The sequence below is a fragment of the Solanum verrucosum genome, unplaced genomic scaffold, assembly GCF_900185275.1.
Source record: "Solanum verrucosum unplaced genomic scaffold, falcon-dt-bn FXZP01000072.1, whole genome shotgun sequence".
Lineage (NCBI taxonomy): Eukaryota > Viridiplantae > Streptophyta > Magnoliopsida > Solanales > Solanaceae > Solanum > Solanum verrucosum.
In genome coordinates, this window is record NW_026020208.1 from 1,344,259 (window position 1) to 1,415,426 (window position 71,168).

The 71,168-nt window shown below is 31.8% G+C and overlaps 9 protein-coding genes and 3 non-coding genes across 12 annotated transcripts; 8 read left to right on the top strand and 4 right to left on the bottom strand.

Annotated features, from left to right (window-relative positions):
• Positions 1–269: 269 nt before the first annotated feature.
• On the top strand, positions 270–1,913 carry LOC125830263 (protein ALTERED XYLOGLUCAN 9-like). The gene has a single exon (XM_049509477.1). It carries the CDS (start codon positions 567–569, stop codon positions 1,659–1,661), a length of 1,095 nt encoding a protein of 364 aa, XP_049365434.1. The 5' UTR covers positions 270–566; the 3' UTR covers positions 1,662–1,913.
• Positions 1,914–2,872: 959 nt separating this feature from the next.
• Positions 2,873–5,582, bottom strand: LOC125830269 (expansin-A13-like). Its single transcript, XM_049509484.1, has 2 exons — positions 5,046–5,582; positions 2,873–3,366 (listed from the first exon to the last, which is right to left on the bottom strand). The coding sequence occupies exons 1-2, from the start codon at positions 5,537–5,539 to the stop codon at positions 3,057–3,059; spliced, it is 804 nt and encodes a 267-aa protein (XP_049365441.1). The 5' UTR covers positions 5,540–5,582; the 3' UTR covers positions 2,873–3,056.
• An 887-nt stretch (positions 5,583–6,469) lies between these two features.
• On the top strand, positions 6,470–6,551 carry TRNAS-AGA (transfer RNA serine (anticodon AGA)). The gene has a single exon. It is a non-coding gene; the product is annotated as a tRNA-Ser (tRNA).
• Positions 6,552–7,561: 1,010 nt separating this feature from the next.
• On the bottom strand, positions 7,562–8,936 carry LOC125830270 (uncharacterized). The gene is made up of 2 exons (XM_049509485.1): positions 8,897–8,936; positions 7,562–8,351 (listed from the first exon to the last, which is right to left on the bottom strand). Exon 2 carries the CDS (start codon positions 8,319–8,321, stop codon positions 7,581–7,583), a length of 741 nt encoding a protein of 246 aa, XP_049365442.1. The 5' UTR covers positions 8,322–8,351; positions 8,897–8,936; the 3' UTR covers positions 7,562–7,580.
• A 2,992-nt stretch (positions 8,937–11,928) lies between these two features.
• Positions 11,929–12,000, bottom strand: TRNAE-UUC (transfer RNA glutamic acid (anticodon UUC)). The gene has a single exon. It is a non-coding gene; the product is annotated as a tRNA-Glu (tRNA).
• Positions 12,001–13,270: 1,270 nt separating this feature from the next.
• On the top strand, positions 13,271–23,464 carry LOC125830248 (tyrosyl-DNA phosphodiesterase 1). The gene is made up of 16 exons (XM_049509461.1): positions 13,271–13,324; positions 13,532–13,717; positions 14,255–14,521; positions 14,644–14,808; positions 15,833–15,893; positions 16,124–16,200; positions 16,288–16,545; positions 18,458–18,547; positions 19,178–19,312; positions 19,430–19,579; positions 19,883–19,986; positions 21,791–21,844; positions 21,951–22,041; positions 22,696–22,773; positions 22,866–23,004; positions 23,212–23,464. Exons 1-16 carry the CDS (start codon positions 13,286–13,288, stop codon positions 23,277–23,279), a joined length of 1,962 nt encoding a protein of 653 aa, XP_049365418.1. The 5' UTR covers positions 13,271–13,285; the 3' UTR covers positions 23,280–23,464.
• A 949-nt stretch (positions 23,465–24,413) lies between these two features.
• On the top strand, positions 24,414–26,929 carry LOC125830281 (protein translation factor SUI1 homolog 1). The gene is made up of 5 exons (XM_049509498.1): positions 24,414–24,514; positions 25,441–25,528; positions 25,928–26,133; positions 26,647–26,700; positions 26,790–26,929. Exons 2-5 carry the CDS (start codon positions 25,492–25,494, stop codon positions 26,832–26,834), a joined length of 342 nt encoding a protein of 113 aa, XP_049365455.1. The 5' UTR covers positions 24,414–24,514; positions 25,441–25,491; the 3' UTR covers positions 26,835–26,929.
• Positions 26,930–30,082: 3,153 nt separating this feature from the next.
• Positions 30,083–32,645, bottom strand: LOC125830268 (probable xyloglucan endotransglucosylase/hydrolase protein 8). The gene is made up of 4 exons (XM_049509483.1): positions 32,228–32,645; positions 31,583–31,683; positions 30,721–30,923; positions 30,083–30,547 (listed from the first exon to the last, which is right to left on the bottom strand). The coding sequence occupies exons 1-4, from the start codon at positions 32,406–32,408 to the stop codon at positions 30,145–30,147; spliced, it is 888 nt and encodes a 295-aa protein (XP_049365440.1). The 5' UTR covers positions 32,409–32,645; the 3' UTR covers positions 30,083–30,144.
• Positions 32,646–35,623: 2,978 nt separating this feature from the next.
• Positions 35,624–35,703, top strand: TRNAL-UAG (transfer RNA leucine (anticodon UAG)). The gene has a single exon. It is a non-coding gene; the product is annotated as a tRNA-Leu (tRNA).
• A 7,462-nt stretch (positions 35,704–43,165) lies between these two features.
• On the top strand, positions 43,166–44,489 carry LOC125830264 (probable dolichyl-diphosphooligosaccharide--protein glycosyltransferase subunit 3B). The gene has a single exon (XM_049509478.1). The coding sequence runs from the start codon at positions 43,212–43,214 to the stop codon at positions 44,232–44,234; it is 1,023 nt and encodes a 340-aa protein (XP_049365435.1). The 5' UTR covers positions 43,166–43,211; the 3' UTR covers positions 44,235–44,489.
• Positions 44,490–48,418: 3,929 nt separating this feature from the next.
• LOC125830285 (uncharacterized) lies at positions 48,419–50,212 on the top strand. Its single transcript, XM_049509501.1, has 4 exons — positions 48,419–48,585; positions 48,842–48,957; positions 49,042–49,173; positions 49,249–50,212. Exons 1-4 carry the CDS (start codon positions 48,469–48,471, stop codon positions 50,210–50,212), a joined length of 1,329 nt encoding a protein of 442 aa, XP_049365458.1. The 5' UTR covers positions 48,419–48,468.
• A 2,402-nt stretch (positions 50,213–52,614) lies between these two features.
• LOC125830277 (CRIB domain-containing protein RIC11-like) lies at positions 52,615–55,114 on the top strand. The gene is made up of 5 exons (XM_049509492.1): positions 52,615–52,646; positions 53,180–53,318; positions 53,414–53,511; positions 54,046–54,130; positions 54,900–55,114. The coding sequence occupies exons 2-5, from the start codon at positions 53,270–53,272 to the stop codon at positions 55,112–55,114; spliced, it is 447 nt and encodes a 148-aa protein (XP_049365449.1). The 5' UTR covers positions 52,615–52,646; positions 53,180–53,269.
• The last annotated feature ends 16,054 nt before the right edge of the window (positions 55,115–71,168 follow it).

The window sequence follows — 71,168 nt, forward strand, 5'->3', positions numbered from 1 at the left end:
ACCTTCTATCAAAGGTTCGCTCCTTAGTAAGCCAAAGTTACATCATATCTTGCATAAACTATCTCTCCTCAATACTTTTTTCAACTTATCTCTACTTTTTCTGAAACCACCAATAACCAACTTCTCTTACTTACATACCCAATACAAAAAAAATAAGTTTTATTTTCCCAAAAAAATATATTTTCCTCCGTACCGAACACACCCAATGACTCATGGAAATGTTTTAGGCCCAATTTGGCCCAAATCACAAGGTTTCGTTCATCCCTTGACCCGATTCAGAATTTCGACATTGTTCTCCTTCTCTCTTTCTCACAGTTGCTCCATAGCCATCAACTCTTTGCAAATTTTGCTTCATTCATAATCTTCACAATCTCAACTACCCCTTTTACACTTCCCCACAACAACAACAAACAAAAAGATTGAATCTTTTTCCCTTAAGTTCCAAAAAATCATCAATTTTTTGAAGATCCCAAAAAAAAAATCATCATTTCTTGAAATCTCTAAGTCAAAATTTTCAAATTTTCAGATTCCACACCTTAATGGGTGTGATTTAAGATCAAGAAATCATGTTGGGTGCTGTCCAATTAGGACTTTTTGCAGCAGGGGTTGTACTTTTTGTCCCTATGGGTATGGCAGGTTGGCATTTGAGCCGTAACAAGATGCTCTTTTTCAGCTGTGCCCTTTTCATCACTCTTGCTGTTGGTGTTCATCTTGTTCCATATTTCCCTTCTGTTACATCTTTTCTTTCATCAGGTTCAAGTTCAAGTTCAGATTCTTCATCATCTGTTATTGTAAATCGTGATTCTTGTTTTTCTTTACTTCATCAAGTAGCATTTGATTTTCAAGAATTGAGTAATAATAGTAAAAGGGGTTCTTGGAAATGGATTGAGTCTGAAAATGTTGTAGATTGTGATTTCCAGAAGTTGACTAAGAATGATGCTTCAGATTTGTTAAATGGGTCATGGGTTGTTGTTGCTGGGGATTCACAAGCAAGGTTAATGGTGGTTTCACTTTTGGAGTTGTTATTGGGGGAAAGTAAGATGGAGATAATAAAGAAGGATCTTTTCTTGAGGCATTGTGATTATAACATATTTGTTGATGAGATTGGGATGAAGCTGGACTTTATATGGGCACCTTATATGAGTAATTTGACTGATTTGATAATGGGGTTTAAAGAAAAAAAGAGTTATCCTGATGTATTTGTGATGGGGGCAGGGTTATGGGATATGTTACACGTAAATAATGCGTCGGAATATGGTGTTTCGTTAAAGTCTTTGAAGGATTCAGTAGTGTTGTTGTTACCAGTTTCTTCAGCGTTTGCTAACGGTGATGGTTCTGGGACGAATAATGTGGTTCCAGTTCGGTCACCCAACTTGTTTTGGTTGGGGATGCCTAAGTTGATAAGCTCAATGTTGAAAACAGATGAGAAGAGGGAGAAGATGGATGATGTAATGTGGCAAGCTTATAATGACGAACTTTACAGAAGTAAGCTGCTTCAACAATCTGGTGGACCGTTGTTTTTGCTGGACGTGCATTCGTTGAGTAATAACTGTGGAGCTGATTGTACGTCCGATGGAATGCATTATCAGGGGGCTGTCAACGAAGCTGCTGTACATATCATGTTAAATGGATTGCTGATAGAATCTAACCAGAAGCTATGATGAAGTAATTATGGTTAACGATGTGACACCCTTCCGCAATAGGAAAGGGCAATCTAATTACTTTGGTAATTGCTAGAGCTCATACTTCAATAATGTCGATGAATATTTTTTTTCCAAGTATTCATTTGGCAACTGATATTTCTATAGCAAGAATTCTTTGATGGTAGTTCATATTCTTTTCCCCTTGTTCATTTGTATGATTACTGATACTTACACGAATTGTATTCTAGAGCAGGAGAAACTCCTTATATCGAATTAAATGATTGCATCTCTATATGGTATTCTACTTGCTTTTATGTCAAGTTGACCTTATCTCTCTTGAAGCTACTTAGATGTGATACCATAATAGACCTTGTCTTTTTCTGCTTCTCCAGTTTTGTGTTTCTTGGTAGTTGTAAGGTCTAACTTGAGTTTATATATGACTCTTTTGTATGTTTGATGCTTGTACTTTGAAGTTTGTAGTCTTGCATTGGAATTAGAACGTCTCCAGGAAGCTTCTTACTCTCCTTGTATGTTTGAAGCTTTGTTGGGTACAAGGTGGATCCTCCAAAAGTAATGCATTTTTGAGGATCTGACACTGGTGTGGCAACACTTTTGGAAGGTCCGAGCATCATAGCTTTCTAGCTATATCAAGATGAGTGGAAAGAAAAAGATGATTTTCTGATTGTGTTGTTATGATGCAAGGTGAGGAAATTTGTCTCTTCTTCCCTCTCCAACCACTGGAATTTTTGCTATGACTGTAAATGAAGTTTGTCTTTAATTGCATTTTTGAACTTATTCAGATATATAGTTGTTTGCTATGTTGCTCGTACTCTCTGAAAATGTTGTTGTACCTTTGTCGGATCCTCCAAAATGCACTAGCTATGGAGGATACAATACACACCTGTCAATATTTTTGAAGAATTCCGAGCAACGTCGGTTGTTTGTGTAGGGAGGTAGTTATTATCTTGAATATACATGTCCTTTAGTTTGTTAGGAAGCTTTATATTAGGGAGAAAATCAGGACAAAAATCTAGAGATTTACCTTTCTCAGCCCTTATAAATGGACCATAATTCTATTACAACAACATACTCGGTGTAAAATTATGCCCTCCTGATTCGGATCTTTAGGCGTTTATTGCCTGAACATGGAATCCATCTGCTGGATTGAAAATTATCTACAGCGACACTGGCTGTACGTGCAACATTATTTTTCATATAGCTAACAAACACAATACAATACAATACATATATAAACAATGAAACATACAACATACTTACTATTACATTCAAGTGATCTTACAACTTTGCACTCCAAAATCTACATCTGGTAGTTCCCCATCATAAACAAGCACAACTCAATCTCAACGAATCCCTCAAATAAGGTCCAGGAACAGATACAGTGCTGGCAGAGTCCTACGATTCGAACTGCTTACCTTGAAAAGTCTGTCCAAAATTCCAGATCTTCGGAGCAACATTGTAAGATGTTAAGGTGACTCCATCACTGCTTGTTATCTCGAAAGCTAGTGGTTGATTCTTCAAGTCCGCACTTATATGCCAGTTTTGGCCCCAGATCCTACCCATAGGGAGCCATCCTGTTCTTGAACCCTTAACTTTTGCTGCCACTATATCACCCGTGCCTGCAACATTACTGATTAAAACAGACAAGAATATTCCAGCACCATTGATCGTGAATCGAACTCCTCCTTCCTTTCTGCACTTTATTCTGTTGGAAATTGTGAAAAGAGGCACACTGTAAATTCTCCATCAACTGTAGATTCAGAACAGCAGAGCTAACAAAAACTTGAATATTCAAATAAATATCATACATGTACTTGCTAATAATCAACATACAAAACTAAACTGTATCTGGAGTTCAGAGGAACTTTTGCAAGACTCAAGAAGAGGACAACACCACACCGACTAGAGAAGCTGTTTTCGAAAGACCCTCGACTGAGCAAACAATGAAAAAGATGCAATGGTAACACAATAAAAACAAGAAGAAGATAATAAGATATTGAAACAACACGTAGTGATACAAATCTATCAATAACTGAAAGAGAAGAATAATACTAAACTCTGGGAGAGGGAACAAATTCTAATCCTCGACCTCTACACCCTCATATGAAGGGTCATTGTCCTCGATGAACTCGAGATGTGCCATATATTGTATCTGGATTTCAGAGGAGCTTTTGCAAGACTAAAGAAGAAGGTGAGACAAAATTGTACTTGGTGAATGTTCAAGTGCAACAAAGTGACACCTGAAGGTGGTGAAAACAAGGAATACTAAATTCAGTATTAGTTCGATGAGTATGGTTTTATTAGAAGGGAAACGGAAGGACTTCCCTTATAAAATGTTGATGCCCGGAAAATCCACAGATTTTGAGGCTTGATCTGTTTTGATATGAGCAAGGTAATGCCAAGCACACTAAAGGAGCTGTGCTTGAAGATATAGTGGTGAAGGGCAGGGAGGAATAAGGAAGCAGCAGCTCTGTAAGCTTTAATGCATACTATGATGAAAATCAACGTAAAACACTGTAACTCTGGTGATTTCGTTGGATACTATCGATATAGAAGGTTCACATAGTTGACCACAACAAGTTTCGATTTGAGGCATAGTTGATTCATTAGTTCAGGATTGGAATTCAATTCAGCTTTGCCGCAAATAGATGACCCTATATGAACCAAGGTTTAGGCAGATGGGAAGAATTCATCTGATCGCTCTCTTCTAGAATCCGAGCCTTGATACCCTTGGTTGTCATTCCAACCCTTCGACCACCACTCCACCCTTAGGGGAGTATGATGCACATTGTTATGATGGGAAAATAGTTTAATCCTCCATGAACGTCGTTGAATTAGAGAATGACAAATGAAATTATGTGATAGTTTCATGAAAGCCCTCTACGAGAGACATTTAAATAGTTGCAAACCCAAAAATCCTAAAATTTTCCTAAGAAATTGACCAAAATTGCTAAAATCTCCAACCTTTGAACGCTTCTTATTCGTATAAGAATAACTACGCCTGAATCCCAAATAAACTGAGATTGGCTATATGAATCCCAAATAAGCTGAGATTGGCTATATGAATCCTCGATGACCACGTTTCTCCTTTTAAATTATCTCAAACCAGAATTATTCTTGCAACGAAGGGAGTAATGAATTCTCCCAATAAAGCATCTAAAAACAACAACAATACCCAATGTCCCACAAAATAGCGTCCCGAGAGGGTAGAGTGTAGGCAAATCTTACTTCCGAGGTTGTTTCCGATAGATCATCAACTTAAGAAATAGCAAAATAGCAGATAGTAGCAGAACAATAACCACAACAAAATAATAAGATAATCGAAATACAAGAAACATCCAATAACAGAAATTAAAGGACAAGAAACTATACGAGCAATACTACCTTCGATACTGAACAGGCATATTCGAAGCTTTCCAAATCGCAATTTTCTCAAAAGCTTCAATCGGCAGAACAAAATGAGCATTCGGAGGGTTACAATGTCCACCGCCATCAGGTTCAAATCCATAATTCGGAGCACAAAAATTCGTTGCAGTAACAATAATTGAAGTACCCGGAATACACCATCGGAGTTCCTCAACACATCGAACTTCAAAGCAAGCTCCGCAAATCTGACCCTTTTCGAATAGCACAGTGCTTAATCCAGCTGTCGATTTACCATACCCACTTCTCTCTAAATCACCGTATCCACACGCGCCACCTACTACATCCCGCGGATCTGCAGGAGCATAGTAGGTGGCCCGTCCCGGCCGCCACTCCGATGGGTGAGCGGCGGCGGCGGCGGCGGTGGAGGAGGAAGACGGTGACCAATTGTAGTGGGAGTGAGCTAGTGAGAATGTACTACACAGTGTGAGTGTTAGTAATAATTGTAGCAACATTTTCGATAGTACTGAGAATCTTGGGAATTGGGAAATTTTATCACTTCTCTATTGATACTACTGTAGTTTTTTTTTTTTTCCTCCCTGACCCGATTAATTTGAATTTGCGTAATTTGTAAGATTCATTTAAGAAGAAAACACTGTTGTAGTGTAGAGTTTTTTCTTATTCAGAACTTGAATTTGAAACATATAATTATAGCTTTTTTTTGTTTTCAACCCGATGTTGGATATTTGTATTGATACTGGAATGAAATCAAGTCGGTTAAGACTCGTTTAAAAGGTAAATGTTTTGTAATAGGATCTTTTTTTCCATATGTACAAACACGAAGCATCTAATTAAGAGTGATAAAATTATTTCATCTAACTAGAGGTAAAATTCAAATTCAAAACATCTAATCATGAGTAATAAAATTTTATTCATTCCATTACTACGCGGGATGGCTACGTCTACTATAGTGTTTGGAGTGTCGGTAAAGTGAAGGACAATGGCATTGGCTATGCATTTTTGAACTTCAAAAGTTGTCCGTTGTTCAATACTAGGCTGGGACAATGCTTCATAACTCGATCCCGATTAGTACAGTTAGATAGTTAGAGTTTCTTCGTATCAAACACAAATATAAGATTTGAGACGAAGCTATTAAATTTTAGCTACCGAATCTGTAGATTTTCCTATAGCTCTGCCCTGCTATGGAGCACCACATGCAAGTAATTGCAAGCTAGTAGATTATTCAATATGAAAAAGAAATATATGTGTTTATTGAAATTAATATAGACTATATATATAACTGTATGGCATCAAAATAACAAAGCGTCATGTAATAGTTAATAATCGTAAATTTTAACGAGGATACAGAGGAAACGGAGAAAAGTAAAAGCCAATTTTGAACTGCTAAAACTGTGTTGGAAAATTAACCTCTAGAAAGCACACAAGTGGACGTGCCGGAGTGGTTATCGGGCATGACTAGAAATCATGTGGGCTTTGCCCGCGCAGGTTCGAATCCTGCCGTCCACGCATTTTCTGTTTTTTTTTTATAATTTTCTTTTATCAACATTTTTCAATCGTTAAGATTAAGACGTCTGAATCTGAGTATTAAGATGTTTTATTAGCCCATCACTTTGAATTAACGTACTACAATATCTCATTCACGAGCCGAAGGTTGTCACCATTATGTGTGCCGTTTTGGTTTCGGAATCAGAACACCTTCTCCTTCATGATATTCAAAAGAGAGCGGAGCTTCAAGATCGGCTTACCTTCTATTTTTTTATTTAGAGGAATGAACCCATACACCTCCCACTATTTTTGGGTAAAGAGTCATATTTGCTTAGCTTTGGTAAATTCTCTCCTACACAATTCATATAAATTTCACGAATTCCTTGATGGTTAGATCCGTCGACTCAACGCCAATGTAGAACTAAGTTTCTTGTATGATGAATCTCATTTATAGTTAGAATCGACCATGCATTTTCTTTTCATTCTTATTTTACATCAAACACAAATGAAACTAAAATTTCATGGTGTATCAAATTCATTTCTATTATTGTTCTGTTACTTTGGACTCTTGCACCAGAAAATAACTTTCTACGTTATAATTTTTTTCTTCTTCTTTCTTTCTTTGTTTTTCTCTAAAAAAAGTACAACCCAAAATGAAAAGAAAAGAAAAAAGATATTATGCCTCCGCGATAATGACTAGAAACTTCTAACTTTTCACTACATTTCACATTCTTCAAATCAAATTTTCCTCCCGCTCCACCCTAATCTTTTTTTTCTTTTTGTTTTCTATCGTATTGAAACTCGACTAAATTCAAATTCTCATCGTATAATCTCATACCGAGTAACGCTATATCATACATAGGGCTCAAACCTAAATTGTCTAATTAAGAATTAAAAAAAAGTACTTATCAATTTACTACTACCTTTATCAACGATTTTTCATTAGTAATTCCATTTCCCAACATTCATGAAAATAATTATTTACATTGTACAAGTATACATATATATGACAAATCACCATAACCAAAACATTGGATTCTTTTTTTTTTCCTAGTAAATGTCGAGAATTTCAAGAATGGATCTATTACAAAGTGGACAATAACCTCGATTTACCCAAAGCTCTCTTGAACACACCCTGCAAAATGTGTGACCACATGGTATAAATGCTGCTCCTTTTTTTCTTCTCATACACACACAACACACACTATCACTCCCCACCCCCACCTCACCATCCCCCTCTTCTTCTTTCTCCATCAATAATTCTCCTTCATACACTTCTGTTTCCTCTAACAACCTCATCAACGACATTCTTGTTGGCGTCCCGGGAACATTTCCCGAGACACCTTCATCGGGCCTATTAAATCCCGAATCCGAGTTCGGGCCGGGCCTAATGTTGACTTCATTGTTGTCATAAGTTGGTACATTCCTCGGGCCACTTTCATAGGGTCTCAGTGGGCCGGGCCTTGAGCCCGGATGGATGTTGACTTCATTATTATTGTCATAATCCGCTCTGAAGTGGCGTTCGGCGGCCAATGCGGCCGCTAAGTTCATCCCGGAACTTTCTCCTCCGGCCACCGCCAGACACGTTGTCATAACTGACGGTGTTTCTAGCGGTGTGTGGATATGATGACTCATCACTTCTACGTCGTCGTTTTCGTCTTCATCGTCAACGACATTAAACGTTGTTGCTGGCATAATACCCCAAGTGGACCCGCAACATCCAATTCTTTTTAATCCTAGCCGTTCAGTTAGACTCTTTCGTCGTCTTATAACTCGATCACCACCGTCCATTTTCTATATCTTTAATTACTTTGATTTTTCCTGCAAATTTAAAATCCAAAATTTCATCTATGAAGCCATTTATAGATGAAAATGTTGAATTATAATACCATAAAACATATGTGTCTATATAAATTTTCAAAATCCAATATGACAAAATAAACAAACGGAACAAGTATATTTGGATTTCTTGATGCGTTCAATAGAATTCAATTTTTTCTGAACACATAATCAACAAGAACAACAAATATACTCAGTGTAATCTTACAAATAGGACATGAGAGGGCGGTGTGTATACAATCCTTTACTTGTCTTATGAAGGTAAAACATTGTTAGCAATATCAAAATCAGCATAAAAGACAACATTAAACAAGTTATAGAATAAAGGATAATAACATCACAAATAATACAGCAATCGAATCAAGGAAACAACAAACAATTATTTTAAAAATCAAAGATTTTCTAACACACAATACACATATGAACAATCATAATTTTGAATATAATGTATATAAACATGTCTATATGAAGGATTAACAGGAAATACTAAAAGGTTTAGAAAAGAGAATTACTTAATATATACATACCAAGAATCAAAAATGAAATTAATCTTCCATGGTCATTACAACTATCAACTCTTTTTTGTGATTCAATTTAATTAGCATAAATTGAAGAAAAATAAAAAAGATAGAAGGAAGAAAAATGAAGTATTTTGGTAAGAAAAAATGGGAAGTCAATGAAATGTGGTGTCTTTGAAGAAGAAAGATAATAGAGGACTAGTAGGTATATATGTCACTATTTTTCTTCTATTATAAATTTATAATTGATGCTTTGAATTAGAAAACAAACAAAAAGACAGATTGGAATGAAGAAAAGAGCAACAAAAGGAGAATAATTGGTGTGATCTTTCTTGTTGTATTTTTTCTTACTCGATATTCAATATTCTTATTAAAATTCAATCATATTCGAATTTGTGTTGTAGGGACTATTTTTAAGACAACATTCCCAACAAGATTTTTAAGTACTCTTTATTTGGTTTGAAAATTAAAGGAACAAATTAATATAGATGGGGTGGTGGAGCCAAAATATTTAGTTCATAATGTTTATTAAATTTTGGATAAATTATCTAATATATATTCAGTAAAAAAAACTAACATAAATACATAATTTGAGTCAAAAGTTATATTTAAAACCTACCTTCGCCTACTGTAACCCCAAAGATTAATTATTATTGCAAGTGTTTGAAAAAAAAAGTTGAAAGATGATATTTAAAAGTCAATGTTATATTTGAACATACACTTTATTTAAAATAAATAAATTTTATGATTATAAGCGTGTTTTCACTTGAGAAACTCATCTTCAAAAACTAATCAAAACATTAATATAATTTATAACCATTTTTTTATAAAAAAAAAGATAAATTATCTTTCCAAACGGTTCATATAACTCCCAAGATTACTTTATTTGGCTTGAAATTAGAACTAAAGGAACAAAGATTAATTATTATTTTATTTTCTGATTAAGGTTTTGAGTCTTTGACTAGAATTTCTATTTTTTAAATTATTTATTTTGAATAAACATTTAAGAAAATTGCGTGTTTGTATAAGGTTTTACTCTATCCGTCCACTTTTAATCGTCATGATTTTTATAAAGTCAAACAATAAGAATTTTGACTAGCATGATGTATTTTTCATCATATTGATATGCAAAAAAATTGCAATTTATAGTACTTTTCTGTATAGTTTTTGAATATATAAACTTTTTTGTATAAAAATCAAATTAATATAATTTAATTTAATTTTAAAAATTAATTAAATTGACAACGTATCATGACAATTAAAACTAGACGAAGAGTAATAAGATTAGTCGCCAGCCTTAAAATAAGTCAAACGCCATCGACGCAATTAGGCTCACGGTTTAAGATTTTCCATGTGGCATTTGCCTTTGCCTTTAGGATACCTTTCCCTTTTTTTAAAGATCAATTATTTATACACATTCAATGTATTAAAATTTTTTTTAATGATATGTTTTTAAATATATCAGGTGAAAAATAAAAATTGAAAAGTTACTAAAAAGGAAAAAATATATTCTTTTTAAATGGATTATTAAAGAAAATCGGTCATATAAATTAAAATGGAGGGTGTAATATTTATTACTTCCTCCGTTTTAATTTACTTATCTTATTTTAATTTGACATCGAGTCTAAAAAAAGTAAAAAAGACTTATGAATTTTATAGTTTTAAATATGTCATTTAATTTTACTATCACGTGAAAAATTGAAATTGAAGATTCGCCAATAAATAAACAAATGAAAATGAAGGAAGTATTTATTATTTACGTATCCTTTCATCTTTCTTTATATGTTCAATGATTCAATTTGTAGTTTGAGTTGTTAAACCACACATGTAATACCCTTAATTTTTGGTTAAAGAATGATAAACTCCATATTGGTTTGTTGACTTCAATATTCTCATTGTCATTACTTTATTAGTATTTAATTTCATTTCTCCCAAGTTTTTAATTGGGCCGAAATTAAAAAAAAATCGATTTGATATAAAAACTCTAAAATATCGATCCGATAAATCATTTAGTTTTTTTTAAGTGTTGCAAAACCGGCTTAAAGAATTCATAGGAATGCTTTTCGTATTTTATAACGTCTTTAATTAGATTCAAAGTTTAACATAAAAAAGGCAATATTTTGACATATAAATAGTATAAAAATGTATCACACCCCAGAAATACCTTTAAAGTTTAATATTTTATCATCTCATATTTGTATAACAATTTTAGGGAGTATTTCTTACTACATGATATTAGCTTATGTGCCAGAAGTTTTAAATTGTTTTTAAAATGGAAACGAAAAATAGAATATATTATAGTATATCGTTGTAAATTTGATAATTGGATTTTGAACTTTAAAAACCTTACCTTCACGGGTCATTTGGTACGAAGAATAAAAGACAATAATTCAAAAATAAAATGTATAATTATCTTATCTTGGATTTGGTTAAGAATATTAATTAGTCTCGGAATTTTTATTATAATGATGAGATAAGTTATTCTATATATATGGTGAGATAACTAATTTCATGAAATATCTCAATTCATGAGTTAACGTTGTCTATCCCATCTCTCATACCTAAATAATTAACCCCAAAGTCAGTATAAGATTACCAAAGTCCGTATATTATGCAGAGATCAGTTATTCTTGTATTAGTTATTCCACCTTCTACATAGATTTCCTCATAAACCTATTCACATACTAGTTTTTTTTTTCTCTAAATAGCAAATCAAACACAATATTAATTTTATAGATGAATAATTTACCTCATAATTAGATACCAAATTATGCATAAGCTAACTAATACATGAATAACTAATCCCTCCATAATATATATGTAGATTTTCCTCATAACTAATCCTTACATTACTCTAACCAACTACGAAACAACCCCTAAGTTAATACTCCTAATATCAATATCTACGATCCCAAAAAAAGAAAAGAGAAAAAAGTTTCATAACTAATTCTTACATTACTCTAACCAGCTACGAAACGACCCCTAAATTAATACTCCTAATAACAATATCTACGATCCAAAAAAAAAACAAGAGAAAAAAATTCCGTTACCGGGAATCGAACCCGGGTCTCCTGGGTGAAAGCCAGATATCCTAACCGCTGGACGATAACGGATTGATGTTAGATATTTCAGTATTATTATTAATAAGAATAAACAACACTATGCGTAAAAAAAACCATTGCATGCTTGCCCTGTTCTGCAAACTCCATAAAGGGAAGCTGGCAAAACTCAAACCCCATTTCAAAATACCAATTCAATGTTCACCTCTTCTCAGGTTCAGCTACTTTCTTTATTACTATAATTTTGCCTATTTTTTTTATTTTTTTCTTGGTGTTTTTTTTTTCCTAGTTCTTGCATTGATTTTAGTTTGTGTTTGATGCAGAAAGATTGGATTTTTTTGGTGTATCTAAGTGATAATAATGAAGAGGATGTGAAAAGTTCCATACCCAATATTCCATTTTCAATCAATTTTGATTTTGCATTGATTTTATTGTGTTTGATTAAATAAAGGTTGAATTTTTGGTGCTATTGAGTGATAACTTTGAAGACGATGAGAATAGTTCCATACCCAAGATTTCATCTCTCTATTAGTAGCATTTTGATTAGTTAATCAATCCATTCTCAAATTTGTTTCTGACCCGTTTTCATAATTTAGTCTAATAAACAAATTTGAAGTTGGCTTAAACTAGAGATTCTCTAAATTGGTATCATATATATCAGAAGCATGAGTTTAGTTTATTTTAGTATTTTGTGTTTTTTCGAGTTCTTGTTTTGATTTTAGTTTTTGTTTGATTAAAGAAGGTTGGATTTTTGAGGTAGAGGTAAGGTCTGCGTACACTCTACCCTCCCCAAAGCCCACTGTGTGGGACTACATTGGGTATGTTTTTGTAAATAAGGTTGGATTTTTGAGGTAGAGGTGAGGTCTGCGTACACTCTATTCTCCCCAGATCCTTGGGATTGCATTGGGTATGTTTTTGTAAATAAGGTTGGATTTTTGAGGTAGAAGTGAGGTCTGTGTACACTCTATCCTCCCTGGACTCCAATGTGTGGGACTGCATTGGGTATGTTTTTGTAAATAAGGTTGGATTTTTGAGGTAGAGGTGAGGTCTGCGTACACTCTATTCTCCCCAGACCCCTGGGACTGCATTGGGTATGTTTTTGTAAATAAGGTTGGATTTTTGAGGTAGAAGTGAGGTCTGCGTACACTCTATCCTCCCCGGACCCAATGTGTGGGACTGCATTGGGTATGTTTTTGTAAATAAGGTTGGCTTTTTGAGGTAGAGGTAAGGTCTGCGTACATTCTATCCTCCCCAAACCCCACTGTGTGGAACTACATTCGGTATGTTGTTGTAAATAAGGTTGGATTTTTGGTGCCTCTAAGTGATAATTTGGAAAGGGATGAGAATAATTCCATTCCGAAGATTCCACTTGATGAAGGTTCTAATTTAGTTTACTTTTAACAAACAAATTTTGAAGTCGTGTATAACTAGTGATCTTCTTAATCAGAAACTTATGCAATACTGCAGAATAAACATGTCTCAACTTAGTTGGTACCATATATATTAGTAGCATGAGTTTAGTTTTTTCTTTTTGTGTGTTTTTTCTAGTTCTTGCACTGATTTGATTTGTGTTTGATTCATAAAGGTTGGATTTTTGGTGCCTCTAAGTGATAATTTGGAAGAGGATGGGAAAAGTTCCATACCCAAGATTCCACTTTCAGAAGGTCCTAATTGTGTTGGCCGGGATTGCATTCCAGTTACTGATAAGAGGCTGAGCCGCAAGCATCTTACTATCACTGCTACCTGCACTGGCTCTGCTGATGTTGTTGTGGTACTTCTCTGCACCTTTTTCCTTTCTTCATGGTCATGTTCATGTATTATTGATTGTTTAAACATATCAATCAATCATTCGACGATGACTCAATCTCAAATTAGTTGGGTCAGCTGTCTATGAGCTCTATTCTGGCTGAATTCAGTATTTGGATGATTCGTCCTAGTTAATAACATGCATACACAGATGTACACAAACACACCCCCATGTGTGTGTGTTTATTGTGGATTATCCTTTTGTAACTTGTGGATACTAGGATTCTCGGCAGTATGCTTGTTTTCAGTCTGCAGCTTTGGTGATGAATTTTCTGCTTAGTTTCCTGTGCTTGTATACCGAGTGATTGGATGGATTGGTGGCAATTCTTGAAAGTTTGGTTCGTAAATTCATGTATACATTGCTTGTTAAATGCATGAGTTCTTTCTACACCTTGTGATAGCATTTCAACTTATTTACAAATGTAAAAGTATGCTGGTGTCCTTGCTTCTTAATTTCCCGTTGAAGTCTTTTCTTTGGAATAAACATGGGACTGGATTGCAGGAAGGAACAAATCCAGTTGTTATAAGATCAAAGGGTGAGAGAAAGAAGCTTTTGTCTAGAGAGAGGTGGAAACTCGGAAGTGGTGATATCATAGAGTTGATACCTGGGCATTACCTATTTAAGTATGTTAGCACAGCTCGTAAGGATGAAACTTCACCAGGTAACAAACAAAAAAGGCCTTTCAGTGAAGAAAGCATTACTGACAAAGGCCAGATGCATGGCAAGAAGAAAGCTCGAGAAGTCTGTCAAGAGGAAGCTTCAGAAATGGTATGGGTTTCCTTGTTTCCCCTTTTGTCTCTGAATAGATAGAATCTTTTAACACGTTGTTGGGAAAAATGTGTACGGAAAAAGTTTGAACTTTTATTGCTTGTTAAATCTTTGGCTTACAGAATATGTTGCACAACAATGGCCAAGAAACAAATAGTTCTGCAGAGGCAATACGTCAGTTTAGGGTTCCCAAACACAAGTTGCCCCTCACATTCAGATTGATGAGAGTGCGTGAGCTTCCAGCATGGGCAAATTCAGAAGCTGTTTCTATTAGTGATGTTATTCAGGTAGAGTTATGCATTGTGGCTGTTTTGGGATTGGTTCTGTTTGGATGAGATGTTGGTCCTCCTAGATAGATGCATTACTGGTCATGAATCAGTGAAGGGGCAAAAGAAGATGTGACGTCAAGTTTGCTTCTGAATTCCCTGAACTGATGCTTCCCTAGTGAACTCGTGATCCTATCCTTTCTTTTCTGAGATTTAGATTCTTGCATATATTTATTTTTGATGAAGGACTCTTGTATATATTCATCCAATACTCTTCTACAATATTAAGTGTATAGAAGCTATATGGCAGCAAAGACTTTAGACCTAAGTCGTTTAACTGGTTCCAAATTCTCACTGTGTACCAATGTGTCCTATAGATAGTTATTACTAGGTAAAATGTCCCACAATGGGTGAGGAAATAGGTAGTTGTCTTTTTACATGGTACTCTCTCCGTTTCAATTTGTTTGCGTTGGTTTTGACTTTTGCACAGAATTTAAGAAAGTGAAAAAGATTTTTTGAATATGGTCTTAAGATATGTAGAATGTACCAAATTTCCCTTTAATCTTGTGGTTTTAAACACGCCACGTGGAAAGTTAGAATTAAAGAATTGCCAAAAAAGGAAAGAGACATTTTTTTGAAACGGACTAAATAGGAAAGTTAGACAAACAAATTGAAACAGAGGGAGTATTAGGCAATCCTCATCACATGAGGTACCTTTTGGGGTTGAGTTAGTTCCAAGGTCCATTTCCCTTACATGGTTAGGGTCAGACCATCCCTATTCTTGGTTCACCCAATCTTGCTTCTCATGTAATATTATCCACGCTCTTAGAATGTCTCACATTGGTTGGGGGAATGGACTGATGTCTCTTCATATTGCTGTCTTTTGAGATTTTTTCACCTCACACTCTAGCTTTTGGAGTTGAGTTAAATCCAAGGTCCGTTTACCATATGATAATTGATAAATCTTTCTATATATGTACTTGTAATTGTTGTATAATGTTTACGTTTGTGTTGGTGGCTTGACATTGGCTCCTATTTATCATAGGGGAATGTGCTTGTAGCTATCCTCTCGAATTACATGGTGGATATGGATTGGCTACTTTCTGGTGAGTTCTGTCATTTTGCCTTATCTTTAGTTTTTTATTTTGTTAACACTGTCTGTTTCTCCTATTATTTATGTTCTTCGACGTCTTGGATTGTCCAATGAGGCGGTTTCCCAACTTATTTGTTGTTGCCATTGTTTGTTAGATACTCTGTACAAGTTTATTTGCTTTTATGAACTAAGTTAATCTTTTTTTCTGTCTGAAGACTGATTCCATGGTCCTTTCTAATGCAGCATGTCCAACTCTAAAACGGATTCCTAATGTTCTCGTCATTCATGGAGAAGGTGATGGTACCATGGAGTACATGAAGGTTAACATTTTTTAAGTTACGAGAGTCTGATGTTATTGAAGCTTCTCTTGGATTAAATTTCTACTTCATTGTTTTCTTCCTTTACAGAGAAGCAAGCTTGCGAATTGGATTCTGCACAAACCTTCTTTACCGATTGCATATGGAACACACCATTCAAAAGCCATGCTTCTTGTCTATCCAACAGGAGTTAGAGTTATTGTACATACTGCAAACTTGATCTCTATTGATTGGAATAACAAAAGCCAGGGATTGTGGATGCAAGATTTCCCCTGGAAGGATCAGAACAATTTGGGCAAGGATGGTGGATTTGAAAATGATTTGGTTGATTATCTAAGCGCGTTAAAGGTATAAATGAATTCAAACCCAAAATCAAGAACAACTTTACATTGCATCAAAAGAACTTTTGATGTTTTAAAATTTTATTTAATTTGAATACACCTAAATTATTTTAGTCATCTTCCTCACACTTGATACATCAATAACATACCTAGTGTAATCCAGGTCTAGGGAGGGTGGTGTGTATGCAGCCTTACCCCTATCTTGTGAAGGTAGAACGGTTGTTTCCAATGGACTCTCGGTTTAAGTAAAGCATTGCAGAAACAATATGAAAATAAAATATAGTGATGAAGAAGCCATGATGAAAATAAAGGAGAAAAGAACAATAGTCACAACAAATAATACCATAAATAGGACTAGGAACAACAGCAACATACCTGGTGAAATCCCACAAATGAGGTTTGAGGAGGGTAGAATGTACGTAGACCTACCCGTACCTTACATAGGTAGAGAGGTTGTTTCCGGGGACTAGGAAGCAGTAGGTAATAATAAATTCAAAGACTAAGATAGTATGAGAGTAATAATAATGATCTTGATAAGGAAAACTAGGCAACTCTCAACTACCTACTAATCTTCTACCCTAATCCTCACATATCCTCCTATCTAGGGTCATGTCCTTTGTCCTGTCTAATCATCTCTCCCCAATACTTTTTCGGGCTACCTCTACCTCTTCTCATACCCGTCATAGCCAACCTCTCACACTTCTTCACTGCCTCAGGACATCTATCCATCTCCTCTTCACATTTCCGAACCATCTCAGTCTCGTCCCCCTCATCTTGCCCACAATGTTGGCCACTCCCACCTTGTCTCGAATATCTTCGTTCTTAATCTTGTCTCTCCTAGTATGCCCACACATCTATCTAAACATCCTTCTTTATGCTACTTTCATCTTCTAGACGTGCGAGTTCTTGACTGACCAACACTTTGTCCCATACAACATATCTGGTCTAACAACTTCTTTATAAGACTTACCTTTAAGTCTTGGTGGCACATTCCTTTTACACAAGACACTGGATGCAAGCCTCTATATCATCCATCCTGCTCCAATTTGATGTGTAATATCATCGTCAATCTCTCCATTTCCTTGACTTATTGACCTACGATACTTGAAACTTCCTCTCTTGGAGACGACTTGTGTGTCAATCCTTACTTCCACATCTGCCTCGTGAACCATTATCTTTCTGCACTTGATTTGTAGGCTTCCTTCTTGATTGGCAGACTAACATTGAAGAAACATCATTGGCTTTTCATTAGTTGCCAATCTTCATACTCATGAAAATAGAGACATAAAAGAGGAAGGTATGAAAATGAAACAAATGTGCTTTCACTATTGTGGATATGAAGCACCTTCAGGCAGCAAACTAACATTGAAGAATGAAGACATATTATTGACTTTTCATTTGTTTAACAATCTTCATGGTCACCAAAACTATAGGCTTACAAAGAGGAATGTGTGAGAATTAACTCTCTTTTTGATAAGGTTTTATCTTTTATACAACTTTTTGTGTAAATTGCAATAACTGGGTCACCATTATACTACTATTATTTTCCACCATCAAGAATTGTACCCTTTTGTAAAGCTTATTTCAAGGAACCATACAGATTGAAGTGTGAATTTGCTTACCCTGGAACTTAAACAAGGAATTAGTACAATGATTTGTTTTTGCAATATAGAATATTGACATTGTTCCACTCTATGTGGAGAGCTATGACTATATGTATCTGTAGATGCTGCACAACATGCTATTTTAGAGGAAACTTTGCCTTGTTATGCAGTAAATCAGGACCAAGGAGCTTCACAGTTTCTTGGTGTCTGCATCTGATGGCGTTTAGCCTTTTTCCCTTTTTATTAGTCACCCTCTACTGTCGGAATATTTCCTTTTTCCTTTAACATGTTTAATTCTGTTAAATCTTTCTGCAGTGGCCGGAATTTACTGTTAATATACCAGCCTTTGGAAGCTGCAAGATCAACTCCTCATTCTTCAAGAAATTTGATTACAGTAGCGCATCGGTATTTGCTCATTTCTTCTACTGTAATAATCTTTTGTCACCCTAGCTGAAACTATATCTCCTTTTTGCCCACAATGTACGTGATAATTCAGTATTCAGACAATGTGGTGCCTGAGGTTTTACAGACTCCCAGGACATAAATTTTCATTTCTTTACTGTCCGCTCTCTTTTCAGTTACAGCTCATAGGAAGCCCTCACCACTAAAAAGGAGAAAAAGAAAGGATGAAATAAAAAGTAAAATAGAGCTAACAAACATGGCATTTCAATGTCACATTTTGAAACTAGCTCGTCTTTGTTTGGTGAAAAATTTGCTTGCACATGTTTGCTCTTCAAAAATACCCCCGGGTGCATGTCGGATCTTCCAAAAGTAGTAAATTTTTAGAGGATCCGACACGAGTGCAACACCATTTTTGGAGTGTCCGAGCAACATAGGTATTATGTCCTCTTTCACTATTTATCATGGTGTCTGATTCTATGGTTAAGATTTTTGTACCCATGTTGAGGCGGAGGTGATAAGAAGTATAAATTGTTGCTTGGAATTTTAGAGAACTCTGTGGGGCGAACTGTTTGTGATACCATTTAAGGTGCAGTGTGATAAAATGACCTTAAGTTGTCATTTCTCCAATTCCAGGTCAGGCTAATTGCATCTGTGCCTGGATATCATTCAGGTTCTAGTTTGAGGAAGTGGGGACATATGAAGTTACGTACTATTCTTCAGGAATGTACTTTTAGCAAAGAATTTCAGAAGTCTCCTCTTATATACCAGGTATCAGTATCTTTTTGAGTTTCATTCAGCTCCAAGGATTCTTTCACCAGATGTTTCTATATTACACCTGCATTATCAAATATCATTAACATCTGTGCCTTCAATTGCCTCCTGCAGTTCTCCTCCCTAGGCTCTTTGGATGAGAAATGGATGACAGAGTTTGCCTCTTCAATGTCGGCGGGAGTTACAGACGATAAAAAACCTCTGGGCATTGGGGAGCCAATGATAGTATGGCCCAATGTAGAAGATGTTAGATGTTCTTTGGAGGTAATATTGAACAAGTCCTATTAGATTATTAGTGGATCACTAACCTGACTATGGATGTCAAACATAAGGATAATCCGCCGCCTATTAGCGGCATTGACTTAAGACCATACTTTAATAAATCGTTTTTATTCAGTTGACATTTGCAATAGATGTGATTGAAAATCCTGACAAGTTACAGTGAAATTTTTAGTGCGTGGTCTCATTCGCTTGCTATTCTAGATGCTTGCTGATCTTCATAAGTGAAATCTGACTCCTCCTTTGATCTACTGAATGAATTTTAGTGCATCTTGCTTCATTTTCTAGGGATATGCAGCTGGAAGTGCCATTCCCGGCCCATCAAAGAACGTGGAGAAAGAATTTCTGAAGAAATATTGGGCTAGATGGAAAGCTAACCACACTGGTCGTTGGTATAGTAGCCTTCTAAAGTTTTGAATTTCCGAAATATTAGTTTCATTGCAATATTCTGGAATCCTTTGAAACCTGTGCATTCCTCTCTTAAATTCCTAAACCTATGGATGATGCATCACTTAGGGCCTTTACCTCTAGAGTTTTCCAATAGAAGCACTGTGGACTATTACTGAAGTAATCACTTATGTATCAGAAATTCATAATCATAGAAATCAGACATAGTCATGTTAAGTAGTTTTATACTTGAATTACCACACGAGTTCTCTTCTTTTTTCTTTTTAATGACCTTCCTAAGGTTTTTGGGATTGCCAAATGGGAAGAAATTGATTGCCCAAGATCATATAAGGCGCAAAACAACCCATCCCTTCACCAATGTTGCAATGTGCTACACTAACACCCCCCACCCCACCCCCACCCCCTCAGGCGTGCCAACTGGTACGTGGACAACGTTACATGGGGGTGCAAGATGGGGACATACAATAACAAGCAACTTTTTTAAAAATATTTCGGAATAGAGAAAGTGAAAGAACTTTCTCAAAAAAAGACAAATTAGCTCAAAAAAGAAAGTTACAGAATTTCTAGAAGAGAATATTTCTAAGAGTAGGGACTCAAATCCTTGGTTCTAAGTTAAGAAATGGATATGGGACCTAACTCAACCCCAAAAACTAGCTCATGAGGTGGCATTGCCCAAAACTGTACAAGGAGACAAAATAGGGAGCAAAGTAGTGACAGTGGTGAAGAGTGCTTATACTTTTGTATGTTTCTCTTGTGGTGGCAATAAAGGCAGTCACAGTAGCGCTAACCTTTCATAAACTTGTCTCTAGTGGCAATGGAAGACTCTGTAACTCGCGTCCTTTCTGGTAGGGTTTCTAGTGGTAAGAGTCAAAGTTTATGCATGCTGTTGCCTGATCAAAAAATGCTAATGCATACAGTTGCTACTTTTATCCTAGTTCGGCTGTATGCGTTGCTGAATAAATTTCTAAGTGACTGTTATAAACTCATAAAATATATATCTTGTACAATGATGTGGTAATTGTTCCATATTCTGAGTGGCATAACAATGTACAAAGGAGGCTCATTGTGAAGCGGATGTACGATCACTGCTTCTTGTGAAAATGCAGATGTACTTGCATACTTGCATGCATAAAATTCCAAAAATCTGTTTTTATCTATTCCCACTACAAAGTGCATTAAAAGAAATATATTCAATATGTAGTTCTAGTGAAGCTCTAATGTGTCTGCATAAAAATTGTTCAACTCTGACCCATTGGAACAAACAATGTTGTCAAAGGCGTGCTTAACTAATGAAGCGAGGCTCAAAACATGTTGAGCGCTTTGTGTCGCTTAGCGGATGCTTCAGTGTAGGCTCTAAGACATACTTTTCCTTGCCAAAGAGCATATGAACAATTAACATTTCACTTTATCGTATTTTCTTTTTCCAATTTCTGTCCTTTTTTTTGTTATTCATGCTTATAATTATTTGTCTCGGATTACACATACATATTTGTTTTTTTTTCTCCATTTGTGCCTTTCTTCATCAAAGCTCATGCTATATTTGCGCGGTGCGCTTAAAGATCCTTTCTACCTTTGATAACTCTTGAGAACAAAGAAAGGATTTTCTTCATTTCTGACTTGATGACAGAAATTTCCGTCTGAATATTGCATGAGCTTTGCTGATATACACTGATCAATTTTAACTGCTGATGAATCTAGTTGCAAATCAGATTTTCCTTCTTTTTTAGCTCCTGTTTTCATTGATTTTCTTGAGAAAGGACACTTACCTTTTGTTCTTCAAATCTTCAGCCGTGCAATGCCTCATATTAAGACGTTTCTACGTTACACCGGTCAATCGTTAGCGTAAGACTTCCAAGACTCTGTTCTTTGTTTTTCTTAAGATTTGATTTCCCACTAATGTTGGATGATTGCTTTTGTTAATATTTGTTTTTTTCCTCTGGAAAAACAGGTGGTTCTTGCTTACTTCATCAAACCTCAGCAAAGCTGCCTGGGGCACTCTTCAGAAAAATAATTCTCAGTTGATGATTCGTTCCTACGAGGTATTTTTGTTCCTCTCTGGAGACTAGAAGCATCCAAGATAACAAACTGACACAGAGACTGAAGAAACTTGGTGAAAAGATCCAAATTTGCACCTGAACTATTAACTATTGCTACTTTTGCCTCATGTTACACTTCACCAACAAAAATACACTTGCTAGTTACACTTCGCCAACAAAAAGGCACTTGCCATTATGATTTGAGACAAGTTTGCCCCCTTCTTAACTAACAGGCAACAGCCCTCCACATGTCTATTTTAATCAATCCTGCTATAGACCACTGCCACGTATGCAGACACGTAGAATAACCCACCTTTACCCATTTCCCAAAAGCTGAATCAATCTTTTACCTGTATTAGTTTTCCTGGATTTACATTGATATCTTCTTAGAGGAGACAAAAACACTAAGTGATTTCTTCCCATCTGTCTTATCCTCGTCTCGGTGGACAAAATTACTTGGTACCTATTGTTGGTGGGAGGTGACATGTATCCAGTAGAATAAGTCGAGATGCGCGCAAGCTGGTCTGGACACCATTATTGTAAAAAAAAAAAAAAAAAAGAGGATTAACATTGATATCTTGTTTATCCTTTAGATTTCATCTTGACTTGAACTTCTAAAATGACATTGTGATTGTAACTTATCTTTGTCCTTGGCAGCTAGGGGTGCTCTTTTTGCCATCTTCTGTTAAACGCGGCTGTGGTTTTTCTTGTACAAATAATGGTTATCCATCAGAGGTACAACAATCATCTAGGTTTTTTTCATGTTAAGTTTATGCTTTATTAACTTTGATATGTATGGCCCGGTTTTTATTTCTTTGGATTTACAGGACGAGACTAGCATGCACGAAGGGAAAAAGATAAAGCTGGTAACTCTAGCTTGGCAGGGAAAGGGAAATGATGATTCTTCTGAAGTAATCAAGTTGCCGGTGCCTTACGAGCTTCCTCCAAAGCCATATTCCCCTGAAGGTCTTAGCTCTATAACAAAATCTCATTACAACAGTCGTGTTTTCTTTCGAACTAATTTTTTTATGTTATATTATATTATATGTTCTGTATAGCAACATTTCGTTATAGCAGCTAAAAAATATTCAAACGATGTTGTTATTAAGAGGTTTGACAGTTTACTGCTCTCTGAATAACATCAAGCTCACTGCATTTTTTCGTTGAATGCAGATATTCCTTGGTCATGGGATCGTCGATATACCAAGAAAGACATATATGGACAAGTTTGGCCGAGATAAGTAAAGCTATACACCAACCAGGGCTCCTGATGTTTCGAATGATGGGATCGATGTGTTAGGTGAAACGTTAATAAACGATTGACACTAGATTAGAGTTCTTGATTCTGTATATATTTAGGCATGAACCTTTAGAATGTTGGTACCATTTATGAGCTGGTTTTTCCATATAAATTGATGATTTTTTTCATCAGTTGGCTCTAGATTGGAGTTCTTGCTTCTGTGTATATTCTTAGGCATATGAATCTTTAGAATGTTGATACCATTTATGAGCTGTTTTTTCCATAGAAATTGATGGACTTTTTCATCAGTTGGCACTACATTTATCCTTGCTTCTGTATAATTTCTTAGCAATGTATCTCTAGAATGTTGATGCCATTTATCAGCTGGTTTTCCATATAGTGTTTGGTACGATGGAAAATATTTTTCAGGAAAATAAGTGGATTTTTTACATGTGGGGTACATAGGTAAAAAAACACTACCCTACAAATATTTATATCTTACTCAGAAAAATATTATGGGAGGTGGGGTTGTGGCATGGGGGATGTTTCTACGAAGGTTGGAGGTGAAGATGAAGCGTGTCGGAGGGTAGGTAGGACGCAATTAAGATATAATACATTAACGTGCCCTTTAACTTGATGTCAGTTGACATTTATGTCTTCCAACTTTGGGTGTGCATAAGTAGATACTTAAATTTGTATACAGTTGAACATGCAAACATATGTATCCTACATGACGATTCACGTGAGATATACTCATCCTACATGGCAACTTATTTGTATTACAAATCAATGGACATATTTATGTATTATGTCATATTTATACCACTGCCCGGTATAACTTGTGACTAAGGTAAATTTTATTAATCCGACAATACTTATGTGGTGACACTATTTTTCTCAAAAACGATTCTTACGCGATGTGAATCTAAATTATACGGTAATTAAATTTTAGGTTGGCCACCATGTTCGGGTCCTAATAAACATCAATATCTGGTAATAACTGAAAGATAATTTTGGCACCTGAAATTCCAACAAAAGTCCAAATGTGTGGATCAATACAAAAGTTGAAATATTGTTTTTTTTTACTATATACATTTTCTCTATTTATACGCTCACATTTCATTTTTTTTCCTTAACATTTTCATACAATTTACAAAAAAAAAAATTAAAATTCTCAAGATTTCCAGTTTCATCTCTTCACCACCCACCCCTATCTCTGTTTCTTGTTTTGGTTAGGTAAATTTTTCTCCATTTCCAACTTTTTAAAATCAAGATTGTGTTTTTTCTTTAATGTTATGAGGCTATGCAACGCGAATTCAGATTAGTCGTTATACCCCAAAAAAAAAATGTTGTTTAATTTTTCAATTAAGATTGTGTTTTTTCCTTCTTTTTTTTCATCTATTCTTTAATGGTATGGGTCCTATGCGGCGCTAATTCAGATTAGTTCGGGTACAATGTAGGTATCGGACACAGAATGAGAACCACAAAAAAAAATGTTGTTTAATTTTTCAATCAAGATTGTGTTATTTTTTTCAGCTGTTCTTTAATGTTATGTACCTTATGCCCCACGAAATCGGATTAGTCAATCTGCTATGGATACCGGACATCGAATGAGAATTAAAAAAAAAAGAGAGAAAAAAAACTGTTCTTTAATGTAATTCTTGTTATTCAGACTTTAGAGTATTATCAACAAATTTTGTTTAGTTCTTTTATTTGTGATCATTTTTTTTGGTTCATGCAGACCCTGAATTGCTATATTGGTTATTGTGTACACTTTTTTAAAAAAAAATTCCACTCTTGGTGTTTGATACCTGCATTGGAATTTGACTAAAGCGTATTTGGACATTGCGGGGTCCATTTATGGGAGTGCTCCCAATAGGATTTTTTTCATTTCCAGGACGAGGATATGAGAACTCTTGTTAAGTGTGGAGGGATCCCGACCATCCCTCTTTAGTCGAGTCGAATTGGATGCTTTTGTTTCTTAAGGTTAAATGTGTTTAATCAGATTGTAATAAGCAATGAAATCGATGAACTAAACAGGCAATCATCAAATAACTGAACCTTTTCTGTCTTTTTTTTCGCGTTAATATTAGTCTGTTATTCTGTTTGTATGTATATCCATGAGTTTGCAAGTGAATTACATTCTTTTGTTTTCGTTTCAGCTGGAATTTTGCATTCAAGGTTTGTTCGTCGTACTTCTGAAAGCTAGGTTCATGTCTGAGCTCGATATCCAAGTCCCTACCACCTTTGGTACGTTGTATCTATTCTTCGTTTATCAATTTCTCTTTTCCGCTTCATAGAGAAGAGTACGTAGTTGGTCATTGCTCCTGAAGCAATGTTGTATTCCCTCTGTTTCAATTTATTTGTCTGGTTTTGACTTGATACAGAGTTAAAAGAAGTTTAATCTTGTCGTCTTAAACATGTCAATATGGAGAAGTTGAAATTAAAGAGTTGCGAGAAAAGGAAAGAGTTATTCGTTTTGAAATAGACTATAAAGGAAAGTAAAGACAAACAAAGGGAGTAATGTGTTTGCTGATGCAATTTAGTCTATACAATCCTCCCTTTCTCCATTTCTCAGACGAAAATCGTTTATTTCTCTGTTTTCGAGTAATTACTGATTGGAATAACATGGCTTGTATCGTGGGACAGATCCGTTCGCTGATGCAAATGCTCAGAACTCAGGCGCTGGTGCGAAGGAGTATGTGCATATCCGAGTTCAGCAGAGAAATGGAAGGAAAAGTCTGACTACCGTTCAAGGCCTAAAGAAAGAATTCAGCTACAACAAGATTCTCAAGGACCTCAAGAAGGAGTTCTGCTGCAATGGTACCGTTGTGCAAGATCCAGAACTCGGACAGGTGAATAACTGATTCTATTCTATCTTTATCCTCGTTGGAACAAAGGACTTATGGTAGACGACTCTTGTTCTTTGTACCAACCTATGATCAAATGAAAACGAGGTAGGCACTCTTTTTTCACATAATTGATGCTCTTCTTTGTCTCTGAGCTACTGAGGAACAAAGAAGTTTAGTATAAGGCAACTCTCGTTCTGTGCACCAACCTATGACCAAATATAAACTAGTTCTTCACTCTTTTTCACATACAACCAGGGTGGAAAATGTTACAATAGCAAACCTCTACTTGACCTGAGAGCCTCGAGGACAAGGAGGCAATGATAAATTCTGAGGCGAATCCAGGATTTGAACTTTATGAGTACAAGTTCAGGATTCTACCACAACTTATTTGATTTACTGTGGTCCAAATCAATTACTTGTACTTAATTTAGTGAATTTCTTAACACATAAACACGCGCCCCAGGATGAACGCCTTCTAGCTTGTTTGTTCTCGACTGATTGTTTCATTTCACACAGGTTATCCAACTTCAGGGCGATCAGCGGAAGAATGTGTCAACCTTTCTCATACAGGTTTAATTCATATCCTCTGCCCGTTCCTCGACATCCAATATACATGATCTAAAAAAACGTTGATTTCTCGTATTTTTTGTGATTTTTAGGCTGGCATTGTGAAGAAGGATAACATCAAGATTCATGGTTTCTAAACACAATCAAAGAAAGGGGATTGATGCACATTTTGTGATTGCAACTTTCCAGTTTGTTCACATTATATCAAGCGCGCTACGAGCAACGTTTTTTTTCCCGAGTTTTAACACACTTTTTCTTCTCTCTATATATATATATAGCAGAAGCTTGGTATATTAGTAGCTTGTTGATGATCAGTATATATAAAAAGTTGTATTTTGGATGGAGATGGAGAATCTGCCCAAAAGTTTACAAGATCATTATATTCTATTTTGGATGAACATTATAATATTTGTCATTTTGTATATAGTTTACTTATACCATCAATATTCATTTGCTTATTTCATGAGCTTCTTGTTGGTGCTTAATGTATTAACTACTTCGTCCGTTTCAATTTATTTGGTTGGTTGTGTGGACTCTACACCTTCGATGCTGCAGTCGTGTCGGATTCTGTAAAAATGCACCATTGTTGGAGAATCCGATGCGCATTCGAGCAACAGAAGGTATAGAATTTAAGAGAGTAAAAAAGACGTTTGAATCTTGTGGTCTTAAACTAAAGATATGTAGAATGTACCAATATGTTCTTTTAATTTTATGGTCTTAAAAGATGTGGAAATTTTGAAATTGCCAAAAAAAAAAGGACATTCTGTTTGAAACGTATTAACATTCGTATAGTGCCACTCTATTTGTCTTGTATCACCGGTTACACACCTAAATTTTGTTAGAATGGCTAGCAAGCAAAGAAGAAAATGAAGGAAGACGACTTTTGAAACTTGTGATGTAAACTAGGGTGTGTTTGATGGGGAGGAAAATATTTTCTAATTTTTCAATGTTTGATTGATCAAAATATTGATGTATTTGTCACAACATGTAGAGATCGTAAAGCTAGATATACTTTTGTAAAGGATGAAGATAGTACAACGTGGGTGCATGCCTCGTAGACGCACATCACGAATTTAAATCATGTTATAAATAAAGTATATTTAAATAATAAAAAAAGTAGAACGTCAGATCTATTATCTATCGAATTCAAATTAAATTTTTACTTTCCAAATAAAGGAACCTAACAACCCCTTAATCTCTTTCATCACCTACCATTCAACAGTCAGCGCCTTCCTCTCCTAAATAAATGTGCTGTTTTACTTAATTATTTTAAGTATAGAGTTGGAGTGCTAGCTTACGGGTTCGGCTAAATTCAATAGCTTTGATCTAAATCGTAACAAACTAGAATTTCGAATTCATAAATTTCAAATTCTAGATTCGCCTCTAATTTTAAGTCATCCAACAACGTTATGGAAGTTGAAGGTAAATCAGGGGTGAAACTACAGTATGCAAGTTCGATCGAACCTAATAATTTTAGTTCAAACCTTATATTTGTTTTAAGAAATCACTTGAAAGTGTACAAATTATTAATTTAGAACTCATTAACTTAAAAAATAGAATTTCAAATTCATAAGCTTCAAATTCTGACTCTACCTCTTGATTGTTAATTAATTAACATGACGTGGAAAAAGGAATAACAAACACAATAAGTCTTAAACCGGACTATACGTAGCCTGACATATATTTTCTATTTTCCATCAGGATGTAAGGTACGATTAAATACAGATTCACGCATTGCAGGATTCAGGTGTCGCTCCGATACGTAGCCTAAATTATTATTTGAAGTTGAGTATAACTCTATAAATAATGGTACTCTCATTCTCTACTAGTATTAGTTTTTTTCTAAATTTTCATATGTCAGATTCTTCAGAAAAAATTTCTTCCTCTGATTATTTTCGTGCTGATTCTCAAGGTATTTATTTACCTCTAATTCATTGGTTTAATTTGATTTTATTTTCTATGTATATTGTTTTGTAATTTTATCCTCGAGAAAGTTGAGATCAGTTATATGAATTTTCACTATTCGTATCGTTAAGCATGTTTGTTTAATTTCAGGAAAAAGATTGAAAGAAATTGAAACTGAATTCAGTGAAGATGAAGAAGCTTTGATAATCAGGATGTACAATTTGCTTGGCAAGAGGTTTCTAACTTCTTCATAAATTTCTTATTTGAAAGCTTTCTAATTTATTTATTTTTTTAACCCTTAAATGATATATTTTTATAGTTTTAGTCTTATAGAAATGTTATTATAAACATAAAAACACAAGTTTAATTTTAGAGGTACTCTTGATAAGCGACAATTACCCGAGTTCAATTGAAAACAGTCTCTCTATTTTCGATAAGATAAGGTTAAGGCTATGTATAGACATTATCCTCCTGGACTTTGTTTGTGAAATTATACCAGATATATTGTTGTTGTCTTGATGTACGGCAAAATTATACTCCCTCACATCTCAATTACGATATTACCGATGCAATTCAAGCTGTGTTATTGAGAGCATTCTCAAAATGTTAGGACATTACCAATTCGATTCAAGCTCTGAGAACATTCTCAATATTATATTTTGAAGAGGACTTTGCTCCACATGCTTTAGCATAAGATGTGTCTACATGAATATTATAAATAAGAAAATAAATTATTATTTTTAGAACAAATTAAAAGAAAAGTATATTATATAAATTTTGATGAAATGAATGCTTCTTTTTGTCATTTTTTTCTTTTAATTTATTATTAGGTGGTCTCTTATAGCTGGAAGAATCCCTGGAAGAAGTACAGAGGAGATTGTGAAGTATTGGAACACTAGATCTTCCACCAGCCAATAACAATGTCAAATAAAATTTCTATGAAGAAATAAAATATTTTTTAGAAACTTTTACTTTTATGCTTAAATATCTCACTTTTATTTATTTAAGTGGGAGGTATTTGATTTTTGAAATTTAATAGTTTGACTATTTCAGATTAACGCCCAATAAGTTCATGAAAGGAGTACACTAGATTCTTTAATTTTCAAGATTTAAATTCGAAATTTTTGATTAACAACATGAAGAGATTTGAACTCAACTCGAGAAATTCAAATTGAAAAAAGAAAGAGTGTGACATCAAAGACTCCATATCTCATACATAAAAGCGGAGTCACAACTTCAAATTTATTGATTCTGAATTTTAAAATAATAATTTTAAGGTTGATAATTGTGTTATAAATTTAATACATACATATTCAATAAAAAAAAAAATTAAGTTCGATCGAATTTATATCCAGACTTCTATTCCAAAAATATGAAGGCTTCAATAATATATTAATCAATTCAATAATACAATATAGGCATGACAAAATCATACAAGCATATATATACTCAAGTAACTCAACATCAAAAAAATAATAATCAAAATACTCCTTAATTCCTCTCATAATTTATTTTTTTTATAACCTAAGTTGAAATATTTTATTATTCCCATGGATTTAACCAACACTCCTCAGGCTTTTTTGGAAATCTTTCAGTATCTTGACAATAATCATAAATGACAAGATTTCTTTGTACCCAAGCATAATCCAATTTTTGATCACTTGATAAATGCCAAGAATCATATTGATCCCACCAATTTTGTGTTGTTGTTGAAACACAAGATGGATATGGATCTTTCCATTGACAGCCATCAACATTAAAATCTTGGTATGATGATACAAATGGTTGATTTTTCCAATTTGTTTTCTCTAAACCACCTCTTGTAGCCCAATCATCTGCATTCCATATACTTGAAAACAAGTACATTGGCTTCTCATTTGGGAAGAAATTGTTTGTGTAATTCGCGTTTTTGTACACTCTTATTGGTACCCTATCCACGAAAAACCTGTACATGTATGAAAAGTGGTTATTTTTGAAAAAATTTCACAAATCTAGATTCTTCATTCTCATGGCTCGTACTTAAGACAGCTTGTTATACGTGAAAGGATCTCATCCATCCTACCAAACTCTGCGATTGTAATTTTTGAGTAATTTAATATAGTGAAAAGAGGTACTTACACAATTTGGTGAGTATTCCAAAGAATTGAGTAGGTGTGAAAATCCTCAGTGGGGTCAAACCATAAAACATGTCTCATCTCACGATTACCAGTTCCATTCTTGTACACATTTGTTTGAATAAGATAAGGTTCACCTGTCCTATTTCCCAAGAACTCAAAATCTAATTCATCTCTTGTTGGTCCTGCTCCATCTTCTGTGCACATCTACAATTCATTCAAAAATCCATATTAAACATATTACAATAACAATAATAATATACTCAGTATAATCCTATAAGTGCGATCTGAAGAAGAAGGTGAGTACGCAGATCTTATTCCTACCTTGTGAAGGTAGAGTGACTGTCTACAATAACATACTCGAGGTAATCTCACAAGTAGAATCTAAAAAGGGTGATGGGTACGCAGATTTTCCCCCTATCTAGTAAAGATAGAAAGACTGTTAAAATCTCCATTTAACATACTACAATATAACATACTTAGTGTAATATCACAAATAAAATCTGAAATAGTATTTACATTGTGTTATATATATTAATTTGGATTGCTAGAGTTGACACATGTCCAAAGTTGTTTATAAAATGTGAGATTAGTAATCTAGAAAACAAAGCAATTTAGTAATTACTAAAATAAATTGAAATATACTAGTAATGTAAAAATTCTTTTTGAGGGGGATGCTGAAGCAATTAAAAAAGTAATTTCTGTGAGATTAATAGGTCATGAATTCGAGCATTGAAATCAGTCATTAATATTTGCTCTAAAATAGACTATACACATCACACTTTAAAAATCATGCCTGAACGTGAAATATTTTATATATTGAACTATTCTTTTTAATATATGTAAAAAAAAAAAGTGCAACTTACATAGTACGCTGTCACAACACCAGCAGAGTCACCTCCCACCAATTTCAACTTCATGCTGAACCACCCAAATCTATATTTCTGTTTGGTCATAAATCCACATCCTACATATCAAAAAAAAAAAAACCATCAATCAATTTTGCAAGAACATAAATAATAAATATACAAATGTAAAAAAAATGGTATTTGAAAAATCCAATTCTTGAATTCTAATCACATGTATAAAGAAAAATCATCAATGTCACACGGATCGAAGGTGGTCAGTTGAACATTTTTTATCAAAACATAAATACTTAAAGCTTCAAAAAAAAAAGAAAATGGTATTAAAAATATTAAATTCTTGAATTTCAATCACCTATATAAAGAAAAAAACTCATCAATGTCACATCACCGAAAGATGATCAGCTACACACTTTTCATCAGAACATAAAGATTTAAATGTCAAAAAAAAATGAAAATTGGTATATATTGAAAAACATTGAACTCTTGAATTTCAATCACCAATATAAAGAAAAAACTCATCAATGTCACATAGAAGTTGGTTAGTTGAACATTTTTCGTGAGAACATAAAGATTCAAATGTCAATTTTTTTATTTATGAATATGGTATTGAAAAAAAAAAAAACTAAATTCTTGAATTATAATTACCTGCTTTTTTGTCCAATGATAAATACCAGATCTGTCCATCTTCAGAAGTCTTGAAATGAGTTTCTGGACAACTTTTACTAAAATTGTCATCAAATGAACCTTGTACTTCAGCTTGTGTTGATGAAAAAAGTACAACAATTATTGCACTAAGTACAAGAAAATGAGCTATTGAAGAAGCCATTTTCTCCCCAAAAAAACAATAAAATTGAATGGAAAACTTCACAAGAAGAGCTTGAGAAGTGCAGCTTCTTAATAAGTTTGAATTCTTTTAGAGAAGAAATATAAATAAATAAAATAAAGGATGTACAGCACATTGATCACTAATTTTGGTCCTGTCAAGGGCAAAAATGGAAATGAGATTTTTTCCCCATGTTTGTTGCTTTTGGATTGTTTCTAGTGTTTATACTTCTTTAACCTTAGTATATACATAAAGATAAAAATTCTCTCTTTTTAATAGGAGACATTGAAGTTTGTCCAAAAAGTTATGTTTACCTATTTTGAGAATAATAGTTTCTTCAATAATAACAATAACATATTTAGTACAATTTCATAAGTGAAGATTGAAATAATAAAATGTATGCAATTTTATTCTTAATAAGGTTGTTTTCGATAGATCTTAGGATAAGTAAAACATATCAAATCAGTATCGTAATGGCGACAAAAAATAATATGATAACCGAAGCAAAAGACAAAATGAATAATATTAAAATCTAAGAGTAAGATAATAAGGAAGTAATAATAATAATAATAATAATATAAAGAAGGAAATCTGTGTGATGTTCGACCAGTAAGGAAAATGGAAAAGAGAATACCAAAACTCTACAAGGTTTTGACTTTGAACTCTGTAATTGAAAAAAATATTGATAGAAATAATTTTCTTCTTAAATGGTTCTTAGGCAACACATATTCAAATTAATCGAAATTCGAAAGCAGATATCGAACGACAAATAAAACTCAAAACAAAAACCATGTTACAGGGTTTTTTTTTCTTTTTTACAAAAGTAAATACATTTTCAAGAGGCAAATACAAGTTTAAATTTTTAGAAGGGCAATTTAGGGATTGATCCCACAATCACATATAGTCCAAACGACCGACAAGTTGGAGAAACCAATTGCCAGAAACATGAGTGAGGTCGAAATGACCATAATGCCCCCATGGACTTCACTGAATTTTTGTTACAGAAAAATGTATGTGGGGTCTAAGATGCCTGCATATGGGAACATGACTCTATTTGATTCGTCTTATAAATATAAATAATAGAAACTTGTTGGATTTGACAACTGGATTTTGCTCTTTTAATTGGTCCTCTAGAATACACTGAGTGGTTTGTTTGTTGCTCCAATAATAACAATACAACCCTTTTTCTAATCGACGATCGATATTCATTTTGAAATTTGATTTATCTTGACTTATGTCATTAGAATATCTCATTTTGAAACAAAACGTATTCTTATCAATGATGATTTTAGTTTTAGGATTCAAATGTGAAATCTTGAATTAGGAATGGGGTATTTATCATTTCATTGCAATTTTTGGTGGAAATAACGGAGACGATTGTCAGTCAAATTATTTTTTGAGAATTCAAGAGAAAGTCATAGCAAAATGAGTCATTTATCATTACGATAGGTGTTTAGTAGAAGTCTAGTAATGTGTGCTTAAAATCTTTCCTAATTTTGAAAAGTGTTTCTTGTTAGAAGTGATTTAAAAAAAAAAGTACTTCTGGTAAACAACATTTTGTGTTTAGTTAATCAATTTGAAAAAAATACTTTTGATTATATTAAAATAGTAACCAACATGGGTTGTGGTGCATTGGTGGGAGTGCTTCACCCTTAACCAGAGGTTTCGAGTTCGAGCCTTGGATATGGAGAAAATCATGTTGGGAGCGCCACCCCCGAATGGGCCCATGCAGTGTTCTAAACCTGGTTCGGGAAAAAAGCTATTTCTTTTAATTTCTAAAAAGAAAATCAGTTTCTACCACGACTCAAAAACACTCATATTTTCTCTAAAAGCTTGGTCAAACAACTCAATTTTAAAAAATATTTTTTAAATAAAATAATTATACTTTTAATTTTTTTAAAGTTTAGCTAAACAGACTATCAATGTCAAACTAATTAAACTCTGACTATATGAAGTTTCTTAATTCATTTGCACCAAACAAAGAAAGTATTGTAAGCAAAGTCACTAGTGGAAAACCAAAAACATAATATTTGACCCCACAATTTATTTAATTTTTTAAAATAAGGCAAAAGAAAACAAAGGGAACAAGTCATTGGGACAGTAAGATAAATTAAGGGGGATTCTTTATATTTAATCATTTGACTTTATTACTTTGGATCTCTATAATTACAGAACAAACTTACTTTATTTTTTAACTCCTTTATTTATTATTAAAAGCAGAGAAATTATAATTTTTGGGGAGAAGAGCTAAGAGGTGCTGGTTTGCTAGGAATAAAGATGACCGACATGCTCATGCGTCCATTTACTCTATGTATAATAATTAATAACATGTGTTTTTCGTTAATTCAAAATTTAAATTTTATGAATTTATGTTCAAAATTTTATCGTAATGTGTTGGATTGAAAATAATTTTTTAACACATTAATAAGATTTGAGTTTAAAGTTAATAAGTTCAGATGAATCAATATTTATGTACCTGATATCAACTCGTGTTATTTTTGTGTACACATTTTCATTAAAATCGTGATTGATTAGTGTATATTTTTCTCTAGATTTTATTACTTGATCATCATAAAGTAATGTTACTCGAACCTCTTTTTGTAGAAAATTATACTATATATAAAGTTAATATTAATTTTGATGTATATATATATATGATAGATGCTTAACTTTTTTAATTTTCTTTTTATAAAATCTTAATTCCGCTGCTGACACAGGCAAATGCCCCATGTGAGGACAGCTTTGAGACAGTAAAGCATTGTCTGGGAAAACATATGCACATACTATTTCTTAGATGTAAATTGCTTAGCCACTTTTATATTATTGATTATAATAAGTTAGTGTTATTAACTAAAGAATTGGCAAGTTATGTGAATTAAGTTGAGTTATTACTTTATTTTGTTACTTTGACTTTTTTTTGTTTTCAACTTTGTTATTTGACTTGCGTATTGTTGAGATCCTTCAATTCATAATTAAATATTTTGTGTTTGGATTTTTAGAAGTAGAAAAGAATTTGTTGGGAGTGTCGACTCTATAAATAATCTACTGCAATATGCAAATTTGAATTTAATCGAGCATCAATATAAATATCAGACACTAAATAAGAAACCAAAAAAAAAAGTGTGTTTGCGCTAAAACTGTGGTGGATTAAATTAGAGTTTTTTGGAGCTTGGAGTTAATTAGTACTATACTAACAAGAATAAAATATATAAACATGTGACAGTTTGGCCGAGTGGTCTAAGGCGCCAGATTTAGGCTCTGGTCCGAAAGGGCGTGGGTTCAAATCCCACAGCTGTCAATTTTTTTGTATTTTTTTAAAAGTTTCATGACACCTAGATGTCTCCATTACAACATTGTATATTACTTTTCCTCTGTGAATATTGACACAACTTATGCAAAATGTTGCATGTGTTATTTTTCAAACCAACATGGCACTCGAAACTTTTAAATCTTGCATGGCACTTGAAACTTTTAAATTTTGAATTCGCCTATATTATAGTGAAATGACGATCAATTTTACTTAATTCATGATATTGATCATTTGGGCTTTGTTAGCTATTGTGATCTCTACATCAGAATTGGGCTTCTTAGCCTTTGGTGGATAACTCTTAACAATTCAGAAAGTATAAATTATAGGAACCACATATTATAAGTACTAAATAACATCCTATCCCTTCTAATTTTTTATTTACCAAAAATTTCTTAAAAATGATGTTTGCGGGATACATAGCGTTATGCACGGGATACATGCGGGATACATAGCGTTGTGCATGGGATACATAGCTTTGTGCACGGGATACATAGCGTTTGATACATTTCACATAGCGGGATACATAGCGTTGTGCACGGGATACATGCGGGATACATAGGTAAATAAGGGATTTTTGAAATAAGTAGGGATAAATGGATATTAAGGTAAATAAAAGAGTGTAGTTAAGTAATTTGTCGATTCAGAAATTGAGTTAACTTAAGTAGGTACCACTAGAAATAATAATAATCAGAAAATGTATATTTTTGTATATTTCTATTATTATATAGAAGAGTGAAGTGGTAGGACGACCAAGGGTAAAAATTTAATTTCATTCTAACAAAAATCTATTAAGAAAGATAGTAAATAATTGTAGAAACATCTTTTTATATATTAAGTGAATTATGATCAAGGGTAAAAATGTAATTTTACACTAACAAAAATCTACCAAGAATGATATCAAGAAAATTAAATAGTACTAGAAACATCTTTTGTTTTTGTTATTACCATTAACTTATTTTCGTTATTACTTCACTTTATTTTCTTTTGTGAGTTATTGTAATATCTATTCATTACTCTATTTAACTATTACTTTAATTTAATGTTTAATATTTTTTTCTATTCATTATGCTTATAAAAAATGCCTACTTTAATATAAAAATTCATTATTAATTAATTATTTTCACCTTTATTTGGCTCTAATTAATATACTTAAAAAGAAATAAGTGTGATAAAAATTAATAATATGTAGGACGATCAAGGGTAAAAATGTAATTTCATTCTAACAAAAATCTATTAAAAAGATAGTAAATAATTCTAGAAGTGAAAATTTCATATATGACATATATTAGACTAATATTTTCAAGTTATAGCAGTAGAATTAAACTTTCAAATTGTAACAATGAAAAATTTCAGGTTGTAACAGTTTCTTAAAAAAAAAGCTTTTTTTAAATAATTGTAAAAATTTGTTTTGAAAAAAAAAAAGATAAAAAAAAAATCATTTTTTTTAAAAAAGGGGTAAAAAAAATGGAAATAAGTGTGTTAATTAAATTTGAATTGATTGAAGATAATTATTAATTAGCATAAATTAAGGAAATTCAAACTAATTAAGCATATTTAGTTTCCTTATTTCACTCTTATTTGTTAAAATTAATTAAAAATTCTGATTTCATCCATTTTCTTCCACGTTTCTCTCTCTTCGATTTTTTTACAGAAATCTTGTCACTCTGATCTAATTCATATTCGTTTTTATTCAATAATCTTTATTTTCTGGATGACTTTTTATTAGTATTAATAAAACATCGTGGTAGATGGGATCTTTCAGGTTAGTGTTCTTTGCGATTTTTTATTTGTATTGTAATACAAACCAAACGTTCAAAAAAATTATTAACAGTGATTCTGGAAAAAAAAAATATTCAGATTTTGTTTTTGAATAATAGTTTTAATTATGGCGTTTTTGGTATGAATATTTACTTTTGAAATTACATAAAATTTGTTTGAAATTGGTATAGATTTTTGTTTGAACATTCATTTTTTTGTATGTTTCTGGTTAAAAAATTACATAAAATTTATTTGAATTTGGTATATTGGTTATACCATGTTGGCACGATTTTAAAATTATATTTGAATGAATTTCGTATACTATTTGTCTAATAAATGACAATTAATAGTTAAAAGTGGTATTATTTTGGTATTATAGTGGCATGATTCTGCTGTGAAAAAGTGACGACTTATGTCATGAAATAGGTATAATTTTGGCATGAAATAGGTATGAAAAATGTGCATAATAATTATATGAAATTTGTATACTGATTTCAGATTTTTTATTGTGTATAATAATTTGAATTATGGCGTTTTTTTAAAAATGTATAATGTTATATTTTGGTATGAACATTGAATTTGTTCATTATTTGTCTGACGCTTTTTTTTGGTATATTTTTTGTTAAAAAAAAAAGATAATTTTTTCTTTGGAATTTGTATACTTATACTACCAAGCATGTATGACAATCGATAATGTTTTGGTACTATTTTTGGTTTGATTGAATTTTTTTTTGGGCATTATATTGTAATGAATTTTGAGAATAATAATGTAATGAATTTGGTATACTGTTTATTAAAGAAATGACAATTAATATTTCTAAGTTGGAATTAGTTTGGTATTCTAGTGGCATGATCATGGTATGAATAATTGATAACTTTTGACATGAAATAGGTAAGAAATGTGTGAATAAGAATTGTATGAAATTTGTATACTGATATAACATATGTGTTTTTACTTTTGTATTATGTAATAACATATGAAATTGTTTTAAAATAACATATGTATTTTTACTTTTGTATGAATTTTGTAAGAATAAAAATGGTATGAAATTTGTATATTGATATAACATATGTCTAAAAGTTATTTGTACTTTTGTATGATATAATATTGACACAATAATTTATGATGAAACAGAAAAATATGCAATTCAAAAAGTGTTGGAGCAGAAATTATTGTTGCCTAGTTCAAAAAGAACTGTAGGGAGACCACAACTTGTAAATGGTTTGTTGATGTGAAGTTCAAGAGGTTTAAGATTATGTGCAGTACATGTCGTCGGGAGGAACACAATAGGAAGACATGTTCAAATTACCCTTCTGAAAAAAAGACATAATTTATTTTTATTTTGATTTGGTTGCTTTATTGTGGCAAACTCATGTTTTGATTTATTTTGTCTTTTAAGTAAATGAATTATAATTTCAGAATGTTTATTATGTGTGCTAGTTAATCATTTGTGTATTCAGTGTTTTTCAAATGTATACCCAAAAAATAGGTAATGTTTGTATGAGATTGATATTGACTGGAAAAATTAAGTCAAATCTTAGTATGAAATTGGTATACATTTGGTATCCAACTGACGTCCCAGTGGTAAAATTGAAAAACAACATGTAATTGAGATTTCAACTGAAATAGCCAACGTAAAACTAGTTAATATTGTATCCAATTTGTATAAATTTAGTAATGAATTGATATCCCATTGAAAAATTGAAAAATCGACATGTGGTTGAGATTTCAATCAAATTAGACAACCTAAACAAGTTAATGTTGTATTCAATTGGTATCCAACATATATCCAAATTAGACAATCTAAAACAAGTTAATGTTTTATCTAATTTATATACACTTGGTATCCAACTTGAAATTTTAGAACAAAGACAAAAAATAAAAATGTATAAAATTAGTATCCAACGGGTATAAATCCAGGAAGAATAAATTTGGTTGTAAAACAATGCATATTATATATTGTTGTCAGAAATTGTAGCAAAAGAAATATACATCACCCAAAAATCAAAACATGTAATTAAAAGTCTAAACTGCAATAATTAATACAAGTTCTATATTTTCCTCTATCTTTAATTTATATTCCGTATTCAAGTGTGATTTTTTTAATCATATTTAAGCTAAAACTTAAGAAATCCTTATTAAAGATTTTATGATCTCATATTATCTATATATATCAACAAATTTCAGAATTAAATATACTTATTTCACCAACAAAACAATATTTTAGATATAGAAAAACACACCAAAAACAAGTTCAAAACTTAAGTAAAACAAAAATCAAGTTTTAGATTAATTAAAATAAAAAACGAAATCAAATTTTCAAAATATAGAATTCTTAATTCTAAAAAAATCAGATTAAAAAAAACAATATCAAAATTTAAAATAAAAAAAAAACATCAAGAAAAGCAAAAAAAAAAAAAAAGATTAAAGAGAGAGAAAATTACATGTTAAAATATACGGTGCTAAATTTTTTATTTATTTTTAAATTAAAGGCCCCAATAGTCATTAATAAATAAAAGTTATTTGAATAAGTTAAAAAATCTCTTAAAAGGTGTAATAGATAATTACAAATTGATTCTCTCTCATTAATATTATTTCTCTCACCTATTAATTATATAAAAGGAACTGCAATCAATATATATAAATAATTAATAATATAAAAAGATTAATCATTTAATAAAGTAAATTTTAATTGATTTTTAAATAAAGTTAAATTTAAATGATATGTTATAACCCGTAATTAAATTGTTATAAGTAAGAATTTTTTAAGAGTAGGTTTAAAACTCTTAATATTGTCTCTTAAATGTGTATATGGTGTGATTTTTCCATTCTAGAAACATCTTTTTATATATTAAGTGAATTATGATCAAGGGTAAAAATGTAATTTTACGCTAACAAAAATCTACCAAGAATGATATCAAGAAAATTAAATAGTTCTAAATATTACATATAGATCTCTTATTAGGAAGACCAATAACACAGTTTTTTCAACATTAAGAACTTCATTTTTCATCTATTCCCTAATAGCCATACTTTTGTAAAACAATTATAAGACAAAAGTAAAATTCACTATTTCTTAGTGAAAACATCACTTCTGGAACTTGTCCATATAACAAATTTTCAAAAAAATTCAATTGATCCACATTTTTCAAACATTCTAATGAATATGATAATGAACCAGTTAATATGTTAAATCCAATATCAATCACAATTGCAATTCTCAAAAGGCGTAATTCATAAGGAATGCAATCAGTGAGCAAGCTCTTCAACAACAAAATTTTCAAAATTTTCGGAGCATGTTATGTCCTTTTCTTTGGTTCTCTTTAGACTTTTTAATTTCATGGTGTTGCTTTTCTTTCTGGATTGTAAAGATACTTTTTAAAGTATCTAATTTACTTGATTTCTCTTTTTATGTATAATCCCAAAATTTCACGTAACATATATGTCATTATATAAATTATTGAGAAACATATATTATTTATTACTATTATTTTATCATCAGTTAAAATCATTTTTAGCAAGTTATATAAATTATTATTTTAACTACCTTATGTTAAATTACTGCAATATATATTATATTAACTTTTGTTAATATTTTTAACATCTCATTATTTAAGGTAAAACATTCATTCATCGGAGAAAAAAATTCTTTTGTTACTATACTAGATTATTCTCCTAATTTTAATGAATATAAAGACAAGATATAAAGTCATAGCTTTTTTTTTATCCTTTATCACTTTGTAAATAATGAGATGATTCATTATAATTTTCATCAAGTAGGTCGTTATTTTTGTTTGTTAAACACCTTTAAAACAAATTTATAAGTGTATTCAAAATTAATCTATAGATGAATCAGTAGACTTTATTGCTTCATATATTTTATGAAAATTGTTAATATATTGAGAATAATTTTAATCTATTCTCTTGAATAATTTTCAAATAAAATAGAAAAAGAATATCATTAAATTAATTATTTAATTCGAATATATATGTTTGACATGATGTTATAATGATCACTAGAGCATCTGATATTTTATTATTGTTTTTATCATGTTTATTTAGAAATGTCATAATAATTTTTTTTTAAAAACTAATTAAATTTCTATTATAAATATATATAATATTGTAATATTGGGCCCGTAAATGGGCCTTTCATTAAATTGGACCCGTATCACGAGCCTAAAATTATCTAGTAAATATATAATGAACAACTTTCACATATAGTAAACACAAAATTCATATTTGTATGCTATAACAAACTTTGTATAATTGCGCTCCATAGCAAACATAAATATGTATATTTCGCTATACATATACAAAAGAAAGCAGTTGTATAATCTGCTTTGGTATACATATACAAAAAGATCAATTGTATAAAGTGAGAGAGGCGAGTGAGCGAGCGAGATTTGGGAGAGTGGCGAGTGAGATCTGGGAGAGGGGAGAGAGGAGAACGAAAATATATGTATATATACAATTTTCACGCATTTTATACATTTGCGTTTTTGTATAAAGTGAGAGAGCGAGATCTGGGAGAGTGGTGAGTGAGATCTAGGAGAGGGGAACGAAAATATATGTATATATATAATTTTCTCTCGCTTTATACAAACACAAACGCATTTTATATAATTTGCGGTTTTTGTATAAAGTGAGAGAGGCGAGTGAGAGAGCGAGATCTGGGAGAGTGGCGAACGAGATCTGGGAGAGGGGAGAGAGGGGAACGAAAATATATGTATTTATACAATTTTCTCTCGCTTTATACAAACACAAACGCACTTTATACACTTGCGTTTGTATAAAAAATGAGAGAGGCGAGGGAGAGAACGAGAGTGGCGAGCGAGATTCACCAGGAGAGAGGTTAAATAACAATAGTTTGATATGGGGTACAATTAAATCAAACTATATTTATAGCATTTAATTTGAATTAATAGTTTGTTATTATATACAATTTTCCCATATATAATTAGTCTATATTTTTGTATATTTAATTAACGAATATAATTATTTTCAACCAAGCGGCTCAATGTGTTAGGCCGACTACTATAGATTAGATAAGGTGGTTTGCACATAAGGGATACTTTTAAGATTGTTTACCGCTAAATCAATGACTTGAAATAACAATTTATATTTGAATTGAAGTTTAAGAGCCGCACGTGAATTATAATGATCAAATAATATATTCATAATGTTATATAATGATTGTACGAATACAAAAAGAAACATATTATGATCGGCCACATACATGCTCCCGACCTTGCCATTTTGGAGCGAGAGGAGCCTACACCGTTGCTTCGAATCTCCAAAGGACAAAAAAAAACCTTGTTGGGTATGATCCAAGGCTATGCCTGATGTTCTCCTTGCTGAATCGAATTTAACTAAATTTTGACTATCACATATCACCTTCTGATACGTTAAAATAACAAATACGCATTTTGATCCATACAAAAATATATATTTAAGTTTTATTATCGCTTTTGATACTTTTACGAAATCGTCTAATTCAAATTTGTGCCACGTAAGATATATTGATATAGGTTTTTCCTTTCCTTTGATGATTCCGGACCCACCCTTCTTACGTGTCACCAATCTATTGGTTACTCTGACACTACAAACCATCCTAGTCAGATAGAGACCCGACCCGACCCGAAGTCCATCAGTGGACTCGAGTCTTCTCCCTTCTTACACAAAAAAAAATCCCTTTTTCCTCTGTAACCAAATCTCCTCAATCTTCGCAGCTACAATGGCGATCTCCAAAACCCTAACACTCATCGCCATTCTTCTAGTCCTTGTGCCCCTCAACAACTCCTTTTCCTCTTCCTCCGATGAGGACCTTCTCCCGGAGCTAATCAATCTCCGATCTCAATCTCCCACCGGAGTTATCCATCTCTCCGATCATCTTCTCCGTCGAATCCTCTCAGCTAAATCCCCACGACCCTTTTCATTTCTCATTTTCTTTGACGCTAAACAACTCCATTCAAAACCCGAACTTTCACTCCCTACTCTAAAAAATGAGTTCTCCCTTTTATCCTCCTCTTTCCTCGCTAATAACCCAGATAACAACAAGATCTTCTATTTTACTATTGAATTTGGGGACTCGCAAGCTTCATTTGCGCTATTTGGGGTTAATTCTTTACCCCATTTACGTTTAATCCCACCTTCAGCTACTGATCTGAAAAAAGATTCGATTCAAATGGATGGGTCTGATCTCGCCAGGCTTGCTGAATCAATGGCTGAGTTTGTTGAAGCAAAGACTAAGCTTACTGTAGGTCCTATTCATCGACCACCGATGATTTCAAAGAAGCAGATTGCGGTTATTATTGCTGCAGGATTGGTTTTGAGTCCATTTTTGGTGAAAAGGGTACTTTCTGGAGGTACCCTTTTGCACGATAAACATGTATGGATGGCGGGATCGATATTCGTTTACTTTTTCAGTGTTTCAGGTGCAATGCATAATATAATTAGGAAAATGCCTATGTTTATGATGGATAGAGAGGATCCAGGGAAGTTGGTTTTCTTTTATCAAGGATCAGGGATGCAATTGGGAGCGGAAGGATTCGCTGTTGGGTTTTTGTACACGATTGTTGGATTGTTATTGGCTTTTATGACTAATGTTCTTGTTCGTCTAAAGAGTAGGACTGTGCAGAGGGTGGTGATGCTTTTTGCGTTGTTCGTTTCGTTCTGGGCTGTTAAGAAGGTGATTCAGCTCGATAACTGGAAGACCGGGTATGGTATTCATGCTTATTGGCCTTCAGGTTGGAAGTGATAGCAATGTAGTATTACTGGCTGAATGATTTGGCTTCTATCATTAGGTAAGAGATCTGTAACAGCTTATACTACATGTCAGCTAGCTTAATTTCGAACCTAAATAGTTGACGGAAAAGTTTTTAGCTTTTTTCGAGATGGATAGATTATGTGATTTATATGGAGCACTTATGTTTTAATTGAAGCTTTGAAAAGGGATTACACATTGCACTTAACAATTTGCACGTATTTTGTATCACTCTCTCTGTTTTGTTTACTGTTCTGGCGTTTATCAAGTTTTGAGTTCCTGCATTTTCTCATGCTGTTTTATGTGGATATATGATGGAGAAATTAGTCTACCCGAACTTTGGTTCAAATTTCAATGGCAAAAGGTAGTACAGTTCGGGACGTGTGATAGATGGCTAGGCGCACATCACAAGCTCGAATAGACCAAGTCGTGTGTTTTAGTTGAGAAGGGTAGAGGGATGGGGCTATTATTGACTAGTTTCAAAGCTGAAACAACAGTTTGTTGGTTATAAGATAGGATGAAAAACCAGCTAGCTCAGTAGTGAAATAGTTAAAGCTTTACAGGTTAATAAGTTGAAATGCTGGTGATTACTGATTAGCACTCACTAGGATCATTTTTTCGTCTTCTATGAGCTTTTGTGGACAAAAAAGCATGGTCAGATGAGGTTAGTTATTGTGTCAACCACAGAGGTGTCGAACCCGGCCATTACATCCCTCTTGTAATATCCCAGATAGTCTTAAATTGGCTTTTAGGGTGATGTTGCTCGAGGTTCACCAATATTCTGTTGATGAGATAGTTGGACCACATACACTTCCTATGACGATGATGATTAGGAGCTTTAGAAATAGTGGAATAATGGCTTAAAACCTACCTCATGCACCCACATTCCTTCTTAACTTAGACCAGAAGTACCCATGATTTTCTTCGATATTAATCGAGTTCTATTTGGTGACAAATGGACAATACATCAATAAACTGAAGTATATACTCATGTCTAATACAGTATATGAGTTGTATGTTAGCTGCAAGTAAGTTATGATATCCCAGCTCAATTGATATGGGAGTAGACCAAAGATTTGGATTGCTTGAACATGATGGTAGTACGATCTTTGGTGGTTTAGTATGTTGCATAGCAGAGTAACTGCAGCTTGTGATTCTAGACTTCATGGGGGTCAACGTAATGGTGCATAAGGTTCAAGTATGCTGTCATTCTGCTGCTATTATGTTTATGAAGGTGAATAGTAGTGCATTAACTGGTTAGACAAGGTGAGGTTTGGAGAACAAAGGATCAAATTTCTTTAGAAGGGAGAGGATAAGAGTTTAGCATAATCTGTGTAATGTGACTAGGAATCTAATTTTTGCCCGACAGAAGGAAAACGATACTACTGGTCATCTGCTTTTCAACATAATGTGGAAGCTTCAGACTTACAGTATCAACCATAAGAAAGACAATTTAGAGTGAGATATAGTTTTTTTCTAGTAACTAGGATGTGAAATCAACTCTTTGAAAGAGGAGAATTTTAATATGTGGACTGAAAGAGTTTACCTAACATGTAATCCTCTCAGTAATCATGCTAAACTCCTGGATCATTTGAGTCAGTTAAGCATTTCATGATTTTTCAAAACCATTGAGTTACTTCCACTGCTAGACGACGGAAGGGATAGAGAAGAATGGTCTGTGTTTAGCATATTTAAGTTTATTCATAACAGCCATCTTGAGGGAGTCAAAGGCTCAAAGCAACACCTCAGCCTTTGAGTAATTGATAGCCAGAAAATTTGTGAGTAGACAGACATGTAATTTGAGATGGAAAATTGAAACAAAAGAGCTGTTAATTTCTCCAGGATTTCCTTCTGGGGTTGCAACTGATACCCCCTCTATTGGCATTATTTGGGGGTGGGGTTGGGGGTTGCGCTAGAGCAACGCGTGACCACGAGTTTGAGTTATGAAATCAGCCTCAATTAAGGTAAGCTGCCTGACATACCTTTGGGGGCAGTCCTTTTTCCAATCCTGTGTGGACGGCGATGGTTTGTGCACTAAGCTATCCTTTTAGTTGTTTCACATCTATGATGACTGTAATTTTCCATGCTCTTTTTCTGGATACTTTAATTCGCTTTCGACTACACTTTTAATTGGTATGCTGGAAGTGGTTTCAATGTTTGAATGGGCTTGTAAGATTGTTCAATTAATATTCCAGTCTTCCAAGTTACAAACTGCTGGAGGTAGTAATTATCTCGTGAAATTAGTTGAGGTACATACAAGCTGATTAGGACACCACTGTCATAGAAGAAAAATGTTGAAAAGACTTATTGACTTCCCAATGCATATGGTCATGACAACGAATTTGAGCTATGCTAAGACGGAAATGTGGATGCTTACGAATTTATGTGTGATCGTACAAGATTGGACAAGTTTTGACGTATAAAAGAATGTGAGAAATGATGTGACAAAGGGCGTTGATATATATGATAAAATAAAGGGGAAATTGTACATTATAGCAAATTATTAATTCAAAATAAATGGTATAGCTATAGTTTTATTTAATTCTAATTTGCAATAAACTTTTTGCCATTCGTCTCTCTCCCTTGAATCTCGCTCGCCTCTCTCACTTTATACAAACACAAATGTATAAGTTGTGTTTGTGTTTGTGTTTGTATAAAGCGAGAGAAAACTGTATACAAATACAAATACATATCTCTTCGTCCTATACACATATAATTATACTAATACAAATCTTCCCCTACCCACTTCTCTTTTGTTCTTCTCTCTTTCTCGTTTTATACAAACACAGATTATACAAAATACAATGTATAATTTGTGTTTGTACAAAGCGAGAGAGAAATATTTTATATACAAATACACATGTTTTAACTCAATTCAATTGTATACAAATTCAAATTTTATGTAGATATACAAACACAATCATTGATACACATACATAGCAGTTCCATATACACAATTGTCTAATCGATATACATATACAACCGCTGCAGATTTTATACAAATCAGATGTCTGCGAATAAGATGCCTGTGATTTATACAAATCAGATGTTCCATAGCAAACATAGAGCGCTAATATGAATTTTATGTTTGTTATTCCTAAAATTTGCTCAAAAATAAAAGGAAATCGTTTAAGATAGTTTGATCACGTCCTAAGTAGATACTAGCACGAAGAAAGAATGCTTCACCCCTTCTTTTTTATTGATCATTTAAGCCAAAAATATAGTTTGGTCTAAACTCTTCGTAATTTTAGAATTAAAAAATAAACAAGAAACTTGTAAAATTGTCCAACATATATGAATGAAATTAACATTCAAATTATAAAGGGGACATAACTCTAGTGGTTTAAGTAAAGAAAAAAAGTTTAACTATTAGAGACTGAAATCTATTCCTTAACTAGAAGTTTCAAGTTATTTCTAGTTTGAATTTTAAAAATTAAATCGCCTTTAACAATAGGAAGTGATTTTTACTCCACTAAGTTTCTAAACAAGTACCGGACAGTCCATCGAATAGAAAGCAAGAAAAAAAAAGGAACAAAGGTTTTAGTACTTACTACTTACTTCCTGTCTCAAAATAAGTGTCATTGTAATTCATTTCACGTTCATTAAGAAAATTAATAAAGGTAAGAAGAAGTTCTTAAATATAAGGATATAATTGAAAACAATTACTCCCCCGTCTTATATTACTTAACTCATGTTGATCTAATACAATTTTAAGAGAGTATTTATTAAGTATTTATTTGACTAAATTAACATTTTTTTCAAGTTTCATGTCTGAACTACCACCAATTATTTATCAAATTACACATCAACTATAAATTGTTGTATTTTCCAACGTGAACATGGTAATATTTCAGATAGGAAAAGAGAACAACTGATAATTGAGATGTATTTTGATAAATAATTATAATAGTTCAGACATGAAACTTGAAAAACCAAAATAATATTTTATAACAATTTTGTTATGCTATTTCTAAAACAGACATTTATTTTGAGACGGAGCAAGGAGTAGTGTAGATAACCACAAAATCATTAAAAGATAAGTGTGCTTATTATTTATCAAAACTCAGTGCTAACTGACAAAACCAACGGTAACTTTCTTTTCAAACCGTTGTGTCCCCCAAAATACTCCATCTTTTCCCCTGTTTTTTTTTCTTTTATCACAATTCCCCATCAATCATCATCATAGTCATAATTTTTTTCCATTGAAGAACCCAACCATAAAGAAAAAATGAAGTGTTTTACATGTTGTTTTCGTACTAATTCCAATCACAAGAAAATCATCACAAAAAAGCCAAGTAGTAATAGCAGTAACAAGATCAATAGTATCTCTCCTCAAGCTCTCCAGGTACGTCGTAATAATCACTATTTATCATGGTTGAAGGGTCGTCCTTTGATTCAGTTGACCGAGAGGAAGATATTAAGCGCAGTCAAATAGATTCTTCTAGTAAACAACTAAAAATCCGATAAGGAGATTCAGTTAACTGAGGGGAAGGTGTTAGGCACACACTCGCGTGCTCACATTGACTTTAACTAAAACGACCCCATTAGTTAGTTGTGTTTGAATTTTGAGTTTGATTAACTTCTTGTGTTATTTTCTAAAGGATTTGCTCGAGACTCGCGAAAAAGGTGAAGATTTTGTAGCCATTAATGGTATAGCAGAAGAAGTTGATCACCACGACGAGATTGTGAAATCCATTAACCTCATCGAAGAATCAAAGTACGATTTTTTATTTATTTTTTCAAAAATAAGAAAATGCAATTTTGTGTTTTATTCGTTTATCTCAGATCTGTTAAAAAACAGGGGTATAATTAGCAGAGAGAATTTACTCGAGTTCGAAGAGAATGGCGAAGCTTATGTAGACGCCATTAATGCTAAGAAGGAAGAAGCTCGACACAAGATTGTGAACTCCATTAACCTGTTTGAAGAATCCAAGTAAGTTTTTTTTATTATTATTATTATTCAATTTTGTCTGTTGTTTTTGTTCACTCAAATTCTTCGAAAAAACAGGGACGAGGAGGAAGAAGAAGAGTTGAATAAAAGCAATATAAAGAATTTGCTCGAGAGACGCGAAAATGATGAGGGCTTACTATCAAATCAAGTTTCTGCAAATTGCTCAGAATATCTGAGTAATTTGCAGAAACATAACGGAGAAGAAGAAGAAGAAGTGGACGAGGTTTCAAATTCAAGTGTGTCAAGTTATATATCTTATCCTCAAAATCATCGATATCATTGCTGCAGAAACAGCAATGATGAATTCGAAGATATTGATCTCGAAGATGAAGCTAACAGTAATGATGGAAATGAAATGATTCTTGAAGAGTCGTCTTACGAGTCATTATTTTCACTCTCCATAGACGACTCCACTCGGAATGGAAATAATCCCATCCCCGAAATCATGTGTGACAAGGAGGAGGTCAATAGCCCATTGAAACCTATGTTGCTCAGACGTTTCAAAAATGCTGACAGACTTGTCACGGATCCTCAAGAAGTAGTGCATTTTCAAAACGGGTGTGACAACAGTTTTGAAGAGTCCGAGCAACATAGATTATCAGTGTTGAATCCAATTCGAAATCCATGTCTATTGAAAGACACCGGCATTACAACGCCTCCATCACTATTGAATCAACAAGAGGAGAAGGAGAACATTGATACAAATCTTCTTGATTGTAGCACCACATATAATCGTGCAAAAGACGAGCCTAGTTTGAAGTGTCAGGAGAATGTAATCGCAGTTGATGCTAGTCTCTCGAGCTGGTTAGTTGAATGTTCTCAAGACGACACGCCAAATTCTAAAAACAGTGTTGGTTCTGTCGGAAATTCACCTTCAGAGAAACGCGTAGGGCTTATCGATAGACCAATTTTAGGAGCATTGACAGTAGAAGAGCTCAAAGATGAAAAGCCCATTGTAATAGGGACTATTGGGAGCTATTTGAGACATACAGGGCAAGCTAGTAGCATTTCATCTTACTGAGGCATTTCGTCGAGCAGGTAGCACGCTCCCGGGAGGAGGTATACGTGCTTTATTTTTTCACGTGTTATGTTAAGTTTGTATTGTTATTCCATACTCAACGATTCAATAGTTTAATAGATAGTCAAAATTGTATAGCATATTTTCTACATGAAAGTGGAATTTACCAATGACTTGGGGACCAATGAATATCATCCCTTAGCGACCGGGTGACTTGTGTTTTGAGGCCTGATTAATTTGAATTTGCATAAAAAGTTTCCACTTTTAAGTATAATGTAAGACAAATATCATGAGTTTGTCTTGTAATAAAATTAGTTGTTGCTAATACTTGTTTCTCGATTATCTCTTTCATAATCAGAGCTCAGAGAAGGAATAGATAAGAGGATCCTATGAAAACTGTATAGAATTCGAACACAATAATCGGTTTGATTATCTTCATAGAAAAGGATATTAGATTACATAATAGAAAAGATTAAAAAATCATCACTAACGTTAGGAATGTAATCATATTTGGTAGAAAGTGTTTTACCTTCAAAGTAAAGTTTTTTGGTATATTTAGTTACTCAAAAGTAGATACTAGACATCGAATGAAAGAGTAGACAAACAAAAAAAAATTGCTTAGCTGACTGCACTAGACTGCTGATCTTACTTAAGCACTCGACGTCACAAATAGCAATAAGAGGGGGCAGGGTTAAGGATCACTCACGTCACGGGCAGCAGATCCGACGAGCTCAACTTCCATTGAAAAGAGAGGCTAGACCTCAACCTCAGATTCGAAGCCTGATGGTAGAGATTCCCTTGATCTTCTTCTTGGGGGTACGGCTCCAAGGACTGTCCATCCCCTGTCTATTCATCGGTCTTAGGATAATGAAACATCACATAGAAATATACAGCTAAATTTAAATAATAGATAATTAAATTAGGTATACAAAGACTTTTTGGACTTGGAAATAGTCTTTACTCTTGACTTTAATGTGATACGTTGTCTATCAAAATAATAGCTAGCAAATATATATTTATGATATATATAGTTAGCAAATATAATTATATTTAGCTGACCGATCAAATGTGTAACTTGCCCATAAAAATTTCTAAGGTTGACAATTATTATATAAAAAATATTAATTTCCTTAAAGGTCAAAATAGAAGTTGATTAAATATTTATGTATCACCTACCTTTATTTTTTGTACGGACAAAAAGTACTCTTTAATGATGTTTCAATTTATATGATGTTATTTCATTTGATATAGAATTTTAATAAAAAAATTACTTTTGAAACTCATATTCTAAACAAGTCACAGATATTTGTGTTGCTATAAATCATATCATTAAGGTAACTATGAACATTTTAAAGTTAAATTGTCACTAAATATAAAAATATTTTTTTTTTTAAAAAAAAGACTAAAAGGAAAGCATATTAGATATATTGAGACAAAAGAGAGTAATAGGTAACAAAAAAGTTTCGTAATTTCTTTCTAGTTTTCACTATTTTTTCTTGAGAATTTTAAAACTAAATTGTTTTTAAATATAGAAATGACATTCTTTTTCAGAAAAAAAAAACAAAAAAAGAATTGATGTCATATAAATTGAAATAAATAAAATACTTTCTCTGTCTCAATTTTTGTGCCACAATTCGATTTTCTAGAGTTAAATGTCTTGATTTTGTTCCTAAATTTTGGATATTAATAATTTTAAGTTTTTAAAAATAAAATACACATTTAAGAACCAAGCAAGAAGTACTATAAATCATGAATACTAATTAATTGGAACAATATATATATATATATATATCTCTATTAAAACCACACCAACTCTTGAATTTTGAATATATTATATAAATTGGGACAAAGAATATATATATATATTATTTTGAAGTGCAACAAAATTAGTCTCCCAACACCACCATTATGGAAAAACAAAAAAATTACAACTTGTACTATATAATAATGTGTATTTTTGTGTCTCATGTCCATGTTCTTTGTAAGCTAACCTCTTAAGTCTCAACCTTACCTTTTTAGACAATTTTAATTGGTAGTTGTCCACCTCTACTTCTATTTCATCTTTTTCTTTTATTTTTCTCTCTTTCTATTCCTCTCTAATTTTCCATCCTTAATTTTTTTTTTATATTATTACCCAAACTAAACAATTCCCACATTCAAACAACAAATAGAGAGAAAAAAGAAGAAGAGAAAACAAATTAAAGGTCCTTTTGGGCATATTTGCCCTCATATATATAATTTCTTGATTTCCTCATTTGTTTGTTCTTTCATATATGCATGTTTTTTTGCATGCATAAATATATACACACAAAAAAATAGTTGAAGGAGGACATTAATGGGGAATATTATAATTAGAAGGAGATAGAAAAAGTTTATTAACCTTTTTCATATATCTCCTTTTTTTTTCTATGCATGGCTTGTGCATTTATCTGAAAAGGTATTAATATAATTATTATGTTATTCAATTCCATTTCTTCTTTTCATTTTTATTTTGTTTCTTTTCTCAATCAAGATTTTTTCTGATTTGTTTGAGATTAAGGTGTTGTTAATGTTGTCAATCAAGAATTCTCTTCTCCCAATGCATTTGAGAAAAAAATGCAAAAATGTGATCATTGGAATTCAAACGTATGACCTAAAGCAATTTTTGAACTTACTTTTTTTGTTACGTTAAAAGATTCCTTGTGACAAAAGATTTTATTTTACCCATTTTTAAAGTGTAATTTCTGATAAAAGGGATTCAATTGAATCATATAGCTCTACCCCTACCCAAATCAAGGGCAGAGTAAGGGGGCATTACAAGGCTTCACTCTATATATAAGGTCAAAATTATTCTTTACGTATATAATGAATTTTTTTGACTTTTTTGTATGTTTACTTGTTTACATTCTGAACGTTCAATTTTGCACTACACACGAGAAATTGAAAAGGGTATAAATTTTCTAATTTTGTATTATTTTTTTTTTGGTTTAGGCAAAGGAATTAGTATTTCCCATTGGTGTGGTCCTTCTAACATTTCTGAGCAAAGTATTATTGGCTTTTTGGGCTTTTACATTATATACAATGGCAACCAAAGTGAAGGGGATTTACAAATATATCTCAAATATTTTTGGTAACCTCTTTTTCCCTTTTTTTGGAATTGTATGTTTTCTTGATATTTGGTCTGAGGGTAAAAGTGTAAAAAAAAATGATTTTGTAAATTTACAGTTGTTAAGGATAGGGAGTTGGAGATTGGAGGTCCAACTGATGTTAAACATGTGGCACATATTGGTTGGGAAGGTCCCTCTGGAGGTGCACCTACTTGGGTATGTTATCTTGGTAAAAAATTTATTCGCACTCGATGTTCGCATAAAACTGAGAAATGTAAGATATTATGTATTTTACCTTAGTTTGTATCTCTTAAAGTTGTCTCGTGTGGTCATGGATCGAATTGTGGAATCAATCACTAATATTTCGGGTGCAAGTTGCGACCCTTCCCCCAATTCCTGCATGAACGCATGATGCTTTGTGTTTGAGTTAACCTCTTTTTATTTTTACTTAGTTTGCAACTCTTAAAGTTGTCTTTTTTTGTGTAACGAGCTATAGAATCAACAACTAATGCTTGCATCAGAATTGGTTGTCTACATTATGCTCCTTGGATGCAACCCTTCCTCAGATTCTGCATGAACATGCGATGCTTCGACCAATGAGCTAACTTTCTTTTGTAACTCTTAAGTTTAGTTTGGTGTAAACATCATATGCGATTGAGTATTTTTCCTATTGAATCTTAGCAATTCATTATTTTATATGAAGGCCTTTCCATATGCCTAACATTTTTTGTTTGATTTTTTGAATTGAAGATGAAATCATTCAAGGCAGGACCTGAATTTTCAGTAACTTCTAGTGGTAACTCTGGTTCTGCTATTACTCCATGGTCATCTCAAGGTTAGTCTTGTTTAACATCCTTTTTCCTTTTGCACACCAAAAATCTATATAGGTCTTTCATTTTTAATATATAACGGTGGTGTTCGAACTAGTTTTTAGGCCACTTGACTACTTTACCGAGTACATGTTACCTCCCATCAATACATGTATTAAGTAACTTTGTCTATCAAAACTTAGATTGACGTGAAGAAATCATCTAGCGTATTTTGTATCTCTAGAAACTAAATGATTGCTTGAAACCCCTTTATTATTTAATTGAGTTGAATTTTCTTAAATGATCATTCAACTAATAGTTATTATCTCAAAAAAATTACTTTCTTTGTTGAAAAATTGAGAATCAAGAAAAATAATGAATTTCCAACATAATAATTATAAATTGTAAAAATTGAGAAATCAACCCTTATTTTATCATATTATTTGTAACTTTAGATCATGTATAGTATCCCTAATAAGAGAATTAAGAGTCAGCGAATATTAAATTTGTTCTTTTGAAATCCAGGTTCTTCTACTTCATGTTTATGTTATGAACAGTTTCCCTTTTTATCCCATTGAAAATTGATTTTACTATATAGACGCTTATGACCTCCTTTGTACCTACTTATGCATTCATACCACAAGACTCTACAACTCAATCTACATTAAACTCTCCATGAAGACACACTTTACCACAATTCTTATGACACATAGTTAAAAGCAACGAATTCAGTTGAACCACTTGCCACTATACTACTTGTATTTTTTATTTCAACGTATGCACTCTTTTTGATAGGTTGTGGTGAGACGACGAGGCAACTAACAACAGCTAAGATGAAAACTTCAGATGTTACTAATAGTCCTCCTAAGAAACATAAACGGAGGAAGCCTAAATCGACTTCCTCTCCAAAATCTAGTTCTCCATCCACGTTGAGATCATCGCGAGCAACTAAACACAAGGCTAAATCTGTTGAAAGCAATCACACACCAACAGCCCTAGAAGTGGTTTAATGTGTTGCAAACAAAAAAAAATAATGTCAAGTTCAAAATGCACCCAAAAAAAAAAACAATGACATTTTGCATATATCATAGTTGAAGAGAAAGGCAAGAAAGGGGTAGAAAGTAAGTAAATGTAGAGGGTGGGAACATAGAAATGTTGATTTAAGAAATATGGAAGATGAAATTTATAGGAGGGGCTAGAGATGTCAAACACAAAGGTGAAATTTAATTGTACTCAAAAACTTGGTGTTTTGAGAGAAAAAAACTAGAATTTGTGTTCCTTAATTTATACTATTCACTTTTTTTTCTTTTGTTTTATATATTTTCTTATTTAGATGTAATGTAAGGAAGGATCATGTAAGGAGTTTGGATCATTTAAAAACGGACACTTAAATTTGGTCTCAATTGAAAAAGTAAATATTCTAACTTTGAGTATGCACATCTAGATACCTCAACTTGTATCCACAGTAACAACTGAACACTCCAATTTACAAAATGATCATCTAGAAACGTCCAAATTTTATGTATCACGTCAGCATTAGGTGTCCACGAAAACACAGTATGGGATGAGTTGATGTGGTTAGATGTGCACTCTCAAACAAGGACGGAGCTAGTAATGGTCTAGGGGTTACCCCTTCGGTGAAAATTTACACTGTTTATATATGGTTTAAATTAATTTTTATGTATATATAGTAGATGTTGAACTCCCTTTGACTTTTTTGTGTGTGTACTTCTTCATATTTTGAACCCCCGTAGTAAAATTCGAACTCTGCCACTGCTTTCAAAATTAGAATGTTTACTTGTCAATTGAGGCTAAATTTGAGTGTCTATCTATGTACTATGATTTATTGTTGTAGTTAGTAATATCTGCTTAACTCATTTACAAACTAGCTACCAAACAATCCCCAAGTACAATACAAATAACTATACAGTAAATAATAAGGACAAACTACATAAATCCCATTAGTTTAGATCCTAATTGCTAGGAATCCGATAATTTTTTATATTACTTTCTATATCATTTTCGGCTATGGAATACATGTATCACAACCTGTTAGATACATGTATACATCAGGTTTAAAAAGGTCGAGATACATGATTTAATACTTCTGAAATAAATGTTGTAACTCATTTCCTTAATTAAAGGAGTAACTTATGAAAAATTAACAAACAAAACAGATTTGAATGATTCTTCCATTTTAACTATTACCAGCTTTCCTAAAAAATCCAAATAATAATTTCTTTTGAGTATAATTACTCTTATAACTTTTGAGTATTTATTATATCCCACAACTTTTGAGTGTACTTTAACAACTTCTATTTTTTTTTTAAAAATAATAATTTAATTTCTTCCATTTGTTTTCTAGCAACAATAAAGTGAATAACATTTTTCAGAAATTTGAATTTGAATTTTTGAATTTTTGAATTTTGTGATTTTTTTTTTCAATTTTTCATGTTTAGAGAACAATGTGTGTCCCCCCACTACGTATCTGATTTATGCATTTAATTTCATTAAATGATTTCATTAGGTGTATCTGTTATATACGTATATTAATTTCTTCCATTTATCTTCCAGCAATAACAAAGTGAGCAACTTTTTTCAGAAATTCGATATTTTTTTTAATTTTTTTTTTCTTCAATTCTTCATGTTTAAAGAACAATGTGTATCTTGCACTATGTATTTAATTCGTGCATCTAATTTAATTATGTGTATATGTTATATACTTGTTATATATCTGGAGCATGTATCTAATTATTCGATATTAATCTTTTAAATAAATAGAATAAGGATATACACGTAGAAGAAAGGGAGATACATAGATTAAGGATAAAAACATAGACCATTTAGGTACGTCTAGCAAACACTATATCTCTACAAATTCATCGTAAACTCACAAAGTTTAGAACTAAAATCCAACGCTTATATGGCTCTGATTCTTATCTTTCAACTTCATTTTCTCTGTTCTAACAATCCAGCATTGAAAGCATTAGTGAAAGCATCGAAAGACAAAATTTGAAATCCCATCCTCTACAATTATCCTTCCTTTTCTACAGCTTTTGTTGCGATATTCTCTTACCTTTATCACTCTCGTCTCAACATACCTTACCTCGTTTTGCCTTTCTCTTCCGTTGAACTCTTCAGATAACTTCTTTTTAAAAAATCTTCACAGTAGAAAAATGAGATAAAAATCTTCATTTTAGTTTCTGATGGTTTAGTGAAGAAGATCTATGAGAGAGAAGAAAGAAAGAAAGAGAATGGGGAGATGAACTTGGGATGGGAGATTGAGGATGAAGGAAGATAGAGTAGGTAGAGGTGATGGAGAACGTGGGGGGTTGGCGGGGGGGGGGGGGAATATACTGTTGGCATAGGAGTTTGGGGGACATTTGTTAATTTAGCTTTAATTAAGGAATTTGAATTTTAAGATAATTATTCAATGCCATAATTAAGAGATTTGTGTATGTGATTAAACTTTTTAAAAAATATGTTATAATTATTCAAAAGTGGTATTATGAATGATATTTTTAAATTATAGGGAAAATATGTATATATGATAGTTAAGTAGGTTTAATTATGTAATTTTTTCAAATAATAATAATAAAAGATCTTCAATATGTTGGGCTAGATTGGGCCTCTAAGACTTGGGCTGAGGTTGGACATAAGAGTAGAATTACTGGCCCAACTTGTGAGCTTCTGTCCAGCCCAAACACAACTTGGACTGAAGGTTAACTACTTCATTAAGGGCATTTATTGGCAGTTTGGCCATATTCCATTGTGATTTATTTTATTTTAAAAAAAATAGTTTTTGTTTTCAAAGTAAAAAAATGGTATATTTGGAAATTGGAGTTATGATTTGGTTCTGAATACAAATTAGAGTTATTTTTGAATTTTTGTGAGTAATTTGAAGTGAAAAACGTGAAAATAATTTCATGATCAAACGTGTTTTTCAAAGTTTAACTTAACTTTTTGGCCAAACTCCCCTTTATTATATATATATATATATGTCCAAAGAAGTGATCGAACAACAACGTCATTTACAATGCAAAATTTCGAATCTGCTAGTTTCATAAACCTAAAATATATACAAGTATCTACTTTAATTTGATTGTTTGATTTTGATTTGATACAGAGTTTAAGAAAGTAAGAATATTTTTGAATCTTGTCGTTTTTAAACTAAAGATAGGTAGAATCAAGAATGTACCAAAATGATTTAATTTTTTAAATGAAAAAAAGAAATTATGACAAACAAACTAAAATGGAGGAAGAGAGTATATTCATTGAGTGACATATTTATAAGTTCACATTACTATATATAATTCTTTAAATTCAATTAGTTGATTTAACGTAAATATTGAATACAGATAAATACGTTTTCTTAATTTCCCAACGAGTTAATAAAATATTTTGCTTGCAAAAACATCATCATCACTACACATTATAAATTTCAAATGAAATATGAAAATCACATGAATCATGATGAAAAAAATAAATTTCGACCATATTAAATACTCCCAAAGTAACCAATAGACTAGACAATATAGATAGGTCATTTTCAACAAATAGCATTAAATTAATTAATTATCCAAATTCCAACATTTTTTTCTTAATATATATATATATATATAATGGTTGTGCAGTTGGGAAGCCAAGCAAATTTAATGTCACACATTCCAAGCTTAATACTTGTATGGTGACTTGTATATATTTCCCATTTATTGGACCTAAAATATTATAAATTCACACCTACTTCTACTTTTACTATTTTTAATATGAAATCTAATATACTATAGGACATCATGCTATTTATTAGCCATACCACATATATTTATACTCGGTGTGTGGTATTCGAATTTTTTTTTTTGATGAAATTTTTTCAAGAGAATATAATTGGGTAAAGTTATTCTCATGTGATTTTGAATGTTATGGATTTAAGCTGTGGAATTTCTTGTAGGAATGTAGATCGGTAAGGTTGCATCCAATAATACTTTGAGGTCCGTCCTTTCTCGGCTTCATACTTAGCTATAGCTTAACACACAAGACTTTTCTTTAATAAGTGAATTTCTTACTTATTTTCTTGAATTCAGTATATACGAAATATTATACAAAAAATATTTGTAATATATAATCTAGACAAATTGGAAGGTAGAAGTGGGGGTAATAAGGTGGGGGTGGTGGTGGTGGAAATGAACGCTATAAGGTCTGACGAAGATAAATGTATTAAGGACCGAAGAGGATACCATCAATGTGGGAAAGTCAAAATATTTTTTCTTTCGTACCGAACACGAAACACACCCTTAATTTACTGAATTATTTTACGTGCAATGTTGTCTCGCACATTTATGCGTCTAAGGCAACAAAAAAAAGAAAAAAAGAAGTAGGAATTCAAAATTTTATACCTATTTATAACGATCTTAAATTTAATATACAATAATAATTTTTGGTAGGTTTGTATATACATTATACTTTGTCTGCATAAATGTTGCCAAATTTAAGTACATTCTTTATACTTTATTTTATTTTGTTAAAAATGCAATATTAAAATATAAGACAATCCCATTTATTATCTACTTTTACATATATATTTTTATTTACTTTTATATTACATGCTTCTATCCAAAAAAGCATTTATATTTTATGCAATGTTACACATTTATATGTTAGCCAGTATTTTTTTTATGTTTATATTTATTTGTTCATGTTTGACTAGTAATATCTATTAAAAGTAATAAATAGAAGAATAATAAATAGAAGCATTTCTATTAATTATAAGTCATTTATATATTGAGAAATGAATTGTATTTAACAGCAACAATTAAATAGATATAAAATGATAAATTATTTCTTGATTTTTCAAACTGAATAAATAAAAATAAATAATTATTTTTAATATATATGTTTTCTCCTGCTTCATTTTTCCACTTAATGAAATCTCACTTGCCTTCGTTGCCTATAAAGGAACTTCTGTACCATCAATCAATAGTAGTAATATTAAATGAAAAAAATTAATAACATAATCAATTTCCAACTCTTCTACATTGAATTCTTGTCCTTTTTTTTTGATGAATTGGAATTGTTAAGACACACCAAAGACTTTCATTATTTTTTGTTTCTTTAATTTCTATGTCTCCCATTTGCATGCATGGTAAAGCCACAATTTTTATTAAAAAGCTTAAAATATAAAGAAATCAGTAAATTAAATGCATGAAAAAAAAATCAAGAGGAAACTCAACTTCTATGATTTATATATATAAAAAATAATTAATTTTATATAGTGTAATTTTTTTTCGTCGAAAAGGAATGATAATTCACATGAATCACCTTGTGCCTCTAGCTCTACCCTTATTTGCAAATTGCAATGCACGCGATTATTTGAATCACGATGGATCACTTGCTTAATACTAGTAAATTATAATAGAGAAAATCATATCTTAAGAAGTTTTATGTACTTCTTAAAAGTTTTTTTTTTACAAATCAAATCCCAAAGATGAGTAAAAGGTAAATGGTATTGATGGTGTATAACTAATCAGAATTGTGGTGTCCGAATTGGTAAGTTTACTTTTACTCTTAATCAGAGTTTCATGTTCGAGTACGAATATGAAATCATGAATTCAAATTTAATGAAATTTAATATAAATATGGAACGTCGTCGAACAAAAAAAGTTTTTTTCTTTTTTAAAGTGTTGATGGAGGGTATACATCAATATAAATTATAAATAGCAGCAAATTAAATGCAGCATGCATGCATGGGTCTACTTCAATTACAACGATGTTTGTTGCCTTTACACATAGAGGCACCTTTTGTCCTTATTTATTTACATCGTGAGACAACTTTCTAATTGATTATTCATCTAATTAGCCAATCAAGACTGAAAATAAATGGTTTAATATAGACTATTGTTCTACGACGATACATCTTTTCATTCTTAATTCAAGATTTTGTGTTTAAATCTTGAGAATAAAAACCTCACCAGCAAGGGTTTTTCCTTTTTAATTATATAACACAAATCTAGATTAGTCTGATCTCAAAACTGGAAGGAGACATTAAACGAGAACATAAAAAAATGACAATTAAGCAAATTGTCCCATTTTTAAGCCATCATTTAAATTTTGTCTCTATTTTCAAAAGTTGTACGAATATATATATTTTTGAGACGAACAAAATATTAGACTAGTATCATCTGAAACCGTAATCTAATATTTCTCATAATTTTAATGCATTCAAACTAAGATTTAACATTTATGACTAAAAGATATTTGGTGCTATATTATTGTTAATAATTAAATATTCATATCATAAGATAAAGATAGCTTCTTCTTTTTTTGTCATACATGGAAATCAAGTTAGTGGTCCACCAAAGATTTTATATTAGCCATACGTCAACTGAGATTATATTGACGATGACTTAATGGTTCATTTGATTTTGACACTTCCAACTATTTTGACATAATTACATCTTCCCTTTTATTTTACTTAATAACACTCTTTTTTGAAAATGTAAGTTTGACTAGTAGAACATACTTTAAATAGTATTAGAAAAAATAATAACGATAATATAATTTTAATAAATTAATAGTAATAACTTAATTATCGCTAAATGTATCTTTTTAAGAGGCAATTATTTGTGACAGTTATATTTTAACACTCTAACCTATAGCGACATTGAATCTAATAACAATTAACTAATATTGATAATGATTTTAATACTCTTTATTAATGTGAATATTTATTATCGTTAAAAACTGTTTTTGTCGTATTGATTTAAATGTCTCCTCCTTTTTCCTCTAAAGTTCTCTTTTAGTCAATCGAACTTTTGTTGTAGTGTGAGCCTTGAAAGTACCCTAAGCTAGGCAATTAACACGATCAATTTCTAAATATGGATCCCTTTTGAAAGACTAAATTTTTTGACGTATATAGATATAGTGAGTGTGAGGTAGGGGTAGGTATCCTGGTGTTGACCTTTCTTTGAACCAGAATCGGGAAAAGATCTAGAGGTAATTGAGGGGGTTCATTCGAATTTTTTTGATAAATAATTGTACGTAAGTATAAAATAAAAGTTATTATAATGAGATATGGACTTGAACTCAAGATCTCTTGTTAAGCATGTCAAGCAATTGATAATTTATATGCTAAAATAGTTTGTAGGTGATATACATTTAATTTCTTGACCATTTCAAAATTTAATACCACAGGAAAATGTAGGCTTATATTGTTATGACTCAGGAATCACTACAACAAATTTGATTATCAGGGACAAATAATTTCGTTATTTATAAATTATATTTCATCACTAAAAATCTTGTGAGACGAAAAATAATTCGTCAACCAATCGTCACTAAATGTGTGTCGCTAAAAGTATACAAACACGATTTAGTGCTTCGTCACTAAAAGTATTATATTAACTACAAAAAGAAAAATCGCCCCCAAATGCTTAAACATTTGTGACAAATTTATTTGTCATAAAAAGTATATTTTTTGTAGTTAATAGTATGCTTTATCACTAAAGAGGTTATTACTACCGACAAAATTATATCGTCGCTAATTATTTTTACTTCAATTAGTGACGACATCAATTGTTTCTAAAGTTATATGTATTTCGTAGTTGAACAAAATCTAATTTCGTCACTAATGACTATATTTTATATACAAAAATTATTTTGTTCTCAAATTTATTATTATAAAAAAGATTGATTTTCCTATTATCTCCCATCTAAATCTTTTTAACCCCTACACAAAAGCTCCCACATTATGCTTTCTTAGGGACTCAAACTCACAACCTTAAGGAAGTGAGGAGTGCTTATAACCATCTGATCAACTCTATCTTGTCTCTCATTTTATTTTATTTTTAACTTCATTCACTTCTTTCAAATTTAACTTCTGTAGAAATAATATATTATATGATTATTTATTTGAAATTACCACCCACAATTCATTCAAATGTAGAATATATTTTAATTAAACCATATATTTTTTAAAATATCTTTAAATATATTCAGTATGATTCTGTCATTTTATTTTTTAAAAATTTTAAAAATTATTCAATACAATTATAAATTTATATAAAATTAAACTTTCGATTTTATTAAAAAAAATTAATAATCGGTTCAATTCGATTAGAAAATCAATTGCTTTGAAAAAACATCGATACCCATAACTATTGTACTTCATAATATATTTGAAATCCTAGTTGGTTCATTTCTTTCATTTGTGCTTTCATTTTTTAGTTTATTTCAATTTTCATACTGATGGAAAAAGTTAATAGAAATTCATGAAATATTTCGCACCTTTGCAAAGTTTAAGGTTGTAAGTCGATGTTAGCTCTGTATAGTTGTTCTACGTACATATGTGGAATTACTATTAAATATGTACATATTTTTAGACAGAAACAAATAGATCTACTTAGTCTATGCAGTTTACCAATCACAAATCAATAGACATGCACAAAAATTAGCAAAAAGACTTGAGAAATTATTTTTTCTATCGTCTTTATCAATTGTGTATCAAATAAAAAATAAAAGTGTTAAACCAACAAATATTAACGATCTAGTGGTAGAACTGTACCCCACTCACGGTACTTATACCCTGGATTGTATTTTTCAAATGATGCATTTTATAATTGCGTAATTTAAGAAAATTGATGAATTCAACATTTTCATTTTTACAAAATTGATCGAATTCGTTGGTTTTAATATTTTTCCTCGCCAATTAACAAATGGACTCTATCTATTTCTTATGAAGCACTTGTATTATTCTTTTTGTAAGTTGTCACTTGTAATTATGAACAATTGTAGCAAGAAAATTGTATTTAGCTATGATTTTTTTCGTAGCAAATAGTTGAATTATTCACTACAAATTTTAAGTCGTCGCTATTTAACACCTTACATATTTTGTGACAATTTTTTTGTTGTCACTAAATCACAGATTGATTAGAGACAATAAAACCTTTGTCACCAATTATTTATATTATTAGTGACGAAAATAAATGTCATAATTAAATCTAATTTTTTATAGCTAAAACTTATAATATTTAACTACGAACTCTAATTTGTCGATATTGTAACAACATATTTTTTTAGATGAGATTTTTTTGTCTCCAAAAATTAATAAATTTTAAGACAAAATAATTTGTCATGAATTAGATACATTATTAGTGAAGAAATAATGTGTCACCGATAACTTTAAATTCGTGACTAGCACTACTTAACAAATGGCGCCAATTAATTTTTTGTCGGGAAATTTTAGTGGACAAAACTTTGCTATGGATTAATTGTATGGTTCGTCACTAAAAGTATGTGTCTCATATATTTAAGCACGAAAAGTAAATTTTGTCACTAAAAGCAAACAATTAGTGACAAATTTGATGTTATAGCAAATAATTTTGTAGCTATATATCATATTTGTTGTAGTGAATATTGAGTTACTTATTTAATATATACCAAAACCATTAATATTATGTAACAAAAAATATACAGTATTAATTATGATCAGAAATTTCCAGATAAAGCAAGATTCACTGTAAAAAAATATTTTCATGTATAGAATATGTAGATATTAATTAATGTTGTTAAGTGATATATCACTGCAAAAAAGAACAAAAAATTTACTGCCTTCAAGTTGAAGCAAATTAGGATCTATCTAGAAAGTGATGGATATATATAGTACAATTCAATTTGCTAAGATTTTTTATTTTTCACCCAATATTCCGTATTCAAGACCTAAGAAAGAAAAAAGAACCTTGTAAAAAGTATTTTTTTTTTCCTTTAACGGATTGAATTCTCAAAAACGAGTATCGATTCTTAAGTGAGAAATAAGAAATAGAGATCCATTTATTTATAGAGGAATTGCATGCATGAATGATGAGATTAGTGGAGGACATATTTTACTTTCATCGACTTTGATGATGCCACTAACTATTTGATTAAGACATTGCACGATAATTTAAACAATTTATTTAGTGTCATCTACACTTTATAAAAGGCGATCGACTTTTTTAATGCCATACATGAATCATCAACTCCTTTTTAGTTGATTCTTTCTCTATATAAGTCATGAATAAATTTTTGTGATTCAATCGATATGAATTTCGTGTGATCTCACCCTCAACGAACTATAATGTTTTTATAAAAATAAATATGATGAATTTACTTTTGATCTCTCTATTATTAGTACATTTTTATTTTGTTCCTTTGATATTTCAATAAGTATATTTAATTTCGAATTATTTCAAATATGTGTGTTTTTTATCTCTATAATTACATAGGAAATGTGTCATAGTCGGATAGTTTTTAGAATTATATCCCTTCAAATATGGAATAACTATCGATACAAATTACATATATACAACAACAATATATCTAGCGTAATCTCATATGAAGGTCATGTGTACACAATCTTATTGCTATCATGTAAAGATAGAGGTTATTTTTGGTAGATCCTTGACTCAAGTAAAACATATCCAAATCAAGGATGAAAATGAATCACAGTAATGAAGAAGTCATGATAAAAATAAAAGAGAAAAAGAATAGTAGCAATAACAAATAACCTAGTATAACTGGAGCAAAACAACAAGTAAATAATAAAATTAAATATTAAGATAGTATTAGAGTAATGATAATAATATAATACTGATAAGAAAAACTAAACAACGTTCAACTTCCTATAACCGTCTATCCTAATCCTCGAACTCTACATTCTTCCTATTCGGGGTCATGCAGTCCTCGATATTTAAGCTATAGGTATGTCATGTGCTGTCTAATCAGAGACATATCTAGGAGGGTTCCCCCAGTTCACGTGAACTCATGCTTCCCTCCTGAGACTATATACAATAGTGTTATATGTTTTAAAACATAGTTAAATATAGATGTATGAACCCATGCTCGAAGTATCATATAATGCGATGATGATTAAGTGCACCTCTCCAAGTAAGGTTAGAAATTTAAACATTATACCTATCTTATTTTTTCTCTCTCAAAAATCTTTAATTTTCAAGTCTTTCAAATTAAAATTCCTAATATTTTTAGCACTGTAAATTTTCTTATATAATTAAACCAAATGTGTATATATTATTACGATTTGAATAGATAAAAAATAATTTTGATCTATAATTTTAAAAGTTTAACAAGATTCAATGATAAAGTTAAATTGGCGGTTGATTAAATTTATATCTTAGATCACCTTTTTCGTGATAGTACACTGCACCAATCCTTTCAAAATTCTAGATACACCTTTGTATCTAATCACCTCCACCTAATACTTTTTCGGCCTACCTATGTCTCTCCTCACACTCACAATAGCCAACATCTCACATTGTACATTTATGCATTTTTTCTTCATATGTCTAAATCACCATCAATCTCGCTTCCCTCGTCACATCCACCACAAAGACCAATTTTACATTATTCAAAATATTTCTAATCCTATATCTTCTAGTATGCTCAATTAATTATTATTCAAGCATGTGAAACATGAAATGGTAGCTAGGTTATCAAATGAAGTAAATGATCAATTAATTATTCAAATATTGCATGCATGCAGAAACAGTGTTCAGATTGCAGAAAACCTATTGAATTCATAAATAATTATTACATATGTTAAAATAGTACTAGGTGATAAACATTAATTTACTTCTAGAATATTTCAAGATTTAATACCATAGGAAAATATAGGCTTTTATTCTTATGATTATTCTTATGATTATGATTCACTGAAATCTACAATATTACTCCAATATTTATGTTCAGAAATTTCCAGATAAAGCAAGATTTCACGGTAAAATATTTTCATATAGCCTGAGATATTAATGCTATAAAGTTATATATCACTGCAAAAAATAACAAGAAAATTTACTGTTCTTTAATGGGATTTCGCGGGTTGAATTCAAATTAGTTGGGGTTCGCAATATTAATTAGTTGGTTTGAAAGTGAATATTGGACGCTCATGAGTGAATTTTATTTTATTTTTTTAAAAAGAGAATGTTTCATTTACTTTCGGTCTTTTTAGTAATATATATATGAGCAACTTTCACATATAGCAAACATAAAAATCATATTTGTATGTTATAGCTATAGTTTGCATAATTGTGCTCCATAACAAATTTTATGTTTGCTATAGAGCTTTTGATTTGTATAATTCGCTACAGACATCCAATTTTATACAAATTGTTCAGTTTTGTATAAATTCATTTATACATTGTAATTTGTATATTAAGATCTGTATTTGTATAATTATAAGTGTATAGGACGAAAATATATGTATTTGTATTTGTATATACATTTTTCTCTCTCTTTATACAAAAACAAACGCATTTTATATATTTTATACCGAAATGTATAAAATGACTAATTGTAAACCGAATCAGATGGCAAAAAAAGGAGATATTTGCTGCGAATTACAATTAAAATAAACTATGGCTATAGCATTTAATTTGAATTAATAGTTTGTTACTTTATACTATATATATATATATATTATTATTATTATTATTATTATTTTATTTATTATTATTATTATTTTCACGACCCAAAACGAGTAATGAGTGGCACCCACACTTAACCTCCTAGGTGGGCGAACCAAGGAATCCAAACCCCAACATATAATTGTTAAACTTACGAAATACAAATCATAATGCGGAAGCTTAATCTTATTAAGGTAAGAAACACAAATCCCACTAAAGTCTACTATATGTCATTCCCAAAACCTGAAAGTCATCACATCAAGGACATCTAATCTCCAAATACTAAGTCTAAGAGTATCAAATACACAAAGATAAAAGAATAAAGTAGTTTGCGTCAGAAAACTTAGGACATCATGCCTTGAGCGAGAGAATCCAACACGAGCTAGAATGAATAGCTCACCCTGGAACCTGAGGTGCTGGAGACTAGCTAGAGCTAAGGGCAAGTCGTTGGTACACTCGCTCATGCACTCCACAAAAGGAAAAGAAAGAAAAACACAAGTAGGGCTCAGTACATGGCAACATGTACTGAGTAGATATCATCGGCCGACCCAAAATAGTAACTAATATGCATAAAGTAACAATATAAAATCACCTATAGCACTTAGCAGGTGATAAGCAACAAACAACATGAACAAGTGACAACGGAAGTAAGTACGTAATCAATCACAATATCAAGCACACACACGAGGACTCATGCCTCCACACCACGCTCATTTGGGAAATGGGTTCTTTGAGATTGAGTACATTTTAGTTAATTCAATATTATTTCATTAATATTACCGTGCAGGAACGTGACACCCGATCCAATAACATTGTGCCGGCTCGTGGCACCCGATCCAATATATCGCGTCAGAACGTGATACCCGATCCAATAATATCGTGTCGGCTCGTGGCACCCGATCCAATATATCATTAATTTATCATTTATTATCACCACTTTTGACTTCATTAACAATATTTCATCAAATTTTCTTTATTCAAGGCATCACTCCGATAGAGAAGGTTCAAGATTATAAATTTCAGGGTCTCATGATTTCAGACCAATCACAAACAACACATAGATTATTCAAACCACACAACCAAGTACATAGAGAAATTCACAATATCACGCAATGACTATCAATCTATCTATCACATAGAATAAACTATAATCTACCTCCACCGAAGAACCGAAGTCAAGCAAGCTACTTCTCCAATACTTTTCCTTTCCTCAATGCCTCCGAACCTTTCCAATCTATCGAGTATATATGCATAATTTGTAAGTTAACAAGTCTATTAACACTCATATTATTCTATGTCTAGCCTAAACCTAAAAACTCACCTAATTCTATAATCAATTTCCTAAAGTTCAAACCTAAGGATAGGTCTTAGTTCCTCCAATTAGCATAACTTTAATGGAATTTAAATAATTCAATACACCTAATATTTAATTATCTATACTAATATATCAAAACTTGAAACATAATATGATAATTAAAGAAAATAATTAACGTCGAATTTAACTAATCCAAACATTGGAGTACTGCTAAATCAAAAAGGTCGAACTAATATGTTTCTTTCTTAAGTTCAACAATGCATTAATAATATTATATAATTGATGACATGCCTTAATCATTATACCATCCTCTTTAGTCAATGAGAAATTAATGTTTGTCTCCCATTAGTTATATAACTATAGTTACGAATAGTTCAAAATATCTATTTGAAATTTATTAGAAGAGTTTTTTATGAAATAAAAAAGCTTTAGTACTCAAAACGATCAATTGGATAGTTACATTATTTTATTAACTGATTTATGTATAGTTAGTTATGCGTTGATAGAGGATGCATATATACTCACATATTATCAATCGATGGACGGGGGAATTACATATGACCGATGAGAATGGTGAATTAAACAACTAATAATTTATTTAATTTATGGCATTGACACAAGTACACAATTTAATTGAAAATTAAACGTGTTTAATTCGATATATATCACATACAACGTACAGAATCAGAAAATACAGGGCAAGCACGAGAACCAATGTTCAAATTGCTGAAAACCTATTAAATTTATAACTAATTATAACAATGAATATTAATAAAGGGGTCCCCTCAAATTTAATTAACAACTTGTTGCCTGCTTAATTCAATAGTATAATGTATTTTCTGTATAGTCTCATATACAAAATATTTGGTATCAAGTAAAATAATTTCGAAAAAAAGAAGAAGTTATTTTTCTGCTATGGGATTAGGATATATTTTCCAATGAAATAATTTTCTTCACAAGAAAGAAATTATATTGATGGACATGGTAGAAGGCTAATCAAAGAGAAGGACTGACAGACTTTAGGCTACAAAATTTTTAAAGAAGGAATGCATATAATATCTTAATGAGGTGAATTTCATATTAAAATGAGAGAGAAAATAAAAGGCTTTAGGTTCAATAATAACGTAGTCCAAGGGATAAATCGATGAATTCTATTCTAACCACCACTTAGCTTAGGCTTATGAACATTTAATTCTGAAAAAATCACTAAAACATTATATTCATTGTAAGCTTATATTATTATGTGATCATTAACTTCCTAAAAGTTAGGAACATTTTTAGTTGGCTAGAGAAATTAAGTTAGTAAATATAATTTTTTCGAATTGAAGGACAGTTAGGTTTAGGTATTTGTACCATATGATATCAATATTTAGGACCAAATGTCTGAGAAGGTTAGGTAGCTTTAAAATTCACCGTTTATGATAGGATGAATAAGATTCATTCACTTTTAATTATTAGATGTTCGAATATGAATTTTGAGATTGGAATACGGAACATTTCCTTCTTAAATCGGCCTTACGCGATGTAAAATTTGATATTAATCAAACCAGATATATCCACCTTTACTAAGGGGCCTTAGATACGAGTCTTCAGAACAAGAAAAAATCTTTAAAAATATTTCCTCTTTAAATCAACCTTATATATATGATGCAAAATTAAATTAATTGAGGAAATGAATATCGAATATTGAATGATTATGACAAGAGGGAGTTGCTCGGATGGTAAGCACCCCTCACTTCCAACCCGAAGGTTGCGAGTTCGAGTCACCAAGGAAGCAAAAAGGGTGGGAGCTCCTAGGGAGGGTAAAAAAAAAAATGAATATTGAATGATTATAGGTTTAAAAAAAAAAACTTTAATTTATTATTCTAATAGTGGTTTATATTGTGACAACGTTAGTTGCATACATTCCAACATATTAATATCTTAGCTAAGACAAAAAGAAGTAGAACCACCTAATGTTATAAAAAATTATTGGAATTATTTAAAAGTACCACTACCCCAACAACTTGTTAAAAAAGAGCCATTTTTTCAAACAAAAATTAAAGCAACCACCTTAAAATGGGACCATAAAATAAATAGATACGTTAATAAGTATATTTCTTTTAATTTATTTTTCCTCAGTATGGGGTAATTTTTTTTATTATATAGGACTATAGGAGGATCAACCATTTCGCTTATGCGAGTTTGTCCACAAATTCAAAATTTCCACTAAAAGAGGTACGCAATACATTGATAATTGTAGACATTGAAATTTTACTAAATTTAGGATGAAGCTCTACAAACGAACCCAATTCAGGTTCT

Excerpts from the sequence above, each read along its gene's own strand:
- LOC125830263 (XM_049509477.1), top strand. The coding sequence starts at position 567 with ATGTTGGGTGCTGTCCAATTAGGACTTTTTGCAGCAGGGGTTGTACTT.
- LOC125830269 (XM_049509484.1), bottom strand. The coding sequence starts at position 5,539 with ATGTTGCTACAATTATTACTAACACTCACACTGTGTAGTACATTCTCA. Across the intron at positions 3,367-5,045 it reads ATGCCTGTTCAGTATCGAAG|AATAAAGTGCAGAAAGGAAG; the intron begins GTAGTATTGCTC and ends AATTTCCAACAG.
- LOC125830270 (XM_049509485.1), bottom strand. The coding sequence starts at position 8,321 with ATGGACGGTGGTGATCGAGTTATAAGACGACGAAAGAGTCTAACTGAA.
- LOC125830248 (XM_049509461.1), top strand. The coding sequence starts at position 13,286 with ATGAGAATAATTCCATTCCGAAGATTCCACTTGATGAAG. Across the intron at positions 16,201-16,287 it reads GTACCATGGAGTACATGAAG|AGAAGCAAGCTTGCGAATTG; the intron begins GTTAACATTTTT and ends CTTCCTTTACAG. Across the intron at positions 22,042-22,695 it reads TGATGATTCGTTCCTACGAG|CTAGGGGTGCTCTTTTTGCC; the intron begins GTATTTTTGTTC and ends TGTCCTTGGCAG.
- LOC125830281 (XM_049509498.1), top strand. The coding sequence starts at position 25,492 with ATGTCTGAGCTCGATATCCAAGTCCCTACCACCTTTG. Across the intron at positions 25,529-25,927 it reads CCAAGTCCCTACCACCTTTG|ATCCGTTCGCTGATGCAAAT; the intron begins GTACGTTGTATC and ends ATCGTGGGACAG. Across the intron at positions 26,134-26,646 it reads AAGATCCAGAACTCGGACAG|GTTATCCAACTTCAGGGCGA; the intron begins GTGAATAACTGA and ends CATTTCACACAG.
- LOC125830268 (XM_049509483.1), bottom strand. The coding sequence starts at position 32,408 with ATGGCTTCTTCAATAGCTCATTTTCTTGTACTTAGTGCAATAATTGTT. Across the intron at positions 31,684-32,227 it reads ATCATTGGACAAAAAAGCAG|GATGTGGATTTATGACCAAA; the intron begins GTAATTATAATT and ends TTTGATATGTAG. Across the intron at positions 30,924-31,582 it reads GTGTTGTGACAGCGTACTAT|ATGTGCACAGAAGATGGAGC; the intron begins GTAAGTTGCACT and ends AATGAATTGTAG.
- LOC125830264 (XM_049509478.1), top strand. The coding sequence starts at position 43,212 with ATGGCGATCTCCAAAACCCTAACACTCATCGCCATTCTTCTAGTCCTT.
- LOC125830285 (XM_049509501.1), top strand. The coding sequence starts at position 48,469 with ATGAAGTGTTTTACATGTTGTTTTCGTACTAATTCCAATCACAAGAAA. Across the intron at positions 48,586-48,841 it reads TCTCTCCTCAAGCTCTCCAG|GATTTGCTCGAGACTCGCGA; the intron begins GTACGTCGTAAT and ends TATTTTCTAAAG. Across the intron at positions 48,958-49,041 it reads AACCTCATCGAAGAATCAAA|GGGTATAATTAGCAGAGAGA; the intron begins GTACGATTTTTT and ends GTTAAAAAACAG.
- LOC125830277 (XM_049509492.1), top strand. The coding sequence starts at position 53,270 with ATGGCAACCAAAGTGAAGGGGATTTACAAATATATCTCAAATATTTTT. Across the intron at positions 53,319-53,413 it reads ATATATCTCAAATATTTTTG|TTGTTAAGGATAGGGAGTTG; the intron begins GTAACCTCTTTT and ends GTAAATTTACAG. Across the intron at positions 53,512-54,045 it reads CTGGAGGTGCACCTACTTGG|ATGAAATCATTCAAGGCAGG; the intron begins GTATGTTATCTT and ends TTTGAATTGAAG.